This window comes from Bidens hawaiensis, unplaced genomic scaffold, assembly GCF_021521415.1.
Source record: "Bidens hawaiensis isolate Kalapana, Puna unplaced genomic scaffold, B.hawaiensis_p1.1 tig00002935_1, whole genome shotgun sequence".
In the NCBI taxonomy this organism is placed as follows: domain Eukaryota; kingdom Viridiplantae; phylum Streptophyta; class Magnoliopsida; order Asterales; family Asteraceae; genus Bidens; species Bidens hawaiensis.
Genome location: NW_027491158.1, coordinates 627335 through 699423, shown reverse-complemented (window position 1 = coordinate 699423; position 72089 = coordinate 627335). Strand labels below are relative to the sequence as shown.

The following is a 72089-nucleotide window of genomic DNA, read 5'->3' as shown; positions in this document are numbered from 1 at the left end:
AAATGGGCCTGTCACATCGATGGCCCACTTCTGAAATGGCCATGAAGAGGTGACTGGAACAAGTTCATTCTTCGGGCGGTGCGTGTTGGGTGCGTAGAGCTGACAAGACCTGCATTTTCTGATGTATGCCAGCGCATCCGTATGCATCCCCGGCCAAAAGTATCCCGCGTTGTTTAGCTTAGCTACAACAGCGCGTGGACCTGCGTGTACTCCACAGATGCCTTCGTGTACTTCCCTTAGGAGGTAGTCAGCATCTTGGTTGTCCACGCATCTTAAGAGTGGGCCAAGAAAGTTACGTCTGTAAAGGATGTCATCGATGAGTTGATAATTCAGTACTTTACAGCGTAGTTTTCTTGCCTGTGTTTTTGACTCTGGTAGTGTACATGCCGCAAGGTAATTTATTATTGGTGTCATCCACGTTTCTGTGCCGGTTTGGATGACACAAATTTCCTTGTGCGGGACTGAAGGTGCCTCGACTTTAATGCGGATGTCCTTTCCCAAGTGGGTGAAGGCTAATGATGCAAGCTTGCTTAACGCATCCGCAGATTTGTTTTCACTACGCTTGACATGTATGACTTTGCAATCGTTAAAGTCACGCATAAGGGTTTTTGCTTGTGCGAGGTACAGGGCCATTGTGTCGTTCACGGCCGTGTACGTCCCGTTGATTTGGTTGGCTACTAACATGGAATCCACGTGGGCTTCCAAGTGTTTCACTCCCATCTTACGCGCAATTCTCAGCCCGGCCAAGAATGCTTCATACTCGGCTTCGTTATTCGTACTTGGAAAATCCAGTCGAATAGCGTAAGTGTATTCTTGGCTGCTGGGTTGGTTAGTTTCAGCCCTGCGCCTGAACCCTCGTTACTGGCTGCTCCATCAGTGTAGAGTCGCCAGACATCATTGATGTCCTGTGCTGGAGAGGGTTGAGCCTCTTCCTGGCACTCTTTTTCCCGCGATGCAGGCACTTCCGCAATAAAGTCGGCCAAAACCTGGCCTTTTATGGCTGGTCTTGGCTTATACTTTATCGCGTATTCCCCCAACTCAATTGCCCATTTGGCTAGGCGTCCCGATAACTCGGGTTTGCGTAGAACGTTTGCAAGTTTGAAGTTGGAGAGAATGGTGATTGGGTGACCCTGGAAATATCGTCTTAACCTGCGTGAAGCGTGTATAAGTGCTAAGACTAATTTTTCGAGGGTAGAGTACCGGGTTTCTACGTCTGTTAGGATACGGCTGACATAATAGATTGGCATCTGGATGCCTTTTCGCTCTACTAGCAGGACTGCCCCGGTTGCTCTAGCTGTTGCGGAAAGGTATAGGATTAACTCCCCTCCCGCTTCTGGTGCTGTGAGCGTTGGGAGTTCGATCAAGCGTGACCGAATCTCCTGAAAAGCTGCTTCCGCTTCTGGTGTCCAGCGGAAGTGCGTTTTCTTTAAACAGTTTCTCAACGTTGACACGAAAGGAAACGACTTATCCGCGTGGTTTGCCAAAAAGCGATTAAGTGCCACTAGTCGTCCATTCAGTGTCTAAGCCTGTTTGATGGTAGTAGGTGATTCCATTTTGATAATGGCTTCGACCTTTTCAGGGTTCGCTCTGAAGCCATCTTTAGTGACGATGACCCCCAAGAACTTCCCTTCTTCCATTCCAAAGGCACACTTGCTCGGGTTGAGTTTCATGTTTATCTTCCTAAGCGTGTTGAAAGTTTCTTCGATGTCTTTCAACATCGCTTCTGCGTCAGGGCTTTTGATGACCAAGTCATCCATGTAGACTTCCAAGTTCCTCCCAATTTGGGCATGAAACTGGTTGTCCATCAGGCGTTGGTATGTGGACCCGGCATTCTTAAGTCCAAATGGCATCATTTGGTAACAAAATGTGCCATCGGGCGTCCGAAAAGCGGTTTTGTCCTGATCATCGACGGCCATGTGGATTTGATGGTACCTCTTATACGCATCCAGGAAGCATTTAAGGCGAAACGGTGCTAACGAATCCACCTTAAGATCAATTTCGGGTAACGGATAACAATATTTGGGGCATGCTTTGTTTAAGTCCTTGATATCTATGCACATGCGCCATTGTTTGTTATTCTTCTGTACCATAACGGGATTTGCAACCCATATTTGATATCTACTAACTCGTACGATGCCCGCGTCAAGGAGTTCCTTGACTTGGGTTCTACACGCGTTAGTTTGTTCTGGCCCCATTACTCTACGCTTTTGTACGACTGGCGTAACAGCCGAATCGCACTTGAGCTTATGCTCTGCCTTACTTCGGGGTACACCAGTCATGTCAGCTGGTGTCCACGCGAAGATGTCAGCGTTTTTCTGTAATAAGCGTTTGAGTAAGGTGCGTGTGGGATCAACAACTGTTGGGCCAATGGAAACGGCCTGGTCAGGGTATTTGCCGTTGAAGGCCCATCTTTCAGGTTCGGTGATGGTTGGTTTAGCCATCTTTGGTTTGGGTTTAGATGAGACAGATGCGATGCATACCTGGGGAATGCCGGTGATCATCGCTACACCCTCAGCTATTGGCCATCCCATCATGCCGTGGACTGAAGATACCACGGCGTTGAATCTTGCCATCCCGTCTCTTCCGAAGAGAATGTCGTATGTGTGGTGTGGCTTCCTCATCACGACAAAATCCACGTCTTCTGTGCGTGAGTGATTCCCGTCCGTAAGAGTGACGGGGAAAGATAGGATACCCAGGGGGGTGTTTGTGCTGCCGTCGAACCCTTCCATCGAGGCGTAGATCGTTTCCAGGCGTTCCTTGTCTTCGTCATCTAGCTTGTCGAAGAACTGCCTGTACATCACCGTTGACGAGGCGCCGTTGTCAGCAAGAGTGCGAGAAGTGATGTAGTGCCCCAGCTGGCTTTTGATGACGATAGGGCCTTCTTTGCTGGGTCCTCCTGGCACTCGCGGGAAGCGCACCTCAGCTTCCTTCCACGCGCATGGTTCTGTCGCTCGCCTTTTTCTTCCTCTGATCTTACCATGAACCATGTTGATGCTGATGTCAACGGGCTTTCGTCCGTTGCCTCTGTACCGGTTATCATTCCTTCCTCCCTTCTTGATTGATGCCACAAGGTGTGCAAGTCTTCCATCCTTGACGAATGTTTCAACAATATCCTTCAAGGATGTACACTCCTCCGTACTTTGACCTTTTGTCCCGTGGAAGTCACAGGATTTGCTTTGATCCGCATTAGGTCGCTGCCGGATCATTGGAGCTTTTGGCCATGGTAGTTTTTCGGTGGCAAATATCTCCGTGACGCTTTTGGTGAGTGGCGTCCACCGGTGTTTTCGGCTTGAAGGGTGTGTGTTATCTCTTCCGCCAACAAGAGGGTGAGAGCTGGATGAGGTGTCAAAGTTTACCCTTGACTGCCAAATACCTAGCTTCCTCTTTTTGTTCTGCCGGGCGATCCGAACATTGTTTTCTCTAGTCCTTTGCGTGTAGAGGTGTGTACTCTGGGGAAGATCCCTTCCCAGTTGCTTCTCCGTCTCGGCAAAGCGCTTGGCCGCCATCATGATGGCATCCCATGTGGATGGCATGCCGTCCTTACCCGTCAATGTGCGGATAAGCTCTGGGTATTCGGCGCCCTGGATGAAAGCGGCGCGAACAAGATCTTCACTTATGTTGCCCAGACTTAGCTTTTTGGAGTTGAAGCGAGTGATGAAGTCTAGTAAAGATTCATCCTCCTCTCTAACGCAGCTGAGGATCGTCCACTGTTCTTCAGTATATTTCCTTTGTTGGCTGAAGTGTTGGCTGAACTTGTTCTGAAAGTCCGCCCAATCATAGATGTGGTGGACCGGTAAACGATCGAACCATGCCCTGGCCGCTCCAACCAGAGTCATCTGGAACATATAAAACCACGTGGGTTCCGTCCAGTTACTGACGGTTGCCCCCGCAATGAATCTGTTCAAGTGGTCGTCTGGGTCGGATAGGCCATCATAAGTGCCGATGTTGGACATTTGTTTGGCACTTCTCGGGGCGATTGCTTCCGTAATGTCCCTTGCAAACTTAGACTTTCCTGCATTTGCAGCAGTTGGTCTAAAGGTTTTGGAGAAGTCACGGTGGTTTCTCCCCGCGTTCGTTGGTTTAAAAGTTTCTCCAAAATTCCTTGTCGGTTGGAAGTCCGTTTCCTTACGCTACCCTTTTGCCTTATGGCGAGGGTTTGCGTCGGTATCGGATTCTTCCCGCTCATCGTCTGAGTACTCGCACTCACTGTTCATGTTGAGATGTTGGCGAGTACTGCCGAATTCGTCAGCCTGTTGAAGTGAACGCAAGCGTTCATCCAACTCAGCATGTAACTCTTTCTGACGTGCTTCGTCCCACGCCTTAACTTGATCTAGTGTTTGGCGAGGGACCCTCGTCCGTTTCTCCAACTGGGCATCAGTGAACCCCAGTGAAATATTGTTTACTGCACTTGTCCCGGCTTGGGTAACCGGGGTAGTGTTCGTAAAATTTGTATAACCCCGGTGTTCCCAGTTGCTGGGGTTGTGGTCACCGGGGTTTCTTGGTCACTTACTGGCCTTGGGACCGGAGTGACGTTAACCATTTCTTCAGAAATTTTGAAAAAACTAAGAATTAGTTCTAGCTTTTTTCCCACGGATGGCGCCAATGAAGAAACACTAAGTGACCCTGGGCAGATTACGGATAATCTGGGGGTTAAGTAATGTTTCCCACGAGGATGAGGTCCAACAAAGAAAGTTGTTCTTCAAGTGACCTGCAAAACAGACACCGTAAGCTCGTCACTGAGAAGGGGGGGTTCCTCCTAGTGACCACCCTCCGGCGTGAGAATCAGACTAGATTGCTCTGAATATAAGTGTATAATAAGAGATTGCTAGAGAAGATAAGATAATGAGATATCAGATGATGATCTTACCATTCCAAGGTGTTGGAGTATTTATAGCCGAAGGTAGGTTTCCTAGAAGGTACAGCCGGCTGAATAGTATTCCTGTTCTACCAACAGTGGGCTACGCACAAGCCATGCTGGTTGGTGGATAGGCTGCGGCCGAAAGTGACAAGGTCGGCTGTATACTGTTCCTTTACTGCCGGCTATGCACTGTTCCACCAACTGTAGGCTGCGCACGTCCCATAGTAAGGGTTGGTGAGTAGGCAGCGGCTAATAGTGACACACAGTACTAGAGGGTGCTCCTCCTCGTACTGTTGTCGGTGAGCTGTCACCCTGTGATTGGTTCATGGGCTGCTCTGGTCAGATCGTCTGTTTTGCCCATACCTTGGTAGGTATAGTACAAAAGATCTTCCAGAAGCATACGGACTGGCACATTTGGGCGGGAGTATTCCCGCCTTGCTCATTCCTTCAGGTGACTACTGAAGTAGCAAGAGTTAGTGCCTTGTGCGTGTAGCCTTGCTGTCAGTGCGGGTAGCCTTCCCTGATGGCTTGTATCCGCAACTGCGGGAACAAGCGGGGTACTTCACCATTGGGAGGCTTTCCCTGCGGGTACAGCTGGCGTACTGCGCGTAAGGTCTTCTCTGAGCATGGTGGGTCCTGCGGAAGCAGTTGGTCGTTGCGCAGACGTCCCTGTTCAAGGTGAGTCTTGCGGGTCCAACTGGGCTCTGCTGGGACCTACCTCTTCATCATTCAAGCCAAGAAAACATTTCTATTCATCATTAATCGTTCAGAAAGAAATCCAGAAGTTTCTCCGGCCCCCCGACGTAGGTAACTTGCTCCGGCTGTTTGCAGACGCGGAATGGCGTGGAGGTTCTGATGGCATATATTTAACCTGCAGTTCTCCCACAAGAGCTTTCAGTTGACCCGAGGATGTTCCGCTTAAGTTTACTTGATCCGCTGGGCGGGAGTAACCCGCCAGAACTTGCACGGAACCTTTTAGTTGATCCGCGGAGGCTAGAAGATATGACCGCGGAAGCCATAAATGACCCGCCATTGTTTTGATTGGAGCTTCAGGGGTCTGCGGAAGCTATGGCGCGGAAGTTGAAAACGACCCGCCATTGTCTTCCTCGGTTTTTTAGGTGATCCGCGGCATTCATAAGTGACCCTCAATGAACGGAGTTAGCCTGAAGGAACGTTCATGCGGGAGTGCTTACGTCATATGCGGGAGTGCTTTAGAGTGTCAAAGCTTTCACTTGGCTTTTGGAACTATATTTGCATGCCGGAGCGTACAAAAAGTTTGCGGGAGGCGGAAATGACCCGCCGTGACTTTGCCCGGAGCTTTTGCATAATCCGCGGAAGTCGTGGGGTGTACCCGCCATTGATCAGCGGGAGAGTGTAAACAACCGGCGGGGGCGAAGTTCACTTTCTGAAATGCGCATGTTACCCGCGGTGATCGTGTCGGAGCTTTAACTAAAAAGTGAAGCTGAATATCAACGAAGAAGCTGACTTTTCTTAATTTGTATCCCGCCATAATCTTTAATCAGCACGCATGAAGGTTGCGGTGCCGAGAGTTGAACTTCCCTGAACCTGTTTGTCCCAATGGTTTTGAATCGTGCGCGCATATAACCCGCGGAGGATCGGAAGCAATCAGCCTGAACCCGCGTGACATGCGGTGGCCGGATTTGATTCGATATTTGATTACAAGTTGTCTGCTGGGTTCTAGGGAATGTGTCTGACCCGGAATCTGTTCATAGAATGCATGCGAATTGCTCCACCGGGTTTTAATATCTCTTTTTTATGCTAAATACAAATGACTCCCATTATTATTATTGAATGGTAGATCTGAGAAGTTTCCTTATTACCCAGATTATGATGCTGGTAAATCTGTCATTCAATGAATGAATTACCACAACGGTATAAACGTGTTGGTGGGTTTTTGCTTTATATTTATTGGGTCAGAGTAAGCATGAGCCACATGTGAAAGATTATTCCTGACCATGAAAATTAATTTCTTTTTTTTTTCAAAAAGCAAACATCACTATCTGCCATATCTCTGGTTTGAAAACTATTATAAATGCTACTTCTCAAAATCTAGGTGGACCCTAAAAAATTGTGTACCTCTCATTTTCCCACCAATCAAAGAATGGCACTGTGTGACATATCCAAGTATAAGAAGCCTATGAAGGATTCGAATAAAAACTTAGATACGTAGACTTCAATTAAAAATCGAAGTTTATAACTCAAATCCGTAACCGTCAATGTATAAAATTTCAGAAAATAGATCTGAAACATTCAATTGAAATTCAGATTTGTAACTTAGATCTGTAATTATGTATTTGAAATCGTGTGTAAAAATAACACGAAAACAGATCCTCAAAAGATTACACTTGACTCTTGAAACTATACTTGGCATGGCGAAGCGTAACTTTGTCAGGAGCTTTTGCATGACCTGCGGAAGCCCACAAGTTATCTGCCATTATTTCGTTTAGCGCACATGCGGTCCACTATGGCGTGAATCGCCGGAACGCGCATGCGGCTTGTCATGGATATGCGGAAGCACCCAAATGATCCGCCATTTATCGCTTAGCGCGCATGCGATCCGCTATGGCTTGAATCGCCGGAACGCGCATGCGGCTCGTCATGGATTTGCGGGAGCGCTCAAGTGATCCGCCATTTATCGCTTAATGCGCATGCGGCCCGCTATGGCGTGAATCGCCGGAACGCGCATGTGGCTAGTCTTGTTGCTGAGCGAAACGCATGTAATTATGCGGGTTTGTTTATAAGGGTCCTCAACCTTTATGCGGGTTTTTTTTATAAGGGTCCTCAGCCTTTATGCGAGTTTTTTTTATAAGGGTCTCCCACCTTTATGCGAGTTTTTTTGTAATGGTCTTCAACCTTTATGCGAGTTTTTTTATAAGGGTCTCCAACCTTTATGCGAGTTTTTTTTGTATAAGGGTCTCAAACCTTTATGCGAGTTTTTTTTATAAGGGTCTCCAACCTTTATGTGGGTTTTTTTGTAAGGGTCTCCAACCTTTATGCGGGTTTTTTTGTTAGGGTCTCCAACCTTTATGCGAGTTTTTTTGTATAAGGGTCTCCAACCTTTATACGAGTTTTTTTGTATAAGGGTCTCCAACCTTTATGCGAGTTTTTTTATAAGGGTCTCCAACCTTTATGCGAGTTTTTTTGTATAAGGGTCTCCAACCTTTATGCGAGGTTTTTTTGTATAAGGGTCTCCAACCTTTATGCGAGTTTTTTTGTATAAGGGTCTCCAACCTTTATGCGAGTTTTTTTTGTATAAGGGTCTCCAACCTTTATGCGAGTTTTTTTGTATAAGGGTCTCCAACCTTTATGCGAGTTTTTTTGTATAAGGGTCTCCAACCTTTATGCGAGTTTTTTTTTATAAGGGTCTCCAACCTTTATGCGAGTTTTTTTATAAGGGTCTCCAACCTTTATGCGAGTTTTTTTGTATAAGGGTCTCCAACCTTTATGCGAGTTTTTTTGTATAAGGGTCTCCAACCTTTATGCGAGTTTTTTGTATAAGAGTCTCCAACCTTTGTTATGCTTTTAATAACCTTGAGGGAGTAAAATGTCAATTGTTCAAACCCCAACTTGGTTAATGAAGAGGTAGGTTCCAGCAGAGCCCAGTTGGACCCGCAGGACTCACCTTGAAGAGAGACGTCTGCGCAGAAACCAACTGGATCCGCAGGACCCACCATGCTCAGAGACGTGACGTCCTTACGCGCAGTACGCAAGCTGTTCCCGCAGGAAATGCCTCCCAATGGTGAAGTACTCCGCCTGTTCCCGCAGCTGCGGATACAAGCCATCAGGGAAGGCCACCCGCGCAGCAAGGCTACACGCACAAGGCACTTAGCTCTCAATAATTCAGTAGTCACCTGAAGGAATGAGCAAAGCCGGGAACAATCCCGCACAAAGGCGGGAGGGGGAATACTCCCACCCAAATAAGCCAGTCCGTACGATACTGGAGGATCTTTTGTACTGTACCTGACGAGTTATGGGCAAAAGATCTGACCAGAGATACGACAGCTCATTGACAACAGTATGGCGAGCAGCATGCTCTTGTACTGTATGTCACTATTAGCCGCTGCCTACTCACCAACTCCTGTCATACCAAGTGCATAGCCGGTTGTTGGTGGAAAAGGAATAGTACACAGCAGGCCTGGTCGCTGTCAGCCGCTGCCTACCCACCAACTACCAGCATGGCACGTGCGTAGGCCACAGTTGGTAGAACAGGAATACTATTCAGCCGGCTATACCTTCTTGGAAACCTACCTTCGGCTATAAATACCCCAAATGGTATGATCATCTAATCTAATCTCGTATCTTACATATTATACCTGATATCTGCTCTAGCAATCTCTTAATATACACTTATATTCAAGAGCCATCTAGTCTGATTCTCACGCCGGAGGGTGGTCACAAGGAGGTACCCCCCCTTCTCAGTGACGAGCTCACGGTGTCTGTTTTGCAGGTTATCAGAAGAACCATCTTTGCCGGGTCTAACCCCTCGTGGGAAACATCTATTTAACCCCTAGATTACCCGTAATCTGCCCGGGGTCCATTAGTGTTTCTTCATTGGCGCCATCCGTTCATAAAAGCTAGAACTTCATTTCTTTTCAGTTTTTTCAAACTTCTGGAAAGATGGTTAAAGAAACTCCGGTAACCACAACCCCAGCTACTGGGGGGAATACCGGCGACTACACAGTTTTTACGAACACTACCCCGGTTACACAAGCCGGGGCAAGTGCAGTAAATTTTACGAACACTACCCTAGTTACCCAAGCTGGGGCAAGTGCAGTAAATAATCGCTCACTGGGATTCACCGATACCCAGTTAGGGAGACAAAGAACGAGGCTCCCCCGCCAAACACTCGATGAAGTCAAAGCGTGGGCGGAAGCACGTCAAAAAGAATTCCAGGCTGAGTTGGACGAACGCTTACGTTCACTCCAACAGCGTGAGGAATTCGAAGAATACTTAGACGATGATTCGGAGGAATCCGATAGTGACGCAAACCCTCGTCATAGGGCGAAAGGGAAGCGTAAGGAAACGGACTCCCAACCGAAAAGGCATTTTGGAGAAACCTTCAAACCAAAAAACGCGGGTGGAAATCCACGTGACTTCTCGAAAACATTTACACCAACTGCTGCAAAGGCGGGAACGTCCAAATTTGCAAGGGACATTGCGGAAGCAATCGTCCCGAAAAGTGCCAAACAGATGTCCAACATCGGCACTTACGATGGTATATCTGATCCAGACGATCATTTGAACAGGTTCATAGCGGGGGCAACCGTCAGTAGTTGGACGGAACCTACGTGGTGTTACATGTTCCAAATGACGCTTGTTGGGCCAGCTAGAGCGTGGTTCGATCGTCTACCGGTCAACCACATCTACGACTGGGCAGACTTCCAACAGAAGTTTAGCCAACACTTCAGCCAACAAAGAAAGTATATCGAAGAGCAATGGACAATCCTCAAATGCATTCGAGAGGAAGATGAATCTTTACCAGACTTCATCACTCACTTCAACTCAAAGAAGCTAAGTCTGGGTAATATTAGCGAAGATCTTGTTCGCGCTGCTTTTATCCAGGGCGCAAACGACCCAGAGCTCATCCGCACCTTAACGGGTAAAGATGGCATGCCATCCACATGGGATGCCATCATGACAGCAGCTAAACGCTTTGCGGAAACGGAGAAGCAACTGGGTAGAGATCTCCCCCAGAGCACAAACCTCTACACCCAGAAAACAAGAGAAAACAACGTCCTTACCGCCCGACTAAACAAAAAGCGGAAGCTAGGCATTTGGCAGTCAAGGGTAAACTTTGACACCTCATCCGGCTTGCAACACCGGTTAGGCGAAAGGGATAACGTACAGTCGAACCAGAACTCCAGATGGACGCCACTCACTAAAAGCGTCACCGAGATATTCGCCACTGAGGAGCTCCCATGGCCAAAGGCTCCAATAATCCGACATCGTCACAATGCTGATCGGAGCAAATACTGTGACTTTCACAGGACAAAAGGCCACAACACTGAAGAATGCACAGACGTAAAGGACATGGTCGAAGCATTTGTCAGAGATGGGACGCTCGCGCACCTCGTGGCGCAATGAACGCTGAGCAGGCTGATGCGTGTAGAACCCCAGTTGGGGAAAACACGAATAAAATTACAGCTTCAATGTTGGAGACTACATACTGCGTAAACAACGAGATCCCGAACCAGGTGCATATCGGCTCGATGGCACTCCCATCCCAACAACATGGAAGGGAGCTCAATTACACAGTTTGCATGTAGATCAATTCCAAATTTGTAAAGGCCCAGAGCCACTTCTAACGGAAATGATTCTCCTTAGAACATCGACGCTGATGATTTTACATTTATACTTATGAACTCTCCACACGGATATGCCTGTCTTCACCGCATACATAAGTGTGAAAGAAGTCGTTGCGTGGGGAAGGCGGCAAAACCCGCATAAACCCAAAAAACGGGAAACCTTCACGCAGGTCAGTTAAAGGTAAAGTTCAGTCATCCCACTAAATGAAAGTGCCGGTCCTAACTGCACGAATCATGATAGAGGAAACTGAACACTAACCTATTAACAACCGCGCGTCGAACGGTTAATTTACTCAACACTGATATGCCGGTTTTCACCGCATAATTACGTGGAAAGTCGTTGCGTGGGGAAGGCGGCAAAACCCGCATAAACCCAAAAAATGGGAAACCTTCACGCAGGTCAGTTAAAGGTAAAGTTCAGTCATCCCACTAAATGAAAGTGCCGGTCCTAACCGCACGAATCATGATAGAGGAAACTGAACACTAACCTATTAACAACCGCGCGTCGAACGGTTAATTTACTCAACACTGATGCCGGTTTTCACCGCATAATTACGTGGAAAGTCGTTGCGTGGGGAAGGCGGCAAAACCCGCATAAAACCAAAAAACGGCAAACCTTCACGCAGGTCAGTCATAGGTAAACTTTGGTCATCCAACTAAATGAAAGTGCCGGTCCTAACCGCACAAATCATGAGAGGAAACCGAACCTATTGACAACCGCGCGTCGAACGGTTAACTTATTAAAAATACTTTAGAAAATTTCTAACAGAAGGATGAGGAAAACCTCCACGCAGGTTAGATGTAGGTAAAGTTTAGCCATCCTACTAAGTGCAAGTGACGGTCCTACCCGCACAATCACGAAAGAGGAAGCAAAACTTCAACTTATTATCTACCACGTTCGAAGGTTAACTTATTCTAAACACTTAGAAAATTTCTAGAAAGATGAGGAAAACCACCACGCGGGTCAGATATAGGTAAAGTTTAGCCATCCTACTAAGTGCAAGTGACGGTCCTACCAGCACAATCACGAAGGAGGAAGCAAAACTTCAACCTATTATCTACCACGTTCAAAGGTTAACTTATTCTAAACACTTGGAAAATTGCTAATTTAAACTAAAGTATGCATGAGCAAGTCATATAACGTTTATAAAGCAAGTAATCCAGTGAAAGTAGCGGTCTTACCCGCACAAAGATTTATATTTCATAATATTCATTACAAGAATGGCCGGGTAACTACCCGCCTACAAGAATATAAATCTATACAAGCTAAACCTATCCTAACAGTGGGAAGGGATCTTCAGGATCAAGCTTCAGGGCCACTTCCACTTGGACCAGCACCATCAGTAGAGCGTGGCGGTTCAAGGAAAGCTTTAAGGATAGCTAGCCCATCATCAGCAGCAGCAACTTCGTTCACCTTCTCCACCACCGGATGCGGGAAGGCGGCATACTGATTTACTGCTTGGTCATAAACAGCTTCAGTATCCACATCATACAAAGGGAAGTTGGAAGGCGGGATGCCTTTCTCAACGAACCCTAGACCAAGCAGGAAGCCGGCCTTTTCCCCATCCTCATGAGAAGCGTTGAGGGCTGCGCTCATGGCATCGTCGTATGATGTGTCCGTGAAGACTCGATGCACAACCTACAAAAAAAAATATACAAGTATCAAAACCTTTTCTATTTACAAAGAAAAGCGTAAAGATATAATGAAATTAAACATACCTGAGACAACGCTTCTCGAAGAAGCCATTCCTTGGCAACCAGAGCTTCCTGGAGGGCAGCTTGAGCTTGGTTACGGGCGCGTTCGGCTTCACTTTTGTTGAGGTTGGCAAGCAACACTTCTTTAGCCGCAGCCTCTTCAACGCCCTTTAGCTTCCGCTCAGTATGGTCAAGCACCCCCCTCTGGTCCAAGATCTCTTGGAGCTTCTTGGCGTCTTCCATCGCCAAGGCATCATGAGCCTGTTGGAGCGCCTCTAATTTGGCTTTAAGTTCCTCATTCTCGAGGCGTAAAGGCTCAGCAACAGCTTCAGCCTTAGTGACCCTCTCGGTTGCGTTCCTTGCAGTTTCCTTAGCTAGCCGAAGCTGTTCGTTAACAGCTTGGGCAGCCTTGGAACGGTTTTTTTTGTATAAGGGTCTCCAACCTTTATGCGAGTTTTTTTTGTATAAGGGTCTCCAACCTTTATGCGAGTTTTTTTGTATAAGGGTCTCCAACCTTTATGCGAGTTTTTTTGTATAAGAGTCTCCAACCTTTATGCGAGTTTTTTTATAAGGGTCTCCAACCTTTATGCGAGTTTTTTTGTATAAGGGTCTCCAACCTTTATGCGAGTTTTTTTGTATAAGGGTCTCCAACCTTTATGCGAGTTTTTTGTATAAGATTCTCCAACCTTCGTTATGCTTTTATTAACCTTGAGGGAGTAAAATGTCAATTGTTCAAACCCCAACTTGGTTAACAAAATAAATATGTCATAATAGTTGAGGGGGCCTTTATGAAAATTGAAAATTAATTATCCTTTAGACTTGTGGCCATATGCTACAACTGACATTTATGTTTTTAACGGCGTACCAGTCTTGCAGGCCACCATTACAAGACCTTTCTTCTTTGTGATGGAAATATTTTCCGGCATGAATGCATCAGAGAAATCAGAGCATGTATGGCATTCTTTGGCTAAAACTAGTCACACAAGAGCCGTCGGAACATGCATGATGTAGGGGTATGGTACTAAACCCGGCTTACGACCTTAATTTATTATGTCTGGCTTATTTTATTATATGGACTAATACAATATTATTGGGCTGATGGGGTTTTGTGGAGGTAACCCTAACTGGGCTAGGCCCATTAGGGTACCATGATGGTGGCCATGAGGCTCCCTATATAAGGAGGTCTCCACCTCCTTATTAAGGGTGGTTGTTGCTCTCAATAAGAGCCACCACCATAACTATTTTTGTGTCTGTAAACAAGAGATCCTTGAGATTTCTTAGCAGTCACCTCCACACCCCCAAAAAGCCATTGCAGATCTCAAGAACCGGAGAAGAAGATGAAGTCGTGGGTCGTTTATCTCGAACACCGAGGAACATCGTCTTGGATCGGGTCAGATTCATGCCATGTTTCTACAACTTCCTTTAGAAGTATAGCTTCTTTGATTTAGCATATTTTATTTCTTTTGCGAGGAGCAATACTGGAATTCACTATGTTTTCTAAAACAGTTTCATCTCTGCTCTCCAAGTTTTGGTTAAGTTGATCAAGATTTTATTATAAACATGCTTTATAGGCACCATTTCGTTTTATCGGGCAAGAGATCACTCCTAAGTCATTATCTCCATTTGGTGAACTCGTTTCTTTCATTTTCTTGAACAATTGTGTACGTGTTAACATTTAAATTGAATTATAATATGTGTGTGTTTCGACCTAACGCCGTTAATTCAATCAGATTATAAACCAGTTCCAAATCCTGGCTATATTGTTACCTGGCATTTTAATTAATTATATACTAAAACACCCAATTTGAAAACGTATAGCTTCACATAGTACATATATATATTCACCATATAAAAAGCATAATAACCTTTCGACAAGTATATATTACTCTGACCAAGTGATATCCAAATCTCCCCAGTTATCTTCTGAGACCCCTAGCGCTTTCCACACAGCTTTCGAAGCGTCAACAATATTATTAGGGCAAGGTGGTTGATAGTCATGATCATCATCACAACCCATAGTAGAGTCACACTCATCCACAACCATAGCCTTCACGCTCCTCCCATTCCCGTTAATGGTAATAAGTTTATGGCACCTATCCCCTCCCTTGTACCATCCGGTTGATAGTGCCACAACCGGTGTGTCATCAGAGTGGTATTGGTTGTCACACTCTGATGGACCACCACCATCACCTCCCTTTTGGAAGTTGTTTATGGTAAGCGTTGCTTTAGTAGCACTTGTCACTGCAGGGGAGCATGTATACGTGGTGTAGAATTTACCTTGGACACAACAATCTGAATCATTCTCCGTGTTGCATTGTCCTGGAGGTGGTTTTCTTCCTCGGATGCCACCACTTGGTTTGCAAGTCTGAGCATTGATTTGAATTGAATAAGTTGAGGTCAAGAGAATGAGTAAAAGAATAGAGTTGAACTTCATTCTCTCTTTTAGTTTGTGGTCTCTTTTACAATGGTGTTTGATGTCTAGCAAGGCAAAGCAATTGTCCAATTTTATAGGGAATGGTTAAGCAACAAGACCAGTATGGAGTCAAATTTTTTTATCTTACACTAATTTATTAACCTTCTTCAACAGCAACCTTTAAAGCGTAGAGACATTTCCTTCGAACATTTTTTTTTCACTTCTCTAGAATATTAAAGTAATGATGAATGCCGTCTCATGTAATCTAAAGATAGACTACAAATTTGTCCACAATAGAGTTGGTGGAATTTTATCTTGTCTTGTATGAGTACATACAAAGCTTGCAATTTTGTTTGACTACCAAATTATAGAAGCATGGCATAGGATTTTGCCAAGAATTGACGGCAAGCTTATACCGGTTTTAGTTGGAAATGTGATAGAGAGGGAAGGGACGAACAATTTTCTACTAGTAGTATGGTTGGGGAGATGAAATAATGAATTAATGATCTTATTTTAATTTTATAGAATGTTATATAATATTAAATTTATAGTGTTTTGTAGATCGACTAACTCAAGATTGGCAAGCTCAAAGTAAAATGTCAAGATCTTTCCACTGAAAGTCTATAAACTTACAAAAATCATGTAACTAGTGATCTTTAATGATCTCTGTGTAATCAAAATTTTACTTACTTCAATCGAATCAAATCTTGATCTGTCATCACCAGGTTCATCAGCTTATGTATAAACGATAAGGTATTTCTTGATACGTGAGCATCTTCACATGCTTAATACATATATGAACTTCCCCTTTCGTAAATTTCTCATTGAGTTATTTAATATATGACTATATTGACTGTGACAGTCAGCTTGATCAAATTAATTATAAAGTTTTCGACTTATTAACCCATCTAAATCCATTTTCACCGAAAACTCATATTTTAGGCTAGCTAGTTGTTCATTTATACAATCCAAACACAAATCATTATGGATTTCAGATTGTATAACCAAGTAACCACACACAAAATAACCTTTATTATTATCAAAACCACCCGTAGGACAAAATAGATCAATATTTTTCACCAATTGCATCATTGTGAGATTTTCATTGTCCATGTTTGATTTAGTTTATCTTGAACACTTCAGAAATGCTACTACACTTAGTTTGACGATAATTTAGTGTATTGTACATAAGTTTCTCTAAGTTTGCATATGGGGTTGTTCTTAACCATATTAATCCAATTTCTAACACGCGTGTCATATACTTGTAAGGTTTTAAAATCAGTCATCTAGAAAAAATCTAAAAGCCATAAGCATTATTTCTAAGCTACTAAAAGAAATCAAACATGACACAAGGCTCCTCTAACTATTTTAGATTGATCAAGACCCCATTTTTCCTAGCATGGTTTCAATAAATATTGCAAACAAAACAAAAGAATGCTCTGATGGTCCCGAGTCACAAATGAGAGGTGTTAGTATCGCTCCTTGCAAGTTAAATTTCTAAAAAACTATTAATTAACATGGTTTGTGAGTTTAAACTAAGAACATCCTTTCTATCTAACTTTTTATGTTTCTTTCATTTTCATCTTTATTGACTAAGTCAAGTAGTTTCATTCTAAACCCAAACACAAATATTTCTACTTATGACACATGATGATCCCAATTACGTGCGCGCACATATATAGCATGCTGTCAACATATTATGCATCTAAATTGTTCTCTCACTCTGAATCCTTATCTCATGCCGACGTCACAATGCCTCTTGTCATTAGTCGCATACATTCTTATGCCCAAATTCTTCTTGATACTTCCTATAACAAGAAGTAAATCTATCACAAACAATAGAAACAAGATGTGAAACTATCATAAAAAATTGATATCGGTACTTTGTATACGAAGATTTTTCTTACATCTATCATATTCTCTTAAATCATTATTAATTTACGTATAACATGCTTCATCATATTACAGTGACAAGCAGGTGACAAAACTTGAATTATAACTCATTGTAGGTTCTCATTGGCGTGCTAATGTGGCAGATGAAAATTTTAGGTTTACAACAATAGGTACTGAGTAGTGCGTGATGCAATTCAATAATTCAGACATACAAGAACTCATATTACTTATTCATGTTATATATTGCCCATGATTATTTATATGCTTCCTTTAGCTTCTTAGCTAGGTTTAGCATATTAAATTTCTTTTGCAGAGAGTAATATTAGAACTAGCTAGTTTTTCTGTCAGTTTCATCTCTACCTACAAGTCATGGTTAACTTTATCAAGATTTTATTATATACATGCTTTATATATAGGCGCCGTTTGGTTTGATATGGCAGGGACAAGGAGACAAGTTAATTCTAGCTGTATCTCTATTCGGTGAATTTATTTCTTTTATTTTCTTGGATGCCTCGTGGGTAAAACAATGTGTTATTCAAATTTATTTAATATGGTGTTTAATTTCAGCCTTGCTGATAATTCAAGCAGAATATAAACTTTTTCCAAAACCTGGATATTGATTGCCTGGTAGTTTAACTAATCACATTATAAAGCACACAATTTGAACACTTATAGCTTCACGTATTACACATATATATACTTCACGTATTACATATATTCACTGGAAATGAAAGGCATAATAAGTTTTTGACATTTTTATGAGTAAATATTACTCTGACCAGTTGATATCCAAATCTCCCCAGTTATCTGAGACCCCTAACGCTTTCCACACAGCTTTCGAAGCATCGACAATATTATTAGGGCAAGGTGGTTGATAGTCATGATCAGCATCACATCCCATAGTAGAGTCACACTCATCCACAACCATAGCCTTCACGCTCCTCCCGTTACCGTTAATGGTTATAAACTTATGGCACCTATCCCCTCCGTTGTACCATCCGGTTGATAGTGCCACAACCGGTGTATCATCGGAGTGATATTGGTTGTCACACTCTGATGGACCACCACCATCACCTCCCTTTTGGAAGCTGTTTATGGTTAGTTTTGCTTTAGTACATCTGTCACCGCAGGGGAGCATGTACATGTGGTGTAGAACTTACCTTGGACACAACAATCTGAATGATTCTCTTTGTTGCATTGTCCAGGAGGTGGTTTTCTTCCCCGGATACCACCACTCGGTTTGCAAGTCTGTGCATCGATTCGAATAGAATAAGTTGCCGTCAGCAGAATGAGTAAAAAAGTAAAGTTGAGCCTGTTCATTCTCTCTTTTAGTTTGTGGTCTCTTTTACAATGATGTTTGATGTTTAGAAGGCAAAGTGATTGTGCTTTTATAGGGATTGTCTAATCAGCAAGACTAGTTTGTAGTCAAACCTTTTATTTTTTGAACTAATTAATTACAACCTTCTTCAGCAGCAATTCTGCCAATCCGTAAAGCTTAGAGAGAATTTACTTGAACATTTTTTTCACTTTTCTAAAATAATAAATTAATGATGAATGCCCTATGCCGTCTTAAGGAAAAGTTGTCCACTAGCATAATTTTATCTTGTCGAGGATGTTTTTCATAGTACAAAATTTGAAGTTTTGTTTGACTACTAAATTATAGAAGCATGACATCTAGGAATTTGCAAAGTTAGATGGCAAGCTTTTATATCTGTTACACCTGACACCTGATGCGCAAAAAGTTATAATAATTATCATTTTTTCCAAAGGCGTAGCAAGGGGAAACTAAAAAATTTAACTATATGCGTTGGAAGCATCCAACTACATATATTTTCTGGAATGTGTCGATAAATGTGTACGAAAAGCATAGGAAAATATTTCCCCGTAGGAGCATTTTCTGTAGACAGGCTATTGTTGGAAATGTGTCTGTAAACGATTAGGCTAAGGAAGTTAAAAAATTTCGTAGTAGTTGTAGGTATAGGGTACGTCAAACCCGGTGCGACCTTTTATTTATTACATAATATATTATGTTTATTACATTATTATTATTGTCTACTAATTAGGCCAATTGGGCTGGGGGTTTGTGGAGGTAACTCCTAACCGGGTCTGACCCAATAAAGGTTAGGATTCATGATGGTAGCCATGGAGTCCTTATATAAGGAGTCTTTATCATTCATTGAAAGGACCTTCTCTTGGACCCTTGGCTCCCACATATTTTTGTGTCTGTAAACAAGAGTTCATTCTCTTAGTAGTCATCTCCACTCCCCCACTTTTCTATGACAGATCTGAGCAACCAGAGAAGAATATCAAGGCGGTGGTTCGTTCATATTGAAGACCGGGAAACTTGAACATGGATCCTACCCGGATCCATTTCATGTTTCTTCATTGGCGCTATCCGTGCGGACACGACAACGAATCACTCTTTGTTTTTCGTCTCGGTCTTCATATCTACTCATCAATATCTCAGATCTATGATTTTTTCCTTTCGAGAAAATTTCAGATCTGAAAGTATACAAGAAGAAATACCACCAAAATTAGGGAAAACCCTTAGATCTGGTTTTTTCTGAGTGATGTATGCCAGATCTGGTTCTGATTTCATCAGATCTGAAGTGGTTCGAGCAATTGTCACATTCCACATTTGTAGATCTAGAAGTCCTTTCAGATCTGTATGTTTTTCCAAAAAACCAATCTGATTTGGTTTAATACTTTAGATCTATTACAAAAAATCTCAAACAGTGGAGCTTTCTGGTGGGTTTCCCTATTTTAGAGAGTAGTTAGTTGGGTTGCAAGAAAAGCTTCCGCGGGTTGACTACGACTCCCGCGGATTAATTACGTGGCTTGGTCACGACTCGATCCTAGCTTCCGCGGACCATGCGATAGCTCTGGGTAAAGAATGCGGACCATTTTCCGTCGTCACAGGCGGTGAAAAAACTTTGGCGGCTTAACCCTGCTTCCGCGAAACTCAATGCGGATCAAGTATAACCTCATGCGGGTCAATTCTTGCTTTCACTTGCTGCGAACAAAGCTTTTAGGCTTCCGCGGGCTACAAGTGTATCTCCTGCTATCCTGCGGGTCATTTCAGACTTCCGCCGCCTACGAGCAAAGGTCCCGTGGGACAATTTCTTCTACGCCAACTTTGGGCGTCATGTGTAGAAACATGGCATGAATCTGACCTGATCCAAGACGATGTTCCTCGGTGTTCGAGATAAACGAGCCACGACTTCATCTTCTTCTCCGGTTCTTGAGATCTGCAATGGCTTTTTGGAGGTGTGGAGGTGACTGCTAAGAAATCTCAAGGATCTCTTGTTTACAGACACAAAAATAATTATGGTGGTGGCTCTTATTGAGAGCAACAACCACCCTTAATAAGGAGGTGGAGACCTCCTTATATAGGGAGCCTCATGGCCACCATCATGGTACCCTAATGGGCCTAGCCCAGTTAGGGTTACCTCCACAAAACCCCCTCAGCCCAATAATATTGTATTAGTCCATATAATAAAATAAGCCAGACATAATAAATTAAGGTCGTAAGCCGGGTTTAGTACCATACCCCTACAAGCCCCCCAAGTCCAATGTTGCTCCTAGGCGTGCAAGCGTTTAGGTGGAGCGCTGGACTTCATAAGGTGTGTTAGGATGTGAGGCGGTTTTTTCCCCTTTCTTCGGCCTTGTCTTTATTGTCTTTGAGTTTTGAGAGGTTTTCTCCATGATGGTGACATGTTGTGATCCTTATGATAATGATGGTGCACTGGCATGAATAGGATATAGCACGCATCGTAACAATAGTGGCGCGGGGCCTGATAAAAGATAGAGTGCGCATCTCGATAATAACGTAATGCAACTTGCGCGCGAGGCAGCTTACGAGCTATAAAAATAATGAGGCTTGCGCGCGAGGCGACTTACGAGCTATATAAAATAATGAAGCTTGCGCGCGAGGCGACTTACGAGCTATATAAAATAATAAAGCTTGCGCGCGAGGCGACTTATGAGTTATAAAATAATGAAGTATGCGCGAGTTGCGGCTTATGAGCTATAATATGATGATAATGACTGGCCCACAAGGGCCTCTTCTACGCAGGATGACTATCCCAACTTGTCTTCAAAATAATAATGGAGGCACAAACGGCTAGATAATAATAATGTCATAGGTGCTTGTGCGACTCGTAGCCGAACCTGCAAAAACATATCAACTAAAAGTGGATGTATTACAAGGTTCCCATCCTCGGGCCAATTATGAGGTCTGCCCAACCTACGTTGGCGCGTGGCCGTTTGGGATATTATTAGGCTCCCGACCTTTATGTTTGGCGCGTGGCCTCATGGGTTTATGAGGATTCCCAACCTTTAAATTTGGCGCGTGGCCTTATGGGTTTATGAGGATTCCCAACCATTAAGTTTGGCGCGTGGCCTTAGGAGCCGGAAACGATACCCGTAGTTTTGTTTGAAATTTATGTAACACCCCGACCAAAGGCGGATTATACATCGGGGCGCCACATATTGCTTCATTACTCGCGACACTATTGGTGTCAATATTTATTAATACACATTTTATCGCGCACGCGCAGCGGGGAAAATAAAGAACATAAATCAAACATAAATCAATATATTATAAATTATAACATTCAAACAACATTAACTTGTCTTGATACATTTTAATTCTAGGTCCAAAAGTAAAAACGTCCTACGTGTCCACAAGCTCCAAAACAGCTACTGCAAACCTGAACATGTGTTAAAATAAACGTCAAACACTTGCGTGTTGGTGAGAAATCAAGTTTAATAGATAATCATAGATAATCACAGTAAATCTGCGCGCAACACGTGTATGTCTAGAGTTTAACAAGGGTGTAATCAGATTGTGATCAAGCCTAAGATAGTTCATAGATCATAGTTCAATCCATGCTCCCAATTGAGCATAAAAACGAGAAAACATCTGTGCAAGTGTAAACAAAGAAAACCGTAAACGCTAGGTCTCCCGTGTTCAACTAATGGTACCAACGGAACTGCGGAATAGGCCGAACAAAGCGGTTAATGATACACACATACAAATAAACAGCCAAGTAAACGTCCTCAACACATGGGATACTGCGCGACTAAAGTTCATAAACAAGTTTAAGACTCAAGTTTTGTATGAACACATGAACATCCCAAAGCATTTAAAATAAAAAGGGATTAGATACGAGATAACTCACATGATAAACGATGCGGTGATAGATAAAGCAAGAACCAACTTTAAACAAGCACAAGTTAACCTATAAATAAGATTATTGTTTTAATGATTTGTTCTAAGTCTTGATTATAAGTTAGCAAAATTAATAAGTAAACTATTATATATAATATATATTACCGGAAAAGCAGGAAGAACGAGGAAGATGGAGGCAGAGAGGAAGACGGCAGAGAGAGCAAGGAGCAAGAGAACAGGAGAGATTAAGTGTTTTGTGTGTGATGTGTTAGGAAAAATAATACTATTATTTATAGAGAAACCCTAGGGAACACAATCCTAGAAAAGGGGAAAAGATCTCAAAAAGCAAAAGATATCAAAAAGCATAAGAATCCAAAAGCAAAAGATATCAAAAGATATGGCAGCTGCAGGGGGCAAGATAAAGCTGACAGGGAACAGTAACAGGCATGGGCGGTTCAAATAAAGGTACTGGATAAAGCTTGGCAAAAGCAGATCTCAAAAGATAATGTCAGTCACTTTTTCTACCAACCAATGGGGGTTGGTACGCATGCTGCGCCGAAAGTAACTATTCAGACATAAAGCAGATTAGGTCAACAGCTCAAAAGATAAGACAACACAAAAGCAAACGGCTAGATTTAAACAGAAGATACAAGGGTTAAGCGCGGGAAGGCTGAGTGCGCGAGCGCGAAGGCTGGCACAACAATCCTTAGCGCACTGCGGGAAGAATCACAAATCCTTAGCGTGCTGCGTGAAGAACAAGAATTCTAAGCGCATCGCGGGAAGAACATACATTCTTAGCGCATTGCGGGAAGAACATGCATTCTTAGCGCGCTGCGAGAAGAGTTCTCTTCACGCATCGCAGGAACAAGATGTCTTCACGCAGGCTTCCATGTAAGGAGTCTGGCGCGTGGAGCTGCAGACATCCTTAGGCGGAAAGAACCAAAGGACAAGAGGGAAGAGAAGGCGGAAAGAGAGAGGGAGAAAGAGGCGGGCAGGAAATATATATTATTATTAAAAATAAAATACAAGTATAAATATTAAATAATAAAAGAGAGATCGGGTCAGAGAAACGGGTACCTGGGTCGGGTCGGATCGGGGCAGATGTCACAGTCTCCCCTACTTTAAGAAATTTCGTCCCGAAATTTATCTCGAAGTAGGTTGCGCAGAGAACAGGTGCGGGTACTTGATCTTCATTTGATCTTCCCTTTCCCATGTAAACTCGGCTCCGCGCTTGGACTCCCAGCGAACTTTCACGATAGGGATACGACTGCGCTTGGTTTGCTTAACCTCGCGATCCATAATCTCAACAGGCTTCTCAATGAAATGCATGGATTCATCAACTTGAACTTCATCAAGTGGAATGTGAAGGTTCTCGTCAGCTAAACACTTCTTGAGATTGGAAACATGGAACGTTGGATGCACATTACTGAGCGCGAGCGGCAGGTCAAGTCTGTAGGCAACTTTTCCCACACGCGCGAGAATCTTGAATGGACCAACATAACGAGGAGCAAGCTTACCCTTCTTCCCAAAGCGGACAACACCTTTCCAAGGCGACACTTTGAGGAGAACAAGATCACCAACTTGAAATTCGAGAGGCTTTCGCCTACGATCTGCGTAACTCTTCTGTCGGCTTCTGGCAGTCAGCAAATGATCACGGATCTTGGCGATTTTATCGGTTGTCTCTTGAACAAGTTCGGGTCCTGTGATTTGAGTTTCACCCACTTCGCTCCAACAAATTGGGGAGCGGCATTTACGACCGTAAAGTGCTTCAAATGGGGCCATACCGATACTGGAATGATAGCTGTTGTTATAAGAAAACTCGATCAAAGGCAGGTGTGAATCCCAATTACCTCCAAAATCAAGAACACAAGATCGGAGCATATCCTCAAGAGTTTGAATAGTTCGCTCAGACTGACCGTCAGTCTGAGGATGATATGCCGTACTCATGTCCAAGCGAGTTCCTAGCGCAGATTGGAGAGATTTCCAAAAGCGAGATATAAAACGGCCATCGCGATCGGATATGATGCTCAAAGGAGTACCATGGCGGCAGACGATTTCCTTGACATAAAGCTGCGCGAGATGCTCAACACGGTAGTTTTCACGAATGGGCAGAAAGTGAGCAGATTTAGTCAATCGATCCACTACTACCCAAATGCTATCATGTTTGCTTGCTGTCAAAGGTAACTTGGTAATAAAGTCCATCGCTATACCTTCCCATTTCCACGTAGGAATTTCTGGTTGTTCGAGCAAACCAGATGGGCGCTGGTGTTCAGCTTTAACTTTAGAACAAGTCAGGCACTTAGCTACGAACACAGCAATATCCTTTTTCATACCGGGCCACCAATAAGTTATGCGCAAATCCTTGTACATCTTATCAGCGCCGGGATGAATAGAATACCGAGATTTGTGCGCTTCACTCAGGATATCAGCGCGAAGATTCTCATCACAAGGGATCCAGATGCGATTGAGATAGCAGAGAATTCCACTCAGATTAGGGACAAAGAGTGCTTCCGCGCCACACGCTAACTCGGCGCGAAGGTTACCATTACTGATGGATGCGCGCTGCGCGTCACGAATACGCGATTCAAGGTTGCTTTGAATCGGCGCGAAGTGAAGCTGGGTGCGCGGCAAGATACAGTTAAGTTGGCAGGGTTTTCGGCTGAGCGCATCGGCTACCACATTAGCCTTACCAGGATGATACCGGATCTCACAATCGTAATCGCTGATGAGTTCGTTCCATCGGCGTTGCCTCATGTTAAGTTCCTTTTGATCAAAGATATGCTGAAGGCTTTTATGGTCAGTGTAAAGGATACACTTAGTACCATAAAGGTAGTGTCTCCAGATCTTCAAGGCAAAAACAACTGCACCAAGCTCGAGGTCGTGAGTTGTATAATTCTTTTCATGAACCTTAAGTTGTCTTGATGCGTAAGCGATAACCTTGCCTCGTTGCATAAGAACACAACCGAGACCTTGGTTGGATGCATCGCAATACACGACAAAATCATCATTACCCTCAGGTAGCGCAAGAACAGGAGCTTCACACAACAAACGCTTGAGCGTTAGAAAGGCTTCTTCTTGCTTCGAGCCCCAAATATACGATTTACCTTTGTGCGTCAGAGCTGTTAAAGGCAAAGCGATCTTTGAGAAGTTCGAAATGAAACGCCGGTAATAACCAGCTAAGCCCAGAAAGGAACGGATCTCAGAAGGAGAGGATGGCGTAATCCAGTTCTTGATTGCTTCAATCTTGGATGGGTCGACATGAATACCCATCTTGTTTACAACATGACCAAGAAACTGTACTTCATCAGACCAAAATTCACACTTGGAAAGCTTAGCATAGAGTTGCTCGGCTCTAAGCTTTTGCAATACCAATCGGAGATGTTGCTCATGCTCGGTCTTGGTCTTAGAATACACCAGAACATCATCGATAAACACGATCACGAATTTATCCAAGAAAGGCCTACACACCCGATTCATAAGATCCATGAAAACGGCGGGTGCGTTGGTTAGACCGAAGGACATGACCAAGAATTCAAAATGGCCATAACGAGTACGAAAAGCAGTCTTCGGAACATCTTCATCGCGGATACGCAACTGATGATAACCAGAACGGAGATCGATCTTCGAGAAACAGGAGGCACCTTGGAGTTGATCAAAGAGGTCGTCAATACGCGGTAAGGGATACCGGTTTTTAATGGTGAGTTTGTTCAACTCGCGGTAATCAATACACATGCGAAACGATCCATCTTTCTTTTTAACGAACAACACCGGAGCACCCCAGGGCGAAGAGCTAGGGCGAATGAATCCTTTAGCAGTCAACTCTTGGAGTTGGCTGGCCAATTCTTGCATCTCAGCGGGTGCAAGACGGTAAGGAGATTTAGCAACGGGGGAAGCACCAGGGACAAGATCAACACGAAACTCGACTTCACGAGCGGGAGGGATACCAGGAAGATCATCAGGAAAAACTTCAGGAAAATCACGCACAACAGGGATATCGCGAAGCTTCTTTCCTTCATCGGGTTTAACCACATGGGCTAGAAATGCAATACACTTCTTCCGCATGAGTCTTTGGGCTTCGGCGCAAGACATAAGTTTAAGACCACTGGAGGGTTTTTCGCCGTAGATATGAAGATCACCATTTTCTCGAGGTATGCGAATCAATTTCTTGGCGCAAATAACTTCGGCGCGATTCTTCGAGAGCCAGTCCATACCAATGATAACATCAAAGCTTCCAAGAGGCATAGGGATGAGGTCGATCAGAAAATCGTTTTCGTTAAGGTTAAGCGTGCAATCTTTAATTACCGAGTTTATTAAAACAGTTTCGCCATTAGCCAATTCAACTGAAAAAATCTTCTTTTAAGTCATCGCGCGGTCGCGCAAGCTTCTGCTCGAAGGCGCGAGAGATAAAACTTCGATCGGCGCCAGTATCAAAAAGCATAGATGCATAAAATCCGTTAAGCAAAAATGTACCATTAACTACGTCGTTATTCGCTTGCGCTTGGTGCGCGGTTATGTTAAAAGCTCGGCCACGCGTCACTTGGTTCGAAATTTGGTTCACCGGATTCGCTTGAGTAATCTGAACTTGTAGCCTTGGGCACGCGTTCCGGAAATGACTTGGATCACCGCAGTTAAAGCACGATCTGGGTCGTGGGTTTTGGTAAGTTGGCTGTGGGTTCTGCGGGTAAGCTGGTGGTGTTGGCGCAATCGGATTGGAGGGAGGGGTTCTACAGTACTCAACGGAGTGACCTACGCGGCCACATCGGTTACATTGTCGACACGGGACTTGAGGTGGGTGATGAAGTCTACAGGTTGGGCAAAAGGGTTGGTTTCCTGTGTAAGGTTTCTTAGTTGGCGGGGCAGGGAGTGCGGGATTGGTTAAGGCATAGTTGTGGACTACAGGAGGTGCTGGGTAGGTTGACAGTGGGTTAGGCGCGTAAACTGGAGGTTGATAAATGGGTTGTTGGACAATGGGCGGGTTGGTAAGCGCATAGGCTTGTCTGCGCCTACGTTTCTGGTTATGGTTTGAGGGTTCTGGTTTGGTTTCTGTTGGTTCAGGGACAGTCTTGGTGGGTTTGGTCTTCTCAGTTCCCCGCAGGAACAGGGTTCCTGCTCTGACATGGTTGTCGCTGAGCACAGCGGCCAATTCGATGGCGTCAGAGAGGGTAACTGGGTTTCTGGCCCATACAGAATCTTGAATTTCCATGGGGAGACCCCCAAGGAATTTCTCGATGGCTCGGCGGGAAGGGGTAACAAGGTGAGGGACCAGTAAGCTTAGCTCGTGGAAGCGCGTCGCGTACTCGCGCGCTTCACCGCTGTATTGCTTCAAGTTCCAGAATTCTTCCTCCAGGCGCTTAACTTCGTTGGGAGGGCAGAATTCTCGCGTAAGAATTTCCTTGAATTCCTCCCATGTCATGCTAGAAGCAGCCTCTGCGCCACGCGCATGAGCTACTCCATTCCACCATGTAAGCGCTCTGGATTCCAGGACACTGGAAGCATATAGGGTTCGTCTTTCTGAGGGGCATTGGGTATGGAGGAAAGTGTTTTCAATCTTCTCAAGCCATTGGAGCATCACGGTGGCTCCTTCAAGACCTGTGAACTTCGGAGGGTTACCCGCATTAAAGGACTTAATGTTATAACTGGAGGTATTAGCATTGTTTTGGCTCAAAGCTTGGGCTATTGCGGCGGCCATTTCCTGGGAACGTTGCTGTCTACGCATGCGCGAGGCTTCTCTTTTCTGAAATCGGCGAGATAGCGGAGGCATTCTATAAAAATTTTAATTTTAGTTAATATCTTGGTTTTAGCGCAAAGTTTTAATCTTATAAAGCTTGGTTTCACGGAGTTAGATGCTATCAAAAGTTAAAGTAGATTAAATGACCCTAAATGCAGACTTAATAAAGGTAACAAATTCGAATCAGAAATCGACAATTCATGTATCACCATGACTTTCCGAATTCCCAATTTAAAATATACGAGTAAACGAGTATTGGAGATTGACGATTCATGTATCACCATGACTTTCCAATCTTCAATATAAAATATACAAGAAAATGAGTATTGGAGGTTGACAATTCATGTATCACCATGACTTTTCAAGTCTCCAACCTCAGAACATAATCGTAAATGGAAATTGAAAATCAACTATTCATGTATCACCATGACTTTTCGGATTTTCAAACCCAACAAACGAATATGTAAGAAAAATCAATAAAAATCGAAATTCGACAAAAATCGAAATATCGCGAAATAAAACATAAAATCATATACCGCGCAAGTGCGAGCATATTCACAAATAGCGAGTAATTAACAATAAGCGCGCAAACATGAGATTTCTCTCATGCGCGAGAAGGGACTCTTAGGTATTCTAGGCCGTTACGTCTAACCACCTATCCTAAAGTCAACGAGCTCTGATACCAATCTGTAACACCCCGACCAAAGGCGGATTATACATCGGGGCGCCACATATTGCTTCATTACTCGCGACACTATTGGTGTCAATATTTATTAATACACATTTTATCGCGCACGCGCAGCGGGGAAAATAAAGAACATAAATCAAACATAAATCAATATATTATAAATTATAACATTCAAACAACATTAACTTGTCTTGATACATTTTAATTCTAGGTCCAAAAGTAAAAACGTCCTACGTGTCCACAAGCTCCAAAACAGCTACTGCAAACCTGAACATGTGTTAAAATAAACGTCAAACACTTGCGTGTTGGTGAGAAATCAAGTTTAATAGATAATCATAGATAATCACAGTAAATCTGCGCGCAACACGTGTATGTCTAGAGTTTAACAAGGGTGTAATCAGATTGTGATCAAGCCTAAGATAGTTCATAGATCATAGTTCAATCCATGCTCCCAATTGAGCATAAAAACGAGAAAACATCTGTGCAAGTGTAAACAAAGAAAACCGTAAACGATAGGTCTCCCGTGTTCAACTAATGGTACCAACGGAACTGCGGAATAGGCCGAACAAAGCGGTTAATGATACACACATACAAATAAACAGCCAAGTAAACGTCCTCAACACATGGGATACTGCGCGACTAAAGTTCATAAACAAGTTTAAGACTCAAGTTTTGTATGAACACATGAACATCCCAAAGCATTTAAAATAAAAAGGGATTAGATACGAGATAACTCACATGATAAACGATGCGGTGATAGATAAAGCAAGAACCAACTTTAAACAAGCACAAGTTAACCTATAAATAAGATTATTGTTTTAATGATTTGTTCTAAGTCTTGATTATAAGTTAGCAAAATTAATAAGTAAACTATTATATATAATATATATTACCGGAAAAGCAGGAAGAACGAGGAAGATGGAGGCAGAGAGGAAGACGGCAGAGAGAGCAAGGAGCAAGAGAACAGGAGAGATTAAGTGTTTTGTGTGTGATGTGTTAGGAAAAATAATACTATTATTTATAGAGAAACCCTAGGGAACACAATCCTAGAAAAGGGGAAAAGATCTCAAAAAGCAAAAGATATCAAAAAGCATAAGAATCCAAAAGCAAAAGATATCAAAAGATATGGCAGCTGCAGGGGGCAAGATAAAGCTGACAGGGAACAGTAACAGGCATGGGCGGTTCAAATAAAGGTACTGGATAAAGCTTGGCAAAAGCAGATCTCAAAAGATAATGTCAGTCACTTTTTCTACCAACCAATGGGGGTTGGTACGCATGCTGCGCCGAAAGTAACTATTCAGACATAAAGCAGATTAGGTCAACAGCTCAAAAGATAAGACAACACAAAAGCAAACGGCTAGATTTAAACAGAAGATACAAGGGTTAAGCGCGGGAAGGCTGAGTGCGCGAGCGCGAAGGCTGGCACAACAATCCTTAGCGCACTGCGGGAAGAATCACAAATCCTTAGCGTGCTGCGTGAAGAACAAGAATTCTAAGCGCATCGCGGGAAGAACATACATTCTTAGCGCATTGCGGGAAGAACATGCATTCTTAGCGCGCTGCGAGAAGAGTTCTCTTCACGCATCGCAGGAACAAGATGTCTTCACGCAGGCTTCCATGTAAGGAGTCTGGCGCGTGGAGCTGCAGACATCCTTAGGCGGAAAGAACCAAAGGACAAGAGGGAAGAGAAGGCGGAAAGAGAGAGGGAGAAAGAGGCGGGCAGGAAATATATATTATTATTAAAAATAAAATACAAGTATAAATATTAAATAATAAAAGAGAGATCGGGTCAGAGAAACGGGTACCTGGGTCGGGTCGGATCGGGGCAGATGTCACAATTTACCCGTCCGCAGCTTTTCTTGCTACCATCAGAGGCAGGCGGCGCTTTGGTCGCAGCCCGCGGCGCGTGCATGTGGTCAGTGGTGACGGGAGTGAATGTCACTTCGTAGGGTCCATAATTGATACGCCGGATGTTTCACGTGGCCACAGATGCTGGAGCTTTCATGAGGTTGCAGAGGCGAACCGCGTCGTTTTGACCCACTGACTTGCATTAGTGACCTGCGAATGTTCATAGGTGACCCGCGGCGTTCATAATGATCCTCGGTGATCGGTGTTCGTCTAACGGTGTTGATCTGTTAGACGGCGGAGTGGTGGTCCGCGGGCGCGCATGCATAGCGGCTGAAAGTTGAGCATACATGCATGGCGAAGAGTTGAGCGCGCATGCATGGCGGGAGTTGAGCGCGCATGCATGGCGGGAGTTGAGCGCGCATGCATGGCGGAGAGTTGAGCGCGCATGCATGGCGGGAGTTGAGCGCGCATGCATGGCGGGAGTTGAGCGCGCATGCATGGCGGGAGTTAAGCGCGCATGCATGGCGGAGAGTTGCGTGCGCATGCATGGCGTTAGAGTCTTGACCGTCAGCAATGCGCATGCATGGCGTCGGGGTGTTCCTCCGACGCGGCGCGTGCATGGCCGGGAGAGTTCGTCCGCAGCACACTTGTATGGCGTCGGAGTGGTGATCCGTGAGTGCGCATGCATGGCGGCGGAGTGTTGGTCCGCGGGCGCATGGATGGCGGTGTGTTGTGAAGATGAGTAAATGGCCAGAACATATTTTCTTGCCTGGCTCCAACTGTGGAGGTGGTGTGGTATTTATAGTATTAGGGTTTCCAATGATTGGGCTCAGACTCAATTAGGGCCTTTTTGGACTCTTCCTATTGCTTCGCGCCACGTGTACTTAGGACACCTGGTGCTTTTTCATTGATTATTCTCGGACTAAGGTATTTTACCTGACCCATGTGCCATCACGTGGTGGCACATGGGCTTTGCTGAGTTGTCCACCCTTCATTGGCAGCTGTCAACATCAGCACATTCTTTATTCCTTAAAAGATACCTTCTGGAAGGTTGTCTGATGAGTACAATCATGGTTGTCCTTATCCTTATTTGGATTAGACTATTCTCATTTGTTGTGTTGTCCTTTATGCGCCTATCCCGAGGATGCGCAAGGTCTTCTCTTTATTCTCACGCGCAGATGTTTCATGCGCAGATGTGATATGCGTGAGCGTGTGATATGCGTAAGCATATGTAATATGCGTGAGCATGTGATGCGTAAGCATATGTAATATGCGTGAGCATATGTGATATGCGCCACGCGCAGATGTGATATGCGTGGGCATATGTGATGCGTGAGCATATGTGATGCGTGGGCATATGTGATGCGTGCGCATATGTGATATGCGTCACGCGCAGATGTGATGCGTGGGCATATTTGATGCGTGAGCATATGTGATGCGTGAGCATATGTGATATGCGCCACGCGCAGATGTGATGCGTGAGCATATGTGATATGCGCCACGCGCAGATGTTTCATGCGCTTGCGCACAGGTTTTGGCTTTGTGTCTTCATGACATCCTGATTTCAAGCCTCGTCTATATCTTATGGGTTGACCCGCCCCGCTCGATGTTAAGGCGGGTGCATACCCCTTCAAGCCCCCCCAGTCTAATGTGTGTCTTGTCTCGCGCGAGCGAGGTAAGATAGGTATTAGACTTAATGGTTTGCTTTTTTAATAGGGCTTGTTTTTTTTCTTTTTCTTTTCTTGTACACGCGTTGCGCGAAATTCCATCCATTTGGTTAAAACGAATCGTCAATGCATGTGGTTGGTTGGTGTTGACATGCATCAGAGATGGTGACGTTCAGACCTTCGTGTTCTCGGCACCAGCGCGCATGCGTGATGGCACGCTGCTGCTTCATGGCGGTGGAACTCATGCATGGTGGCATGCACCATGGCGGCCAGATGGTTATCCGCGGTGGCGTGTACGCGTGGTGGCGCAATGACATTGCGCGGTGGCGAGGTTCACTTGTCGTGGCGCGTATGAATGTTGACGGAATGTTAACCCGCAACTGTGCGCATGTATGGTGGAAATGTATTGAACCACGGTGGCGCATGCGTGGTGGCGATGTGCTGAACCGTGGTGGCGCATGCGTGGTGACGATGTATTGAATCGCGGTAGCGCATGCGTGATGGCGGTGTATCGAACCGCGGTGGCGCATGCGTGATGGCGGTGTATCGAACCGCGGTGGCGCATGCGTGATGGCGGTGTATCGAACCGCGGTGGCGCATGCGTGATGGCGGTGTATCGAACCGCGGTGGCGCATGCGTGATGGCGGTGTATCGAACCGCGGTGGCGCATGCGTGGTGGCGGTGTACCGAACCGCGGTGGCGCATGCGTGTGCTTGTTGAATATAAGGTATGCTTACACATTGAAACTTGAACAAGGTTGTAAGGAAATTATTTTTACTTAATCCTTAACAGTTGTCATATTTCAAGTTATTTTGCGATATTCTGAATATGCTGACACGTGCCTTGGCATTTCATTATTCCTCTTTTACGCGACGTTATCGTGCATTTATCATAGGGAATTGTGAATGAGTTTTTAGCCTTTACGTGTCAGTATGTGTTACTCTGCCTATATCAATTATAACCCCATGCGCGGCCCCGACCTGAGACCTTAACAACTATGCTTTGGCATGTGTTTTGCCATAGTTGTGCTTAGGTATTTTTATGGTCCAGCTGCGCAATACGTAGGATGGATGCTATGAGTAATTTGAGCTAAGGCTCATATTATTGGGCTAAGGCCCTGACGCTTCAGAGTTAAAACTCGTCAACGCGTCTGAGCTTGGAGCTCGCGCATGTATGTTTTACTTCGCTTTATTTTTAGTTTGATGTCAATACAATGTTGTCATATTGCTCAAAATTAATATAGGGAAGTGTGAAACATGTATGCAAAATGTGAGGGGAGTCCATATTCTTGGTAAAGGTCTGCTAGGCTCTCCGCCGCCTTCCTTCTTGTCACCTTCTCCGCGATTAAGAATTGTCTTTTTGGGGTTGGGCGCGCATGCATGGCAGCGGAGCGGTTACTCGCGGGCGCGCATGATGTATGAAGGCGTAGTGTACTATCAGCAGCGCGCGCAAGCATGTCGGTGGAGTGCGACATGTGCATGGCGCGTATGCATGGCGGCGGATTGTTCATCTGCAGAAGCGCATGCTTGGCGGCGTAGAGTTGATCAGCCGGACACGCATGCATACACGGTAACGCGATGATCCTTAGCTCGCATGCACGGTGACGTATTGTTGAAACCCATCGGCGCACATGAATGGTGGTCGGGTGCTTACCTGCGGAGCTTGCAGGTGACCCGCCTTGGTCAGAGTTTGTTATGTCGGAGCACGGCGCCCATGAATGGTGTCGTCTTCCAAGCTCATATTGTACTATTTTTGACCCGCACGGGGTCGTCTTCCAACCCGCATGGGGTTTTGATCCGCGGTGCGTATGCATGGCGGCGGAGCGTTTACTCGCGGGCGCGCATGCATTGAGGCGGAATCTTGATCTTTCGCAGTGCCCTTGCATGGCGGCAGTGGTGACTTGCGGGCGCGCATGCATGGCGGCGAAGTCTTCTGCGCAAAACCAAAGGCACGGCCCACATGGTGGGTTTTTGCGAACGCGCATGCACGGCGGTGGAGTCTTCTGCGCCAAACCAAAGGCACGAAGTCTTTCAACCCACATGTAAGTTCCCGTGGGAGCGCATGCATGGCGGCGGAGTGATGACTCGCGGGCGCGCATGCACGGCGTCGGGAGTGTTGTTCGCTGGAGCGCACGTGATGACGTACTGATCTGCGATGGCGCACATGCGGCCATCACATTTTTCCGCGATGGCGATGGCGCAGTATATGATGTCTCTTCCATTTTGAGGATGAGAGAGTTAGATCTGTGATTTTAAACCTAAAATCCAGATCTATAACCTAGATCTAGATCTTTTTCAGCTTCATTTTTGCACAGATATGGAAACATCTTTTAGATCTATGGATCTTTTTGAGCTTTAATAGAACAAATCTTGAAGCATCTTTCTGTAAACTTCCAGATCTGGATTTTTCTTGGGAGAAAGAAAATCACAGATCTAGGATAATGGATTAACAGATCTGAGAACCGAGACGAAAATCGAAGGGTAGCTCGTTGCCGTCCCACGGATGGCGCCAATGTAGAAACATGGCATGAATCTGACCTGATCCAAGACGATGTTCCTCGGTGTTCGAGATAAACGAGCCACGACTTCATCTTCTTCTCCGGTTCTTGAGATCTGCAATGGCTTTTTGGGGGTGTGGAGGTGACTGCTAAGAAATCTCAAGGATCTCTTGTTTACAGACACAAAAATAGTTATGGTGGTGGCTCTTATTGAGAGCAACAACCACCCTTAATAAGGAGGTGGAGACCTCATTATATAGGGAGCCTCATGGCCACCATCATGGTACCCTAATGGGCCTAGCCCAGTTAGGGTTACCTCCACAAAACCCCCTCAGCCCAATAATATTGTATTAGTACATATAATAAAATAAGCCAGACATAATAAATTAAGGTCGTAAGCCGGGTTTAGTACCATACCCCTACATCATGCATGTGCCGACGGCTCTTGTGTGACTAGTTTTAGCCAAAGAATGCCATACATGCTCTGATTTCTCTGATGCATTCATGCCGGAAAATATTTCCATCACAAAGAAGAAAGGTCTTGTAATGGTGGCCTGCAAGACTGGTACGCCGTTAAAAACATAAATGTCAGTTGTAGCATATGGCCACAAGTCTAAAGGATAATTAATTTTCAATTTTCATAAAGGCCCCCTCAACTATTATGACATATTTATTTTGTTAACCAAGTTGGGGTTTGAACAATTGACATTTTACTCCCTCAAGGTTATTAAAAGCATAACAAAGGTTGGAGACTCTTATACAAAAAACTCGCATAAAGGTTGGAGACCCTTATACAAAAAAACTCGCATAAAGGTTGGAGACCCTTATACAAAAAAACTCGCCTAAAGGTTGGAGACCCTTATAAAAAAACTCGCATAAAGGTTGGAGACCCTTATACAAAAAACTCGCATAAAGGTTGGAGACCCTTAAACAAAAAAACTCGCATAAAAGTTGGAGACCCTTATACAAAAAAACTCGCATAAAGGTTGGAGACCCTTATAAAAAAACTCGCATAAAGGTTGGAGACCCTTATACAAAAAAACTCGCATAAAGGTTGGAGACCCTTATACAAAAAAACTCGCGAGACCCTTATACAAAAAAACTCGCATAAAGGTTGGAGACCCTTATACAAAAAAAACTCGCATAAAGGTTGGAGACCCTTATACAAAAAAAACTCGCATAAAGGTTGGAGACCCTTATACACAAAAACCTCGCATAAAGGTTTGAGACCCTTATACAAAAAAACTCGCATAAAGGTTGGAGACCCTTATAAAAAAACTCGCATAAAGGTTGGAGACCCTTATACAAAAAAACTCGTATAAAGGTTGGAGACCCTTATACAAAAAAACTCGCATAAAGGTTGGAGACCCTAACAAAAAAACCGCATAAAGGTTGGAGACCCTTACAAAAAAACCCGCATAAAGGTTGGAGACCCTTATAAAAAAAACTCGCATAAAGGTTGGAGACCCTTATACAAAAAAAAACTCGCATAAAGGTTGGAGACCCTTATAAAAAAACTCGCATAAAGGTTGAAGACCCTTACAAAAAAACTCGCATAAAGGTGGGAGACCCTTATAAAAAAAACTCGCATAAAGGCTGAGGACCCTTATAAAAAAACCCGCATAAAGGTTGAGGACCCTTATAAACAAACCCGCATAATTACATGCGTTTCGCTCAGCAACAAGACTAGCCACATGCGCGTTCCGGCGATTCACGCCATAGCGGGCCGCATGCGCATTAAGCGATAAATGGCGGATCACTTGAGCGCTCCCGCAAATCCATGACGAGCCGCATGCGCGTTCCGGCGATTCAAGCCATAGCGGATCGCATGCGCGCTAAGCGATAAATGGCGGATCATTTGGGTGCTTCCGCATATCCATGACAAGCCGCATGCGCGTTCCGGCGATTCACGCCATAGTGGACCGCATGTGCGCTAAACGAAATAATGGCAGATCACTTGAGTCAAGTGTAATCTTTTGAGGATCTGTTTTCGTGTTATTTTTACACACGATTTCAAATACATAATTACAGATCTAAGTTACAAATCTGTATTTCAATTGAATGTTTCAGATCTATTTTCTGAAATTTTATACATTGACGGTTACGGATTTGATTTATAAACTTCGATTTTTAATTGAAGTCTACGTATCTAAGTTTTTATTCGAATCCTTCATAGGCTTCTTATACTTGGATATGTCACACAGTGCCATTCTTTGATTGGTGGGAAAATGAGAGGTACACAATTTTTTAGGGTCCACCTAGATTGAAGCATTTATAATGGTTTTCAAACCAGAGATATGGCAGATAGTGATGTTTGCTTTTTGAAAAAAAAAAGAAATTAATTTTCATGGTCAGGAATAATCTTTCACATGTGGCTCATGCTTACTCTGACCCAATAAATAAAAAGCAAAAACCCACAAACACGTTTATACCGTTGTGGTAATTCATTCATTGAATGACAGATTTACCAGCATCATAATCTGGGTAATAAGGAAACTTCTCAGATCTACCATTCAATAATAATAATGGGAGTCATTTGTATTTAGCATAAAAAAGAGATATTAAAACCCGGTGGAGCAATTCGCATGCATTCTATGAACAGATTCCGGGTCAGACACATTCCCTAGAACCCAGCAGACAACTTGTAATCAAATATCGAATCAAATCCGGCCACCGCATGTCACGCGGGTTCAGGCTGATTGCTTCCGATCCTCCGCGGGTTATACGCGCGCACGATTCAAAACCATTGGGACAAACAGGTTCAGGGAAGTTCAACTCTCGGCACCGCAACCTTCATGCGTGCTGATTAAAGATCATGGCGGGATACAAATTAAGAAAAGTCAGCTTCTTCGTTGATATTCAGCTTCACTTTTTAGTTAAAGCTCCGACACGATCACCGCGGGTAACATGCGCATTTCAGAAAGTGAACTTCGCCCCCGCCGGTTGTTTACACTCTCCCGCTGATCAATGGCGGGTACACCCCACGACTTCCGCGGATTATGCAAAAGCTCCGGGCAAAGTCACGGCGGGTCATTTCCGCCTCCCGCAAACTTTTTGTACGCTCCGGCATGCAAATATAGTTCCAAAAGCCAAGTGCAAGCTTTGACACTCTAAAGCACTCCCGCATATGACGTAAGCACTCCCGCATGAACGTTCCTTCAGGCTAACTCCGTTCATTGAGGGTCACTTATGAATGCCGCGGATCACCTAAAAAACTAAGACAATGGCGGGTCGTTTTCAGCTTCCGCGCCATAGCTTCCGCAGACCCCTGAAGCTCCAATCAAAACAATGGCGGGTCATTTATGGCTTCCGCGGTCATATCTTCTAGCCTCCGCGGATCAACTAAAAGGTTCCGTGCAAGTTCTGGCGGGTTACTCCCGCCCCGCGGATCAAGTAAACTTAAGCGGAACATCCTCGGGTCAACTGAAAGCTCTTGCGGGAGAACCGCGGGTTAAATATATGCCATCGGAACCTCCACGCCATTCCGCGTCTGCAAACAGCCGGAGCAAGTTACCTACGTCGGGGGGCCGGAGAAACTTCTGGATTTCTTTCTGAACGATTAATGATGAATAGAAATGTTTTCTTGGCTTGAATGAGGTAACTTTATATATATATATATATATATATAATATAAATGTATATGTATGTAGGGAGTTATGTGCAACGATTGTACGATCTTGGAAAGAGAATTGAATTAATTTCCAATTTTTCAAAATGACCCCTCTAACTTTTGGACTTTATTTATTTTTCAAAAAAAAAATTATATACCAAAAGTTTTGATTATTCACATTTGAATCATTTGTTTTCCAACAAGATAAAACAATTAGTTCCATCAAAGTAAGTGAATTTCTTCACAAGTTTTTAACATCATACCGTTAAAAAACGTGAAGTTGTTCAAAGTCATGTCTTGACACGATTTCCACTTTTATTAATAAACTAATCTTACATACTTGTTTATGAAATGAAATGGACGATGTCAAAAACTTTACTAATAAACGTGTGTATTACCAAATCTTTGGAACGATTGTTAGTAAATATGACTATGAATGATTATTTAATCTCATATAACACCTCAAAACAACAACTATCATTTTTATACATGATATAAAATGTTGTTTATACTCGTCCGCGCATGTAATTGAACACATTGTTAACAAGTTTATTATTACAAGTTCAATGCTACTAACATTATTCAGCAACAATGAACTGGGGGACCGTCATGGTACATTACATTAGCGCGTGTCATCTTTGGATGGAAGACGCGCCAAATTAGGTTGGGCACACCTCATAATTCGCCCGAGGATGGGAACCTTATAATACACCCACATGGCCACACGCCAATTTAGGTTGGGCACACCTCATAATCCGTCCGAGGATGGGAACCTTATAATACACCCACATGGCCACACGCCAATTTAGGTTGGGCACACCTCATAAACCGCCCCGAGGATGGGAACCTTATAAAAAACCCAACAGCCTCTCGCCGAATATAAAGGTTGGGAATCCTTATAAACTCATATGGCCACGCGCCAATCTCAAAGGTTGGAAATCCTTATAAACCCATATGGCCACGCACCAATCTCAAAGGTTGGGAATCCTTATAAACCCATATGGCCACGCGCCGATCTCAAAGGCTGGGAATCCTTATAAACCCATTTGGCCACGTGCCGAATTAATGACATGCGTGTCAACTTATGATAAAAGGCCCGCGTGTCAAAATCGCCATCATGATTTAAACTCTCTTACAACCCGAAGCAAAGTAGACGCACATGCAAAAAGGTCCAGATATAAAGCATTGGGTCAAAAAAGCACTACTCCTCACTCCCGAACATTCCTCATAAGTCCAGAACTTCACCAAACTGCTTGCACGCCCAGTAGAAGCACTGGACTGGGGGACTTGTAGGTGTAGGGTACGTCAAACCCGGTGCGACCTTTTATTTATTACATAATATATTATGTTTATTACATTATTATTATTGTCTACAAATTAGGCCCATTGGGCTGGGGGTTTGTGGAGGTAACCCCTAACCGGGCCTGGCCCAATAAAGGTTAGGGTTCATGATGGTAGCCATTGAGTCTATAAGGAGCCTTTATCATTCATTGAAAGGACCTTCTCTTGGACCCTTGGCTCCCACATATTTTTGTGTCTATAAACAGGAGTTCATTCTCTTAGCAGTCACCTCCACTCCCCCACTTTTCTATGACAGATTTGAGCAAACGAAGAAGAATATCAAGACGGTGGTTCGTTCATATTTTTCGGGTAAAAAATGAAAGTGGATGAGAAGGTAAAAGATGGTGAAGTTAGTGGTTTATATAATAAATAAAATGTTTTTTTATTTTTATTTTAATATTACCGTTCCCCAACGGTAACTTTTTTGAAATGTGTACCATATACATTTAGGAATCGCTTGAAAAACAATTCACCCAAAACACATCCACTCCCCCCCCCCCCCCCCACCTTTCTCCTTCCCCCGGCCGGTGGGTGGGGGGTGGGGGGGTTGTGTGTTTTTGGCCTCAAACTTCACATAATGTGGCCACTACGGACGGTCTTACTAATATAAGCAACCGGACCAAAGAACAAGAACTAATTTGCATATATAGATCGATTATTAATTAGTATTTCACCATTTTGCTTTTTCAATTTGATAATTGCTTATCCTTACTATTAATAAACTCTTGTGTTTCTACACACAAATACTCAAGTTCATAGTGTACTCGTGTGACCTGCAAACGAACCTATTAACCCAACAAAGCTCAATATCTTAATTCCAAGATCTCTCCATTTAAAGTCTTTAAAATCTTACAAAAACTTTTAATTAATGTGATCTTTGCTCACCTCTCTGTGATCAAGATTTTGCTCCCTTCAATCAAGACAAACCTTCGGCCATCAATAGGTCCATCGGCTTATGTAAAAATGATTAGATGTTTCTCGAATTGTAAGCTTCTTTACATGCTTAAATTGTATAATGAACTTACCCTATAGAAAACCCCCCTTTAAGTTATACAATATATCGATAGTTGATGGCCCACATGACCAGATAATTTATTGAATTTATGCTCTTTTACCCATCAAATAAATTTTCTCATTAAACTCAAAACGATTACAAAAAGTGGGTGGCAAACGAGCACAAGCTGCGCCGCAACCCCCTTTTAAATAGTAAAACCAATCCTACTAAAAACGAAACTTTGAGACTTAGGAGCCGAAAAATTACCAAATCCAACTAAAAAAGTACCACCTAAATTCATGTTTCTCAAAAAACTCAAACATTAGGTGGTGTATCATTTATACAATCCAAACACATATCATTATGTACCTTAGACTAACATAACCACATGTAGACAAAATCACCATAAAAAGATCAAATTTGACAATACTCAGCAATTTCATGATTGTGTTTTAATTTTCCATGATTGATTTAGTTCTTGAACACTTTATCAGTGCTACTATATATGTTAGACAATAATTTAGTGACTTGTACATAAGTTTCTCTAAGTTTCATATTTGATTGTTCTAAATCATATTCATCCAATGTCAAATACGCATGTGTCATATACTTGTAAGATTTGAAATTAGGCACATCTAGCAAAATCTGAACGTCATAAGCAACATTTCTAAAGCATTGAAAAGAATTCAAGCATGTCACAGATCTCTCCTCACTATGTAAGATTCATAACACCATCTCCTAGCTTATTTTCAAAGAAGTGTACCATATTGAAGAAAATGATGCTCGATCTAATGGTCCCGAGTCACAAATGAGGTTTTAGAATCGCTCCTTGTAAGTTAATATCTAGAAAGCTGCTAATTGTTATTGTTCATGAGTTTAGATCAAGGAAAAATCCTTTGTCTAACTTTATGTGTTCTTCTTTAGACTTAACCAAGCCAAGTAGTTTGTCTTTAATTCCCATTAAATATTATGAATCTGAATTCTTCTCACTCTGAATCCTTGCCTCATCTGACCATCACGATGGCACACATCATTACTAGCCTATAAACAATATATCCTATACCCTAACTCTTCTTGAGATTTCCTCTACAACAATTGATATCATTTATATATGAAAACGTTTTGAACATGTATAGCTTCACGTATTACATATATTCACAGGAAATCAAAAGCATAATAAGTTTTTGACATTTTTATGAGTGTATATATTACTCTGACCAATTGATATCCAAATCTCCCCAGTTATCTTCCGAGACCCCTAACGCTTTCCACACAGCTTTCGAAGCATCGACAATATTATTAGGGCAAGGTGGTTGATAGTCATGATCAGCATCACATCCCATAGTAGAGTCACACTCATCCACAACCATGGCCTTCACGCTCCTCCCGTTACCATTAATGGTTATAAACTTATGGCACCTCTCCCCTCCCTTGTACCATCCGTTTGATAGTGCCATAACCGGTGTATCATCGGAGTGATACTGGTTGTCACACTCTGATGGACCACCACCATCACCTCCCTTTTGGAAGCTGTTTATGGTAAGTTTTGCTTTGGTAGCACTTGTTACTGTAGGGGAGCATGTATACGTGGTGTAGAACTTACCTTGGACACAACAATCCGAGTCATAAGTATTAGTCCAGTTTTGCTCATGGTCACCATCATGGTACCCTAATGGGCCTAGCCCAGTTAGGGTTACCTCCACAAAACCCCCTCAGCCCAATAATATTGTATTAGTCCATATAATAAAATAAGCCAGACATAATAAATTAAGGTCGTAAGCCGGGTTTAGTACCATACCCCTACAGAAGTTTTAACTATCACAGACAATAAGATATATGGCTAAGCTATATGAGTTCTTGAATGTCTGATTATTGAATGGATGATGTTGCATCATGCACTACTCAGTACCTAACGTGCTAAATCTAGAATCTTCATCTACCAAAGAAGTGCCTTAGCACACAACACATTAGCACGTACCTACAATGATTATTATTCTTAACTAAAAGTTTTCTCACCTGCTTGTTGCGGTAATATGATGAAGCAAGTTGTATGGAATTGTTTAAGAGATCCAAATAAGAAAAACCATCTCTGATAGATGTAAGAGCTAGCATAGTGCCCGCGCAATGCAGCGGTGCGCACGCGCAACTCAATATAGAACGCATAGTCCGTGTCGGTACATACGTCACCTGATGACAGTGAGCACGTAGCCTAAAATTGGTCGCGTAACTCGTGCAAAGCCAGTTGCGTGTAATCGAAGATTGAACACGCGTAACCGGACGGGAATGCATGTTACCGACATTAAAGCATGCTTAACCAATATACAATAATTTAAAATAAATCATTTTACAAACCAACCCGTTTTGGCCCCAAACCCGTTCCGACTCGACAACGTTCTGACCTGGCCCATTTCTACTCGAACCCGAACCATAACTTTTTTTTATTATCGACTCATTCCGACCCTATTGTATTTTTACAAATGACCCGAACTCGCCCGACTCGACTTGTTTCCAGGTTCTAAATGGTAAGCGCGTAACATGCTAACTTTTTAAAACTAAAAACTATAGCAATATTATAACCAAATTAAAGAGAATAAAATGCTCGTTTTTACGACGTAATGTTTTTGAAAAAATATTAACGTGTGAAAAAGTTATGACCGTTAAAAAGTCGTGGGGTAGTTGGTTTTGAATTAGAGAGGCATATGTGTAACTATTATCAAACTTTACAAAAAAGGTAGTGAAGTTGAGGGACCAAAGTTGTAAGTATATTTTAAAAGAATGAAAGTTACTTAAGATTTGTGAGTAAAGACTTAGTTAACCCTAGTTTTTTGTTTTTTAAATTTTGATGCATTATGTGTTGTATATAAAACAATAAGTTTGGTACCTCTTAAAATTTAAGAGGTCCCTAACTCATGCTTTATATATAGTATAGATAATGTTTTCATATACAAAGTACTGATATCAATCATTTATGATAGTTTACGTCTTGATAAGTAAAACTAAATCAAATATGGAAATTGAAAATCACACAATGATGCAATTGGTGAAAATTGATATGTTTTGTCCTAATGGTTGTTTTGATCAATTTAAAGGTGTTTTTTCTACATGTGGTTATATTTAGTCTGTAATCCGTAATGTAAAAAATCTTACAAGTATATGATCACACACACATATATTAGAAATTGGATGAATATGGTTAAGATTTATGGACAACCCCATATGCAAACTTAGAGAAACTTATGAAAAAGACACTAAAATATTGTCAAACATGTGTGGTAGCACTGCTAAAGTGTTTAAGAAAAACTAATTAAATTAAAAATGGCAAATAAAAACAACAAAATGATGCAATTGATAAAAATTTATCTGGTTTTGATAAATTTAAAGGTAATTTTGTCTCCGTGTGGTTATATTTACTTTGTAATCCAACTAATGAGGTTACCCGAAACATTGTGGCGGGTGTATTTTTTTGTTGGCTAGTGGCTACATTTAAATTTAAGCAAATCCAATCTAAAGTTTTTTAGGTAAATATGTTAAAAAATAAAATAAAAAATTATCAAAATTACATTAAAAGAAAACCAAAACACGATGCAATTACATATAGGGAAACCAAAGGTATGGCAATGCAATGCTCATATGTACATACAAAGAAGATCATATTATAATTCCGATAACATTGGCAACTAAAAATTACCACAAACATTATTTCATATCTACGAAAAGCAACAATTTCTACCCCATTCTAAATGTTATTAACAAACTCTATAACTATATTTCATGTTGAACATTATCAATTGAATAAGACCCCACTCAAGTTTTTTTTACTCAATAACTGCTTCATCCTAAACCAAATCCATAACTCCTACAATATCCCCAAATCTTGGTCTCAATCCTTCAAACTCTAAATCGAAATCCATGTGTTAGTCGAGTTACATATATTGTTTGTTTACTATACATAGACAACCTCTATGAAACCACCGTATCAATCAACCAGCCCTTTCTATAAGAACGATTTATCAATTATCATTCCGCATCAATGTGCAGGTTGGCGTCAACACATATACGACAATACACAATAATAAACAGTATCCTCTGAAGGCGCCTAGGCTCTTGTATGCTTCGGTGGCGGAAGTTCATCATCCGGCGTGGCCGGTGCTCGCGCTTTCCTACACAAGGACACCATTCGGCATGTAGGCGTGCACCTCATGATCAAGTTGTGTTGGCCATCGGTCACCATTGTAATGATTGATTGAACACCGGATTTCCATTCATGAGGTGTTAATTGGTGGTTGTTCGTTGGCAATGGGGGAGGTCGTGTAGGCGGCGCCTAAGATGTTATGATCATATTTATAGGTTTGGGAGCGGTAGCAGTTAATAACAGTTACTAAATTGAAAGTTGGGTGAATTACACGTGTAAGATTCAGATTAACATTGTTGACAACCAATTCTAAATGTAGTAGTGATAATATGATAGGTGTTTAGGTTGAATAAATGATACATTAGTTGGCCCTAATTAATGTATATGAGCTTTGGGTGAAAATGGGTTTAGATGGGTTAATTAGTTGAAACAGAGGCGGATTCAGTGTTGAGCCAGTGGAGCATAGGCATCCCCTCAAATTCATATTTTTTTCTAAAAACATCTAATATAGTAGGTTCAAAGACCCATGTACCCCATCCATGTTTTGTTAAGTGCACCAAACTCAACTTTTTAAGTCCAACTTTTCAAACGCAAGTTAAATTTTGCTTTCACAAAATAACAATTAAGCTTAGAATTTTTAATTGTCTAACCACTTCATCAATTAGCTATTAATATAGTGATATATTCTTGAGTTTAATTAGAGTGCCATAAAAATTAAACCAAAATATGATATTATTCAATGTGTCATTTCTTTTTTTTTTTAATTCTACAATATTTAACTTGTGTTTTTTTTTTAAAAAAAAAAATTGTACATAAGAGCTTTGAGCTATGACAATTACGGAAAAGCTTTTGTCAATTGTAATATGTATTTTGTTTGTTGTGTTTTGATGAAATATATTGATTGCAGAGTTGCAGGTCTATACATGGTTTATTTAATGTAATTTCTATTGACCCAACTTATTTTTGTTTGACCTTGACTTGACCCGTTTTAGGTTGACCATTTTTGGAACTTGCTGACAAAAATTTCTAGATCCGTTACAGAGTTGAAAACTAAATAAAGTTGGTCAAGTGGGTCGTAACTATCATAAATATCTTGATATATTAAATGACTTAAAGATAAGTTTGCTAGGAGGAAGTTCAATACATGAATTATGCATGCAAAGATGATTACAGATCAAGAAATAGATTATCGTTTTTACATAAATCGATGAATCTAGTGATGACTTATCTCGATTTTAAATGCAGAGCTTGTCAATCTTGAGTTTGTTGATCTACAAAGCACTATGAATCAACATTAATGTGTAGAAACACAAGTGTTTATTGGCAATGTAAATACTAAGCACAAACAAATACCATGTTATATTAATTAGCAATTATTGTGTTTATTTGCGCATTTCCGATTAATTTGAGTTTTAAATATTAAACCTTTTATTTTCCCAAGCTATATTAATTAGCAATTATTGTGTTTAACTGATTTGCTAAAGGATGTGATGCAAAAAATGGCAATAATGATAACCACATTGTGCGGCTATGCGCATCAGATGTGAAGTGTAACACAAATGTAAGCGTGACATCTATCTTTGGCAAATTCCTTTGTCATGCTTCTATAATTTAGTAGTCAAACAAAACTGCAGGTTTTGTACAATGAAAAACAGCCTCCATACAAGACAAGATAAAATTATACCAACTGCATAGTGGACAACTTTCAGGTCTATTTTTAGATTACTTGAGACGGCATTCATGTTACTTTATTATTCTAGAAAAGAGACAAACAAAACTGTTTGCAGGAATTGTCTTTACACTTATAAGAATGCTGCTGAAGAAGGTTGTCATAATAAATTAGTTATAAGTAATAAAAAGTTTGACTACAAACTAGTCTTGCTGCTTAGCCAATCACTATAAAAGCACAATCACTTTGCCTTGCTAGACATCAAACACCATTGTAAAAGAGACCACAAACTAAAAGAGAGAATGAACAGGTTCCACTTTATTCTTTTACTCATTCTCCTTGCAGCAACTTATTCTATTCAAATCAATGCCCAAAATTGCAAACCGAGTGGTGGTATCCGGGGAAGAAAACCATCTCCTGGACAATGCAACACAGAGAATGATTCAGATTGTTGTGTGCAAGGTAAGTTCTACACCACTTATACATGCTCCCCTGCGGTGACAGGTGCTACTAAAGCAAAACTTACCATAAACAGCTTCCAAAAAGGAGGTGATGGTGGTGGTTCATCAGAGTGTGACAACCAATACCACTCTGATGACACGCCGGTTGTGGCACTATCAACGGGATGGTACAAGGGAGGGGACAGGTGCCATAAGTTTATTACCATTAACGGAAATGGGAGGAGCGTGAAGGCTATGGTTGTGGATGAGTGTGACTCTACTATGGGATGTGATGATGATCATGACCATCAACCACCTTGCCCAAATAATATTGTTGACGCATCAAAAGCTGTGTGGAAAGCGCTAGGGATCTCAGAAGATAATTGGGGAGATTTGGATATCACTTGGTCAGAGTAATATATACTTGTCGAAAGGTTATTATGCGTTTTATTGTCTGGTGAATATATATGTACTATGTGAAGCTATACATTTTCAAATTGGGTGTTTTATAATATGATTAATTAAAATGCCAGGTAACAATATAGCCAGGATTTGGAAATGGTTTATATTCTGCTTGAATTAAAAGCGTTAGGTCGAAACACACACATATTATAATTCAGTTTAAATGTTATCACGTACACAATTATTCAAGGAAATGAAAGAAACAAGTTCACCAAATGTTAATGCGTACACATAGGAGTTGTCTCCTTGCCCGATCAAACGAAAGGTGCCTATAAAGCATGTTTATAATAAAATCTTGATCAACTTAATCAAAACTTTGAGAGCGGAGATGAAACTGTTTTAGAAAACATAGTGAATTCCAGTATTGTTCCTTGCAAAAGAAATTAAATATGAGAAGTCGAAGAAGCTAAACTGCTATAGGAAGTTTTAAATATCACAAATAACATGGCTAAGCGATATGAGTTCTTGTATGTCTGATTATTAAATTGTTGATGTTGCATCACGCACTACTCAGTACATAATATGTTAAATCTAGTATCTTCATCTACCAAAGAAGTGCATAATTAGCACACATCACATTGGCTCGAACCTACAATGAGTTATTATTTGTAACTAAAAGTTGCTTGTTGCGGTAATATGTTGAAGCAAGTTGTATGGAAATCATTGTTTTAAGAGATCCAAATAAGAAAAACCATCTATGATAGATGTAATAAAAATGTTTTCATATACTCAAGTCCCGTATCGATAATCAACACAAGAATTAAACGAATAACTCTCATTTATATTAATCAGAAAATATCACTCGAAAAACTGATTACAAACCCTCAAACCCTAACTCGGTTTGACTCTTGATGAACCCTAACTCGGTTACACCAAACTCACCTCTTCTAATGTCTAACCATAACTCGGTTTATATAGACTAACCCTAACTTGTTAGCCAAGACATTACCAGATATAATAAAACCTAATTATTGGGTTGGGCCTTACACTTGGGCCAAACAACAATTGACCCAACAATCACCCCCGCAATTGTTGTACCCGACTTACCCACTCACCCCCTAATTTCCTACTCGAAATTGGCGGATCTTCAACTTCACGCTTGTCATTCTTCTCCTGATTCTCCTGAGGCATTTCATGATCTCTTGAAATGTTCTTTCGGCTCCACTTGGCTAGAAGACACACTTGCTTCGCTTAATCATTACACGTCTTCCCTTGGGCTTGAATCACTTTCTTGACCGCGCGTTTAGTTTCTTGAACACTCTTATTTGGACTTTGAACTTTGGAACTTGGATCTTTGTTTGGAATCTGACTCGTAACCGGCTTGTCTTCTTTCAGTCCAATACTTTGAAGATCCCTACCTGCAAAATTCTTCATTCCGCTGATAGATCGTTTACCGAGACTTGTTATTTTGAGACTAATCTTGTACAATCGATTCTTGGTCCTTGTCACCTTCATCAAAAGCTTACTTGTATCATCTTTAATGGTTAGCAAATCATGTTTCATGTGAATCTCGCATCCACCTTCCAATGCTTGACCAAGACTTATGATATTGCACTGTAAGCTCGGGATGTAGTAGACATCGGTCAACAAACGTTGATCTCCCTTTTTCCTTCAATTAAGATCGACCATTTTCATCGAATATCAATACAAGATTCATCTCCGAACTTCACCTTTCCCGTGACTTGTTCATTCAATTCATAAAAATACGATTTATTACCCGTCATGTGATTCGATGCTCCGTTGTCAAGATACCAAACATCTTTCTCCATCGGCTCAGTTTCGAAACGCTTTGTGTAACATCCCGAATTTCAAATAATAATATTTTATATTATTCCTAACGGAAAAGTTTGCTTGGATTAATAAATAAATAATAAGGAAGGAAGATAAGTAAGCTAATTAAAGAGAGTTAATCATGGACTAAAAAGGAAAGATGGGCCTTAGGTCCATGGGCTTAAGGGAGTATAAATACCCCTTAAACTCTAAATCTTTCCATTTCCATCCAACTTATCCATCTTATTCTCTCTACACCTTAAAAACACACACTTAAGCCTAATACCCCTCCCCTAGCCGTCGGCCACCATCCAAATACACAACCAAGCATCGTAACTTAGGATCTTCAATCATACAAGCAAGATAACAAGTCCAAGATCGTATATCAAGCAAACCGTAACCTAGCAAATGATTAAAGGTATGTTCTTGATCTCAAAGCTTACGTTTTTATGAATGGTTAGCCATGAAACTTGAACATAGGCTAGATCGGGTCTAGATAAAACATAAAGTTGGCAACTTGATGATTGAAATGGACGTAATGGACTCATGTTTAGACACAGTTCATGAAGGAAACCATAAGTCTAGCTTAAAGAACGTTTTTATGATAAAGGTTCAAACTTTATGCTAGAAACGGGTTAATCTAGGTAGTGGGATGATATTAGGCGATTAAACCGTTAAGGAGAGTGGTTTTGATGGTTAAAATTTATATTATGGACTGTTGAAAAGTTACCTGAACCTGGATGTTTTGATAAGGTAGAAAATCTGAAGGTGAAGGCATCAGACCAGGGTTCTCGACGACCTGAGCCTCCGTCTGGGGTTCTCGGTCAACGCGAGAACTCGGTCAAAACGAGTTCTCGGTCAAAGAGAATTCTCGGTGACCTGAGTTCTCGGTGGCCAGGGCTTTCGGTAACCAAGGTTCTCGTCCACAAGGTTCTTGGCCATTGAGTTCTCGGTCAAGAACCAGGTTCTCGATCAGACAGGAATTCTCTGCCAAGAGTTCTCGGCTGACCCAGTTTTGTTTGGGCCTGACCTTAGTTGGGCCTAAGTACTTTAATGGACAGTTAGGCCTAGCCAAAGCCCATAACCCACCTCAACAAATAAGCCCAACTTAGAAAATAACTTAAAATGTTAATGGAAAATGAGTTAAGACAGTTAATGAAAATAAAATTTTTCCAAGCTAACCTGGCAACTTAACCGCAGCCAGGGGCTCTGCCCCTTGGACCCCGCTAGGGGCTGCCGCCCCTAGAACCCCTTTGCCAGGGGCGCTGCCCCCGAACCCCCGTTCGTTGTGGGTTATGTAAAGATAGAAATACGTTATGAGTAGCAATAGTTAATTAATACATGTAAATATTATACAGTTAGCCGTGCACAGCTCAAAGAAGGGAATAACTAATACGGTGAACGTAATCGCATTCAGGTGAGTTTCTAGCCCCATTTCTTGTTATTTTTCGGGGATGTGTGCATACTCGATGTGATTAGTTAATACACTTACCTTAAGTGGTAAGTGTATGCCTATTTATGATATATGTGTATGCTATAGAATAATGCTTGACGGTACATGAACGATCTTCGGATATTGCATGTACTTTCAGGAGATAGTTAGATGATGAGAATGTTTATATATATGTTGTATGTATGAAGTATGTATGTTATAGAATATGAGTATAAAAGAAAAAATGTAAAATATATAAATGAGAAGGAAGGTATGATATGAAGGAATCGACGGTAAAGGGTGGCAGACCCTAAATATCTGTGAAGAAGGGTGGCAGACCCTAATAATATCTGTGAGGTTATAGGGCGAAAGGCTCTTTAAGGGTGGCAGACCCTAATAATATCTGTGAGGTTATAGGGCGAAAGGCTCTTTAAGGGTGGCTGACCTAATAATATTTGTGAGGTTATAGGGCGAAAGGCTCTTTAAAATGTAAAGTATGTATGTAAAGAAGGATAAAGTGTGAGTTATGAAAAAAGAAAGAAAGAAAGAAAGTATGAAAGTAAGAATGAAAGTATATATCTACGGTATGAAAGAAAGTAAAGGAGGACAAGTATGTAATATAAGAATGTATTGTAAGTTGAATGTATTAACTAGAACTCACTCAGCGTAGCTGACTTTTAGTATGCACGCAGGTGAGTAGAATGAGGCAATTAGCTTGAGGAGGACACATGGCAGGGTTGGATGAAGCTGGCATCTGAGGATTTTGTTATGATGTTTTATTACTATATTTTGCGTTATGTTTTAAAAAGACAAATATGGATGATTGTAATGAAGGGTTGACTATTTTATTATTCCGCGAAAGTTTTTAATTAACTCTGATTTTAAAACTACGTTTATAAGTAAATCCAACGTCCAAATGTGAGGCACCGGTAACGGGGTCTTACACTTTGGAATCACACCGTCTTCATTTAGAAAAACCGTTTTCTGATCACCTTTTATGATAAATAAACTTGGATCAAAATCATCAATTTTTTTCAAATTAGATTCTTTCTTTTTCTTCATACGTTCCGGAAACGTAGTCGCAAAGTGACCGAACTCATCACAACGGTAACACTGAACCTGTGACATATCTTTTCTTCTCCAATGACGATCATTCGTTCTTCTTTGACCCTTATACCTTGACCCACGATGTTGGCCATCTCGGTTGTCACAACCATCTTGATCCTCATCCTCTCGGTCTTGACCTCCGGTTTCCCGGCCTCTTCCACGTTCTTGTGAACTCGGCCAACCCTTACCTCGGCTACCGGACTGATCATACGACTTGCCTTGGTAATTACTTTCTGTCCGATTGAAAAGTAACTGACCTTGTGAATTTGAAGTGCGTTCTCTCCCTCGTAGACGTTCCTCAAACGCCTTAAGTCATCCAACAGCATCGTCAAACCTCATACTATCGAGATTAACCGTTTGCTCTATTGAGGCTACCAAGTTGAAGTATTTGTCTGGAACCGCGTCAAGTAACTTTTTCACCAATACATCTTGCTCGAATACGTGACCAAGACCCGTTGCCTTTGAAACCATACCGGTTATTTTTTCCGCAAACTGATCAACAGTCTCGTCTTCCGCCATCTTGAGTTTCTCAAATTCACTTTTCAACGTTAGTAATCGAGCCTTTTGGACTCGCTCGGCCCCAATCGAGCATTCTTGTATTGAGAAACCTGAAGAAGAATATTACCTTCCATAACTTGGAACAAAAACGACCTTGCCATTTTATTCTTCTTCGCATCAGTAACCGCACCCTCAGTCGATAATAAAGAGTCAAACTTCCCATAACTCTTGATCATCTAAGATCGCTTCCACCACAATCGCCCAGGTGATGTAATTAGTTCCGTTCAGCTTTGGAACCTGCAACGATATCCCCCCACTCGCTTTGGGTTGGATTATCGACTCTTCTTTGTCACCGGCCATTGACGTTGTTAAACCCCTTTGCTCCACTACGTTGGAACAAATACATACAACTTAGTCTGAACAACTTTTCAGAACCGAACTGATGTGCTAAAAACAGTCAATTAAATATTAACTAAATTAAACAAGTAATAAAAACAAGACCTAAGACTCAACTAAACAAAACACCGGCAAGTGAACTGGTCAATTGTACTAAAGCTAAGTAAGTCCGGAATATCGAACCCACAGGACTCTCTAAATTACGTAAATTAGCTAATTAGACTCGAATTACGACACGACTATTTATTATTAATGCTTTATGGGGGGATTGTAAACTAATATTAAACTAAGAAAACAAATAAGCAAGTAAACGAGAAACAAGCAACTAAACACAAGATCAAAACCAATCAGAGAAGGAATCTACCTAGGTAAGAATCCCATGCATCAACAATCATCAAGCAATGGACAAATAACATGATTATGGAAACTGATTCTAAACGTATTCATCTAACAAACCCTAAAGGACCCTTGACGGAATCAAACGAAATCCCAAAGAACAATTATTAAATTATTAAGCAATCAATATTATTGATTTCCTTACAGTTATCAAAAAGGGTTAATTAATAGTATCTAAAGCAAGCAATCTTACGAAACACAAAACTCTAGATAACTTGATAAACTTAACATGACATCATGAACAAGGATCAACACAATAAGCAAAAATATTGTCACTACTATCTTAGCATGCAATTGACCAAGACACATGAACAACTCCTCACCTTACAGCTATGGGAATTTAGCAAAGCATTCAAAATCCTAACCAACAATTAACAAGCTTCTATGATCTAATAGGCTTATTCAACCATAATAATCAAAACACCAAGTAATGATTAAACATAAACCCTAAATCTAAAGAACACAATCAAAAGATAAAAGATCTATGTGAAGCAATAGTTAATAATCAATCAAGATAATAAATACTTATACGCATCATGAAAACAAAACCAAGTCTTTACTATTAAATAACGAAATCCATAATCAAACAATAGTCCAAAGCAAGAATCAAGTCTCAAACATGTTCATCAAACCTAGGTAGACATGGAGTCTAGCCTAAAATCATTATTAAAAACAATCCTAAACAAGTATTAAAAACAAAGAGGAAAGACATGACAAATAATGAACAAGGAACGAAAGTTAGAGCGATAAAACCCTTTGTGATTGATCCTTGAACACCCGGATGAAAGAACTCTTGATCCTCCTTGGTTCCTAGCTTCAAATCACCTTCAAACCCTTAATAATTCTCTCAAAATCGGCTGCCCAAAGTTGTAGAATCGGATTGGTTATAAATATGTATATATAGAACGCATAAATGGCTTGGACTTGCAAAAACGAGTTACCAGAGAGGCCTAGGCGCCCCGCGAAAGCAAACTGCCTTTTGCCTTAGCGCGGCGCGGCTTGCTTTTTCTTTGCTGACCAGAAAGCCTAGGCGGCCCCCGAAGGCATACTGCCTTTTGCCTTAGTGCGGCGCGGCGCCTTTCTGATGTAGCCCACGAATTATTTTTGTTATTTCTTGTTAATTGTTGCTAAATCATCTTAGATATCTTTCTTGAACTCCAAGTAACGCATAGAAACTTCTAGACCTCCCTTCCCTTGATCACCAAGCCACCATCTACATGAACATAAATCAAAACTCGTAAGTGAAGTAATCATGTAACAAATGATGAGCAAAACAACTTAAACTTCGCATGAAAAGATAGAAAGAATTAAGTTTAACATGCAAGACACCAAACGAGTTAAAACACGATAAATATATAAAACTTGACTCAAAACCTTAATTAATAAAAGATAAACCAAAACACGAACTAAAACGAACTCGAAACATTAAATAAACATAACTTTACAAGGGATCCGAGATATATAAATACATGTATATCACGAACCCACTTGTTCGTAAAATAAAATAACTCAAACCTTGGTTAAAACCTAACTCGTTTAACCCAATAAAATACGAACTCTGAATTTAACCGGCTTATCCAACCCGAATAAAACTTAGCACTAGGTAGTGGTCAAACCTAGTTGTTTAACCAAAAAAGAAAACAAATTCGTATACTTTCCTTTTGAATCTCAAAGTAGCTACAGAAGCTTCACAACAAAAGTCAAGATTCTAACCAAATTGTTTGTTTTCTTTGGATTACTCGTGATCACCAAAATAACTCCTTTGGATTTTTTTTCAACCAAACAAATAATAATTTAGGAATCCCTTAATTCCGATTCAATAGCAGGAACAGAACAAAACAATTAAACCCCACCTAATTTAATTGTTCGATCAACCACTGGATACCTCGAAACCAGGGTCAACCCCAAACTAAATCCTCCGTTTCTCTTTAGCTCCTTCAATCTAACAATATTACTATTCCGATCCAACTTGATCGAACCTCCCTCGTATCGATTTCTTAAACTTGGCTCTGATACCAATTCAAGTCTCGTATCGATAATCAACACACGAATTAAACGAATAACTCTCTTTTATATTAATCAGAAAATATCACTCTAAAAACTGATTACAAACCCTCGAACCCTAACTCGGTTTGACTCTTGATGAACCCTAACTCGGTTACACCAACTCACCTCTTCTAATGTTTAACCATAACTCGGTTTATATAGACTAACCCTAACTTGTTAGCCAAGACATTACTAGATATAATAAAACCTAATTATTGGGTTGGGCCTTGCACTTGGGCCAAACAACATTTGACCCAACAATATACAAAGTACCGATATCAAGCATTTATGATAGTTTACATCTAGATAAGTAAAACTAAATCAAATATGGAAAATGAAAATCACACAATGATGCAATTGGTGAAAACTGATATGTTTTGTCCTAATGGTTGTTTTGATCAATTTAAGGGTGATTTTTCTACGTGTGGTTATATTTAGTCTGTAATCCATAATGGCATAATGAATAAAATCTTACAACTTACAAGTATATGACGCACACATATATTAAAAATTGGATGAATATGGTTAAGATTTAAGAATAATCCCATATGCAAAATTAGAGAAGCTTATGAACAGGACACTAAAATATAGCCAAGCATGTGTGATAACACTGCTAAAGTGTTCAAGAAAAACTAATTAGTTAAAAATGTCAAATGAAAACCACAAAATGATTCAATTGGTGAAAATTGATCTGATTTGTCCCTAGGGTGGTTTTGAGCAATTTAAAGGTGATTTTGTCTACGTGTGGCTAGTGGTTATACAGTAGAAACTCGATAAAAACTCGATAAATTAATACTCGATTATTTAATAAACTCTCTAAGATAATATTTTTTTTGCCGGTCCCGACTCGGGGATAGGGTGCTAAATTAATAGTTTGCTAAAATTATAAGATAATACATTTTTGATAATTTCGTTAGACCCCATATAAAATATAAATTAACAATTCCTTTATAGCATATTACATGAATGATTTATGAAGTTTTTTTAAAAAATGACTCAATTGTCTTTTGTTTTTTGTTGAAATCAATTTCCCCTTGAATCTCGTCTCTAATTTTCCTTAGCATGGTAAGAACTTCTGGTATTGTTTTCTCATAGCTCAACATAAAATTGTTCAATGTGATTTGTTTGTGTTAACCTTCTTTGATCTAGTATTTATATAGAAAATATTTTTAATGTCCATAAAGTGATACATTGAACACAAGAAGCATAATAAGGTGGGAGATTAAAGGTTTCTTTCAAATTGGGCTGTTCATTTGATATACATGCATTGTATACAATAATTAAGTGGAAGCTGAAAGGTATTTGTAAACTAAGTATTCTACTATAAATTAATAAAATATTAATTAATATATAAATTAATAATTATTAATTTATCGATTAATTAATAACTCTTTTAATTAATAAATTTTGGTGGTCCCAAGTGTATTATTTTATAGAGTTTCTACTGTACTTAGTGTGACATCCCACATCGGTTGGGAAGGAGAATTAAGCCTTCTTTATAAAGAGGTGGATACCTTCCTCATCATAACGCGTTTTGGGCGCTTAATGGTAGTGGATGAGAAGAGAATTCCACAGTTAAGTGTGCTCAGGTGGGAGTAATATGAGGATGGGTGACCACCTGGGCAACCAAAAGCAAATCCGTGAGGCGATGATGATACGCCGCGGCCAAAGCGGACAATATTATGATGCGGTGGTAGCTGGGTTGTTACAGATGGTATCAGAGCCAGGGCCGGACCGGTGGTGTCAGCGAGGACGCTGGACAATAAGAGGGGTGGATTGTGACATCCCACATCGGTTGGGAAGGAGAACTAAGCCTTCTTTATAAAGATGTGGATATATTTCCCATCATAACGCGTTTTGGGCGCTTAATGGTAGTGGATGAGAAGAGAATTTCACAGTTAAGGGTGCTCATGTGGAAGTAATATGAGGATGGGTTACCACCTGGGCAACCAAAAGCAAATCCGTGAGGTGATGGTGGTACGTCCCGGCCAAAGCGGACAATATTATGATGCGGTGGTAGCTGGGCTGTTACACTTAGTTTGTAATCAAATATGATAGGTGTTTAGGTTGTATAAATGATACATTAGTTAGCCCTAATTAATGTATGAGTTTTGGGTGAAATGGGTTAATTTGGATGTGTTAATGAGTTGAAACTTGAAAACTAAATAAATTTGGTCAAGTGGGCCGTCAACTATCAATATCTTGATATATTAAAAATATATGAATTACGCATGTAAAGATGCTTACAGATCAAGAAATAGATAATCGTTATTTTCAAGTTAGTTAAATGCTCTATGGTTTGGTTGTTTATATGTAAATAAACACTTACCGAATGGTATTGGGAACATATGAAAATCACATGTGGCTTGCTATACAATAAACCACGGTCAATCTCATTTCATATGTGTTGGGTTTATGGAGGCTTAACTGGGTCTGGTAGAAGACATCTTTGCGACATATTAATTAAATGAAGACCAGTGGCAGGCCTGACCAATATTATTTAATTATGACCCATTATTAGTTTCTTGGAATTAAGTTCTAAACCCTAATCATATATCTATTTATACTTAGCCCTTTACTTGTAATTCCTTATCACGAGTGAGGTAGAAAGCAATAATTAAAAGTATTATGGTTGCAACCCGTGGACGTAGGTCAGTCGACCGAACCACGTACGTAAATCTCGCGTGTTCATCTTCGTTTATATTATTCTCTTACAGATTATTTGTGTTTTGTGTGTGTTTCAATACCTGAATTCCTAACAAGTGGTATCAAGAGCCGTGATTATGATTACGCATGGGAGGAACACAACGCGAGAGAAATTGTTTGGATCGAAGGGTTAAGTTTTATTTGGCAGCCGGCTACTAAAACATAAGTTGTTCGATCAGAGGTATTGATTCATCAAACTCCACCGTTTTTTGAATTATCTCCCATCAAAAAACGAAAAAGAATAGAGATCTTGAAATAGGTTTTTCTAGATTTTTGTCTTATGTGAGCACATCCACCATCCAACGCCAAAGTTAAATCAAAAAGTCAACATAAGTTTCTTTGTGGTGTTAATTTATTCCAAGAAAGAAGATAAAAAAACAGTGGCCTTTTTTTATAATTTGAGCATCGATAAAAAAAAATAGAAACGAAACATTATATTGTTTCCTTTTTTTGTTGCTTAATCTCGATCAGAAAGAAACCGGAGGAACAGGTTTGCGTGTCTAATTTGTTTCAGTTTTGGCTTGGCTCAAGTAATATTGGTTGGTTCACGTTTTTTTCTTTGGATTTTTTTTTGCGGTTGTCGAGCAGTTTAGCCGGGTGGTTTTGTTGTGGTGGTTTTGTTGTGGTGGTTAGCGGCTATTTTGTTCGTCCGAGATTATTTTTCTGATTGTGTTACCGAGATCCAAAGTTGGGAATTCTCAGTTTGAGATAATGGCTGAGAGCGGAAAACTTCAGATTGAGAAGTTTGATGGTAAAGACTTTGGTTGGTGGAATATGCAAATGGAGGATTTGCTGGTTCAGAAAGATTTGGACATGGTATTAGGTGAAAGACCGGAGAAGACAAAACCAGATGAGTGGGACACTTTGGATAAGAAAGCCAAGGCATTTATTAGATTGTCATTATCAAAGGATGTTGCGTTCAACATCTTGAAGGAAACCACGGCACGTGGGATAATGAATGCTTTGTCTAATATGTATTAAAAGCCTTCGGCATCTAATAAAGTTTTCTTGATTCGTGAGCTGGTGAACATGAAGATGAAAGAAGGAAGTTCAGTTACAATACACATCAACAAATTAAACTCGATTTTGTCAAGACTTGGGTCAGTTAGTATCAAATTCGAGGATGAGGTTCAGGCTCTACTACTGTTATCGTCCTCGCCTGATAGCTGATCAGGGACTGTTACAGGATTACTAGTTCTACCAGTGAGTTCACTTTTGATAGGATTCGGGATCTTAATCTAGGCGAAGATGTCAGACGAATAAATTCAGGTGAATCATCAAGTGATTTAATGTATGTTGGCAGAGAAAGAAAATATAACAGAGGTAGTGGGAGCGGGAACAGGAAAAGGAGTCAGTCTAGGACTCGGAAGGATGTGGTATGTTGGAACTGCAATGAAGCGGGGCACTTTAGGAATCAGTGTCCGAATGATAAGAATGAAAAGAAAGAAGTCAACACTGCAGAAGAATGCCCAGAGGATGAGTTTTTAGTTCTTAGTGTTGAGGATAATGTTGATTCCTGGGTCATGGAATGAAAAGAAAGAAGTCAACACTGCAGAAGAATGCCCAGAGGATGAGTTTTTAGTTCTTAGTGTTGAGGATAATGTTGATTCCTGGGTCATGGATTCTGGTGCTTCATTTCATGCTACTCACAGCAGTGAAGCATTGTAGAATTTGAAGGAAGGTGATTTTGGTAAGGTTAGACTGGCGAACAATGATGTTCTTGATGTTACGGGCATGAGTGACATGAATTTAGTTACTTCAGCCGGTTCATGGACCTTGAAGGATGTTAGAGTGATTCCAAGCTTATGTGATGAACATGGACATGAGGTTAAATTTGAGAACGGGCAGTGGAAAGTTGTGAAGGGAAATCTTGTCATCGCTCGAGGAAGAAAGAGGGGTTCGTTGTATATGGTCAGTTTATCGTCTGAGGGAGTGACCGACCCAGTTACCAAAGTCCGGTTCACAGAGTCCGGTGGGCAGAAGAAGGTTTGTTTTGCAGGAGATAAATAAAGAGCCACATGTCAGATTCAGGTTGAACGTGCTAGAAGAGGTTGAGAAAAACCAGTCAGAGGTTTTCGTGGTAGTGGGAGCACTGGCAGTCAGTCAGTCAAAGCTTTAGCCAGAGTTACCAGACAGTGGGTTAAGATAAGCAGTATTTCAGCGGTTAAAGTCTTTCTAGAAGATTACATGCTTAATATGGAGAGTGTTGTTTGTTCTCAAGTTATTCCAGGATTCGGCAGTTCATGTAAGTGGGAGCCGGTAGGTACAGAGAACGAGTCGCTGGCAGTTGTAGCTACGACTGATGTGTTGGAGCTCAGGGGAACTTCAACAGGCGTTCATGTTAACTGATGAAAAGGCAGATCCAACCAGGAAGACGAGGAAGATCACAAGAGGTACAAGAGATCATCGGTAGGCAGTTTGAAGATTATCAAGCCTCCAAGTGGGAGATTGTTGGGTTTATGGAGGCTTAATTGGGTCCGGTAGAAGACATCTTTGTGGCAGATTAATTAAATGAAGACCAGTGGCAGGCTTGACCCATATTATTTAATTATGGCCCAATATTAGCTTCTTGGAGATTAAGTTGTAAACTCTAATCATGTATCTATTTATACTTAGCCTTGTACTTGTAATTCCTCATCACGAGTGAGGCGGAAAGCAATAATAAAAGTATCCGGGTTGCAGCCTGTGGACGTAGGTTAGCCGACCGAACCACGTAAATCTCGCGTGTTCATCTTCGTTTATATTTTTTCTCTTGCAGATTATTTGTGTTTGTGTGTGTGTTTCAGTACCCGAATTCCTAACAATATGTACTTGCACGTAATTGATTAACTGAACTATAAGGAAGTGCACGGACAAGCACAATTCATATGTAATAGGAATAATAGGTTCATCTCCTTGTTTGTGACAACATCCCCTTGTTTGCAACATGTTTCTCGTCGTAAAATATAAAAGTGACTGAAATCATCAAAAGGTTCAATATTATTCATCTCAATTTGAAGATTTTTCAACCAAGCTTAGGCCATTTTCCCAACAGAATCCTGAGCAAACTTTTGTGGAATTATTAAATACAAATATTATATAACGGTTCTATTGTGTTTATCTAATTTGCTATACATGGGAAGGATGTGATGCAAAAAATGGGAATAATGATAACCACATTGTGCGGCTATGCTCATCAGATGTTGAAGAGGTAGGTCCTAGCAGAGCCCAGTTGGACCCGCAAGACTCACCTTAAACAGGGACGTCTGCGCAGAGACCAACTGGATCCGCAGGACCAACCATGCTCAGAGACGTGACGTCCTTACGCGCAGTACGCAAGCTGGTCCCGCAGGAAAAGCCTCCCAATGGTGAAGGACTCCGCCTGTCCCCGCAGCCTCGGATACAAGCCATTAGGGAAGGCCACCCGCGCAGCATGGCTACACGCACAAGGCACTTAGCTCTCGATCATTCAGTGTCACCTGAAGGAATGAGCAAAGCCGGGAGCAATCCCGCACAGAGGCGGGAGGGGGAATACTCCCGCCCAAATAAGCCAGTCTGTATACTGAAGGATCTTTTACTGTACCTGACGAGGTATGGGCGAAAGATCTGATCAGAGATACGACAGCTCACTGATACAGTATGGCGAGCAGCATGCTCCTGTACTGTATCACTATTAGCCGCTGCCTACTCACCAACTACTGTCATACCACGTGCGTAGCCGACAGTTGGTGGAAAGGGAATAGTATACAGCAGGCCTGGTCACTATCAGCCGCTACCTACCCACCAACTACCAGCAGGGCACGTGCGTAGGCTACTGTTGATGAACAGGAACACTGTTGCAGCTGGCCATACCTCCTTGGAAACCTACCTTCGGCTATAAATACCCCGAATGGTATGATCATCTAAACACATTACATTATCTTATATCATCATAATATACCTGATATCTGCTCTAGCAATCTCTTAATATACTTTTATATTTAAAGAGCAATCTAGTCTGATTCTCACGCCGGAGGGTGGTCACAAGGAGGAACCCCCCCCCCCCCCTTTCTCAGTGACGAGCTCACGGTGTCTGTTTTGCAGGTTATCAGAAGAACCATCTTCCAAGGGTCTAACCCCTCGTGGGAAACAGCTATCCAACCCCCAGTTTACCAGTAATCTGTCCGGGGTCCGGTTAGTGTTTCTTCATTGGCGCCATCCGTGCATAAAGCTAGAACTACAATTTTCTCCAGTTTTTTCAAACTTTTACAAAGATGGTTAGAGAAATTCCGGTAACCACAACCCCAGCTACTGGGGGGAATACCGGCAACACAGTTTTTACGAACACTACCCCGGCTACCGAAGCCGGGGCAAGTGAAGTAAATTTTACGAACACTACCCCACTTACCAAAGCTGGGGCAAGTGCAGTAAATGATCGCCTACTGGGATCCACCGATACCCAGTTTGAGAAACGAAGACTCCCCCGCCAGACTCTCGATGAAGTTAAGGCATGGGCGGAGGCACGACAAAAGGAATTCCAGGCTGAGTTGGACGAACGCTTGCGTTCCGTGCAACAGGCCGACGAATTCGAATACTGGGAGGATGACTAGGAGGAATCCGACTCCGACGCGAACCCTCGCCATAGGGCAAAAGGGAAGCGTAAGGAAACGGAATCCCAACCGAAAAGGCATTTTGGACAAGCCTTCAAACCAAAAAGCACAGGTGGAAGTCCACGAGACTTCTCCAAAACGTTCAGACCAAACGTTGCAAATGCAGGAACGTCCAAGTTTGCAAGGGACATTGCGGAAGCAATCGCCCCAAAGAGTGCCAAACAAATGCCTAACATAGGCACATATGACGGTTTATCTGATCCAGACGATCATTTGAACAGGTTCATAGCGGGGGCAACCGTCAGCAATTGGACGGAACCCACGTGGTGCTACATGTTCCAAATGACGCTTGTTGGGGCTGCTAGAGCTTGGTTTGATCGTCTACCGGTCAACCACATCTACGACTGGGCAGACTTCCAACAGAAGTTTAGCCAACACTTCAGCCAGCAACGAAAGTATACCGAGGAGCAATGGACAATCCTCAAATGCATACGAGAGGAAGATGAATCTCTGCCAAACTTCATCACTCGCTTCAACTCAAAGAAGCTAAGTTTGGGCAATATCAGCGAAGATCTTGTTCGCGCTGCCTTCATCCAGGGCGCACATGACCCAGAGCTCATCCGCACCCTAACGGGTAAAGATGGCATGCCATCCACATGGGATGGCATCATGACAGCAGCAAAACGCTATGCGGAAACGGAGAAGCAACTGGGTAAAGATCTCCCACAGAGCACAAACCTCTACACCCAGAGGACGAGAGAGGACAACGTCCTCACAGCCCGACTAAATAAAAAACGAAAGCTAGGCATTTGGCAGTCAAGGGTAAACTTTGACACCTCATCCGGCTTGCAACATCGGTTTGGCGGAAGGGATAATGTACAGCCGCACCGAAACTCCAGATGGACGCCACTCACCAAAAGCGTCACTGAGATATTCGCCACTGAAGAGCTCCCGTGGCCAAAACCTCCGATAATCCGACATCGTCACGATGCTGATCGGAGCAAATACTGTGACTTTCACAAGACAAAGGGCCACAACACTGAAGAATGCATAGATGTAAAAGACATGGTCGAAGCATTTGTCAGAGATGGGACGCTCGCGCACCTCGTGGCGCAATAAAGGCTGAGCAGGCGGATGCGTGTAGAACCCCAGCTGGGGAAAACGAATAAAAATTCCAGCTTCAACATTGAGACTACATGCTGCGTAAAGAACGAGATCCCGAACCAGGTGCGTATCGGCTCGATGGCGCTCCCATCCCAACATGGAAGGGAGCTCATTTACACAGTTTGCATGTAAATCAATTCCAATTTGTAAAGAAAAGGCAAGAGCCACTTCTAATGGAAATGATTCTCTTTAGAACATCGAAGCTGATGATTTTACATTTATACTTTTCTGAACATTGGTAATGGCATTCACATTATGTGAAGTCGTTGCGTGGGAAGGCGGTTCTACCCGCACAAACCCAATAATGTGAAAAAAAAAAAAAAAAAAAAAAAACCTTCACGCAGGTCAGTTGAAGGAGAGGTTCAGCACCCAAAAATGAAAGTGCAGGTCTATCCGCACGAATCATAATGGGGAAACTGAACAATAACCTATTGACAACCGCGCGTCGAACGGTTCAAAACTTATCCTCAAAGGATGAGGAAAACCTACACGCAGGTCAGACATGGGTAAAGTTTTGCCATCCTACTAAGTGCAAGTGACGGTTCTACCCGCACAATCACGAAAGAGGAAGCAAAACTTCAGACCTATTATCAACCACGTTCAAAGGTTAACTTATCCTCAAAGGATGAGGAAAACCTACACACAGGTCAGATATGGGTAAAGTTTTGCCATCCTACTAAGTGCAAGTGACGGTCCTATCCGCACAATCACGAAAGAGGAAGCGAAACTTTAATCCATTATCAACCACGTTCAAAGGTTAACTTATCATAATGCCTTAGAAATTTCGAAGAAAGATAAGGAAAACCTACACGCAGGTCAGATGAAGGTTAAAGTTTAGCCATCCTACCAAGTGCAAGTGACGGTTCTACCCGCACAATCACGAAGGAGGAAGCGAAACTTTAACCCATTATCAACCACGTTCAAAGGTTAACTTATTCTAAACACTTGGAAAATTGCTAATTTAAACTAAGTATGCAAGTCATAAGTTTATAAAGCAAGGAACCCAGAGAAGGAAATAACAATCTTAGCAAAAAGATTAATATTCCAAATAATATATTACAAGAATGGCCGGGCCTAAAAGAATAAAACTATACAAGTCTATCTTAGCAATGGGAAGGGATCTTCAGGATCAAGCTTCAGGGCCGCTTCCACTTGGACCCGCTCCGTCAGAAGAACGGAGTGGTTCGAGGAACGCTTTGAGGACAGCTAACCCATCATCAGCAACAGCTACTTCGTCCACCTTTTCCACCACTGGATGCGGGAAGGCGGCGTATTGGTTCAATGCTTGGTCATAAATGGCTTCGGTATCCACATCGAACAAAGGGAAGTTGGAAGGCGGGACGCCTTTCTCAACAAACCCTAGACCAAGCAGGAAGCCGGCCTTTTCCCCATCCTCATGAGAAGCGTTGAGGGCTGCGCTCATAGCATCATCGTAAGAGGTCTCTGAAAAGACCCGACGCACAACCTACAAAGAGAAAATACAAGTATTAGAACCTTTTCTTACAAAAGAAAAGCGTGAAGATAAAGCTAAACATACCTGAGGCAACGCTTCTCGAAGAAGCCATTGGAGGGCAGCTTGAGCTTCGTTATGGGCGCGTTCGGCTTCGCTCTTGTTAAGGTTGGCAAGTAAAACTTCCTTTGCGGCAGCCTCTTCGACGCCCTTAAGCTTCCGCTCGGTGTGGTCAAGCACCCCCCTTTGGTCCAAGATTTCCTGGAGTTTCTTGGCATCTTCCATTGCCAAGGCATCATGAGCGCGTTGGAGAGCCTCTAATTTGGCCTTGAGCTCCTCATTCTCCACACGCAAAGGCTCAGCAACGGCTTCAGCCTTGGCAGCCCTCTCGGTTGCGTTTCGCGCAGTCTCCCTGGCCAGCCGAAGCTGTTCATTCACAGCTTGGGCAGCCTTGGAACGGGCCTCGAGTCGCGCCTGAACTTCAACCTCGAGGGCCTTGAAGGCCTTCTCCTTGTCGGCGGCAGCTGCCGCCAGCTGTTGGTTCTCCTCCCGAAGAGCACGCGCCTCAGATACGTCCTTGGCGCGAGCTGCTTTCAACTTGTCGTTTTCACGACAAAGCAGCTCGACGCGTGGCTGCATCCGGGCCTGGAGAACCCGAAGCTCATTGGTTAGCCTACCCTCATGGTAGCTAACCATGGCTTCCCCCAACGCACCCGGGGGAGCAGCGTGGCGAGCCCAGTCCACGCACTCCACAGGTGTGCGAAGGGTTGTTCCTCGGCGGATGTTCCATCGTGGAACATACACTTCATTGGAATCCGACACTGCAAAAGAAACAAAAGCAGTAAGGAAAAGATAATAAAAAAAACATAAGGGAAAAAGAAAGGAACCCTACGCACCTGTAGGGTCAATGACAGGCCGATAGCCGCCAAACCCATCACCTGAACCTAAAGGAAATCCATCCAACAGGTCAGGCAGACGGGAAGGTGGCAAAGATCGGCGGGAAGCCCTGCGCGTACCTGATGGTCCGGCCGTCGGTGCCGGTGGCGCGGGCATGGTGGCAGCCGCCGTGGTCGCCGTTGTGGTCGCCGCCGTGGTCGCCGCCTCGTCAGCAGCAGCAGTAACCGCCGGCTCCGTGAAGGATGCTGTAAATATCGCACTCACGGCCGGCGGTGACGTCATCTCGGCTGGAACAGTCTGCTCAGAGGGAGCAACTGAACCAGCGGAAGCAGGCGCAGGCACCTGGGTTGACGCCTCAGGTAGGCTGACCAAGCCTATCGTCATTGGCGGAAGGGTACCCCTCTGCGCTTCACCCCGGAATGCGTCAACATCCACGCCTGCACAAAGAAGAAAGTGTTAAATTTATGAAGTGATAAATTTACAAAGACAAATTATGATTGTACTTACGGGTTTTCTTGACCCTGAACGTACGGACGGGCGGGGAGGAACCCGATGGAGCCGGCCTCTTGGTACCGATCACCGTCGTCGTCGCTGGTTTTCCGGAGGTAACAGTCGTAGCCTCCGGAGCAGTGGTCTTCTCACCACCGGGGTTCCCCGCCACCTCTTCATTATCTGACTCGGAGTCAGATAGAACCACCGGATCAGCTGTGGAGGCCTTCTCATTCCCTTTCCCGCCGGCAACCCTCTTCTTCCGCACCAACGGAGGAGCATCTGAGGATTCCTCAGAAGAAGACAGATCAGGAATTCCAGCAGCGGGTACAGCATTGAGGGATTGAGGAAAGAATATCGCCTTACCTGGCCGCCGGTGGCTCAGGATCTCGTGGCCCAGCGGATAGACCTCCACAAACCGATCCGCCGTTTGCTCCAGGATGGGCAACTCGCCCTCGTCCAGAGCACGAGTACCCATCCGCGCGGGACCGTCGGTTTCCCGCGGGTACAGAAGCGACTCTAAATCATTTCCCCCTGAAAGAAAAGAAACAGTTAGAAGACAAACTCGTATCAAAAAGAAAGACAAGACATACCATAGGGAATAGAGTTCAAACCGTATTCGAGAAGGATGGGAACCTGAGACGCATCCTTCCACACCCGGCTCATCCCTAACATGACCATCCCGGACTCCGCAAACCGGTAAACCGGAGATTGGACCCGGGATATCTTCGAAAACCATTCCGCCTCCTGGTAATTGGGGGCGTGAAGGCTCGGTATCGCTTGGCCATTTTTAAACTTCATGGCAAGGGGGATGGCGCGGGCAGAAATGTAGAAGAATTCCTGCTTCCACGCGCGAAGACTGCGCTCGGTGTCGCAAATCTTCAGACCCTTAATACGGGTCGTCAGGGTGTACCACCCCTGGATGCACCTCCAGGTATAGAAGGTCATCAGGCGGTCCACATGGGGCTCGATGCCCAAAATCCGGCACACCCACTCAAAATGGCGAATCTTGGCGATCGCCATGGGGTGCAGCTCGGTCAAATGAACACCGTGCCTCTCAAGGACACGGTAAACAAATTTTGTCAATGGGAATCTAAGATTCCCATAGACAAAAAATGCAGCATAAACCCCGATCTTGCCTCTGGGGGCATCGTACACGGTCTGGTGGGATTCAGGAAACTCAGGCTCGAGATGATCGAGCATGAACTTCCTGACAACATACCGGTACTGATCGCCGGGCAGAGCACACTGGCACTCGCCAGCAGTACCCCTGTCGTCAGCTATAGCTTCAGCATCACGAGAAGACATCTTGCAGAGGAAGAAGAGAACGATTTCGAGAGAATGCTCGATTGAATAAAGGAGTATTCGCCGGAAATCGCCTTAAAGATGAAGAGAAGAGTGAAAAGTGTGAATTGCAAATAACCCTTTCCCCCTTTATATAGTAATCGCAATTAATGCGGTGAATTTAATGCGGAGGAGAGAGAAATCGAAGGTGCAATGAAACTATGACACGTGGCAAAAAGCAAGCTGGCAACAGCTGTAGAAAGGACGTGTGCCAGTAATTTCGCGGCCACGCGCCCGAAAAATCACGCCCACGCGCCTGAAAAAGCGTCTGGAATGACCATGTTCTGTCACGTCACCATAACTTCCTGCACGTCCTGACACAGTCAGAAGAAACCGTCGCACGACGTTTCAGAGGTTTGGACTGTTCTTATCTTTTCACCAACTCTTCGAATTTCAAAATTCAAAATTCGAAAATATTAAAAAGTAAGCGGGAAAATACCCCTTACCCCTTGGCAAACAAGTAACCGTAAGACGGATGCGGGTACAGTGTAAAGGCAAAACCCTTCACATACCTAGCACCCGCAGGGAATTGAAGCCAAATAAACCTTGGCAAACAAGTAACCGTAAGACGGATGCGGGTACAGTGTAAAGGCAAAACCCTTCACATACCTAGCACCCGCAGGGAATTGAAGCCAAATAAACCTTGGCAAACAAGTAACCGTAAGACGGATGCGGGTACAGTGTAAAGGCAAAACCCTTCACATACCTAGCACCCGCAGGGAATTGAAGCCAAATAAACCTTGGCAAACAAGTAACCGTAAGACGGATGCGGGTACAGTGTAAAGGCAAAACCCTTCACATACCTAGCACCCGCAGGGAATTGAAGCCAAGTACCTCGGCAACCAAGTGTGACACCCGGTAAATTCCCAATCCCTTAAAACAACCTAAATATTAGGTAATTTTGTTATGTGCGCCCTGCGCGAGCGCGCTATGTTAATCAGCGCGTGCATTTGTTATGTGCGCCCTGCGCGAGCGCGCTATGTTAATCAGCGCGTGCATTTTGTTATAGGCGCCATGTTAAGAACCTGCGTGGGCATATGTTATATGCGCTATGCGCGAGTGTATTGGTTTTATGTTTCTATAACTTAATGTTGTCTAATGGGTTGACCGTCTCGCATGATGCTAAGGCGGGTGCATCCCAAATCGTTTATGCGCGTGCGGAAGGGGAACTAACCTCCCCGCATGGCGGGAACATTGAGAACTAGTTTGTCTGAAGCTCCAAGATGGAATTGACTTCAACATGACTGATCACTATGTTGAAATACCAAGACCACCTGGAGAATCTACAAATGAAACTCAATGTCCCTGACTGCGAGAAGGTCACGCACCTACCCGCAGCAAAGAAATGTCCTTCACGCAGAAAGCTATGCGCACAAAGTAATACGCGCAGAACACTTAGTCTATTCTCCAGTTGTAAGGAGATTACTCCCGCCCAAAGGGAAACAGTAGCGTGTTTCAGAGATTTTCCACTTTTTACTGTACACTGACAAAGTACCTGAAAAAGCACACTGTAACATGAAAAGTCAACTGTCAGCCACCCTACTCCCACCAACCACAGACCTGCATGTCCTGTCCAAATCAAATCAAAATCTTTTATCCACTACTCCACTCTTAAATAAATAATAATAATTTCCATACTTTATCATCATTACACCTAGATATGAAGAGATTACAATCCCCTAAAGCAAGGGATTGTGTTTCCTTGAGTTTGCCTATAAATATGTAACCTAAATTATCACCCAAAACACACTTCAAACTTCTCTCTTAAGAACTGCAACTTGCACTAATCATCTCCCAAGCATCCGTTGTTTTCGTTTCCGATCCTGTTACCAGGTAAGCCAAGAATATAACCTTGAGATCTGCTTTCCAACCCTTATATTCTCCTAATTCTTGATCTTAATATATATACTTCTTGTTATTTAATCGTGTTCTAGACCTTCAATTCCGAGGCCAACACCAAGAAAACCCGAATCTCGATTAATCCCTTAACAAGAACCACAGGTGAGTCTCACAGCCCCTATTCTCGCTGTTTTCACTGTTTTTAAACTGTTTTCGGGGCGAGGGACACGTACTTAAATAATGTTTTATCATGGTATACTTACAAGCTATGCAAGCGATTATGTGTTTAAATTATATTTCATGATGAGCAATGCGAACGGTTATCTAAGGTTTTCGATGTATGTGCGCTAGAACTCGAGTAAGTGATCACTTTACCATTGGAACTCTAAGGGTAGGGACTGCTGGTTTGATCCACCCACTCGTAGGGGTCGCACCTCTTTGCATGGACGAGTGCCTAGTATGGTCATGGGGCAGTACTATGGGTTTGAGCCCGCTCGTAGGGGTCGCGCCTCTTTGCATGGACGAGCGCCTTGTTTTCCGGCACAACGTCCGCGCGTAACCCGCGGGACGGAATTATTGATTAGCTCGTAGGGGCAGCGCCTCTTTGCATAGACGAGCACGGTTTTTCAGAAATGTCCACGCGTAAACCGCGGGACGGCATTATATTATTTAGCTCGTAGTGGCAGCGCCACTTTGCATGGACGAGCACATTTCCAGAAATGTTCGCGCGTAAACCGCGGGACGGCATTATATTATTTAGCTCGTAGTGGCAGCGCCACTTTGCATGGACGAGCACACTTCCAGTAATGATCGCCCGTAGCCCGCTGAACGACTTTTATCAGAAATATGTGTCAGATCTATGTTTTCATACGGATTATCAAGTATATGTTTAGACATGAAATCAGAAATGCGTTTCAATATGATTTTTATTAAGACTATGATGTAATGCGATTTATCAAGTTACTAAAACTTGTGAACTCACTCAGTTTATACTGATTCAAATGTTTTTACGTGTCTTTCAGGAGATAACTAGGTAGCGCATGGAGTCACACTTAGAGCACCTCACGCTGAACATCTAAAACTAGCTTTTTGGAAGATTTTAGTTCTATCCCTTCGATGCGCGTGGTTGTTCCCGCCGCGCAAGGGGATATGGCGTGGAAATCTTCAACAGTTTTATACTTGGATGTTTTTATGTAATTTTTAAACAATGTAATGTATTTGTATTAAACATTTCATGCGCAATGAAAATCTTACTATGAATGTTTGCAATGGCCCGTGCTTAATTATCAATCCCCACTCGCGCGCGCCCGGCTGTTTCCGCCGCTCAGGGCCGGGTGTGACACCAAGTAACTATAAGACGGCTGCGGGTACAGTGTTAAGGCAAAACCCTTCACATACCTAGCACCCGCAGGGAATTGACGCCAGGAATACCTTGGAAGTAAAGTAACCGTAAGACGAGCGCAGGTACAGTGTTAAGGCAAAACCCTTCACATACCTAGCGCTCCGCTGGGAATTGAAACCAAGAAGGATCTTCTGGGCAATGCTTGCGGAAACGGAAATAACATCCCCGCATAGCGGGAACGTCGAGAACTACGTTGTTTGAAGCTCCAGGATGGAATTGGTGGTCTTAACATAATTGATCACTATGTTCAAAACTACCATAACCTCATGGAAAATCCATACAACTGGGACTCAATGCTCCTGACTTGCGAGGAGGTTACAGACCTACCCGCATCATACCCAAAGACCAAGCAGGAAACTCGGGCATTTCTGCAAGTGACAAGGACTTCCGCGGAAAGAATCCCCATGGAAAACCTTACAAAACCCTTTGCTTAAGTCCAAAAGTTCACCTCACTTTATTAAACACGCATGAGAAGAACATTGGACTGGGGGGACCTGAAGAGGTAGGTCCCAGCAGAGCCCAGTTGGACCCGCAAGACTCACCTTAAACAGGGACGTCTGCGCAGAGACCAACTGGATCCGCAGGACCAACCATGCTCAGAGACGTGACGTCCTTACGCGCAGTACGCAAGCTGGTCCCGCAGGAAAAGCCTCCCAATGGTGAAGGACTCCGCCTGTCCCCGCAGCCTCGGATACAAGCCATTAGGGAAGGCCACCCGCGCAGCATGGCTACACGCACAAGGCACTTAGCTCTCGATCATTCAGTGTCACCTGAAGGAATGAGCAAAGCCGGGAGCAATCCCGCACAGAGGCGGGAGGGGGAATACTCCCGCCCAAATAAGCCAGTCTGTATACTGAAGGATCTTTTACTGTACCTGACGAGGTATGGGCGAAAGATCTGATCAGAGATACGACAGCTCACTGATACAGTATGGCGAGCAGCATGCTCCTGTACTGTATCACTATTAGCCGCCGCCTACTCACCAACTACTGTCATACCACGTGCGTAGCCGGCAGTTGGTGGAAAGGGAATAGTATACAGCAGGCCTGGTCACTATCAGCCGCTACCTACCCACCAACTACCAGCAGGGCACGTGCGTAGCCGGCTGTTGATGAACAGGAACACTGTTGCAGCTGGCCATACCTCCTTGG

General features: G+C 42.7%; 2 protein-coding genes and 2 pseudogenes across 2 annotated transcripts; 1 reads left to right on the top strand and 3 right to left on the bottom strand.

Annotated features, from left to right (window-relative positions):
• Window positions 1–14759: 14759 nt before the first annotated feature.
• On the bottom strand, window positions 14760–15426 carry LOC143621718 (kiwellin-1-like). The gene has a single exon (XM_077093053.1). The coding sequence runs from the start codon at window positions 15311–15313 to the stop codon at window positions 14762–14764; it is 552 nt and encodes a 183-aa protein (XP_076949168.1). The 5' UTR covers window positions 15314–15426; the 3' UTR covers window positions 14760–14761.
• A 2528-nt stretch (window positions 15427–17954) lies between these two features.
• On the bottom strand, window positions 17955–18596 carry LOC143621719 (kiwellin-1 pseudogene; annotated as a pseudogene).
• A 23343-nt stretch (window positions 18597–41939) lies between these two features.
• On the bottom strand, window positions 41940–42391 carry LOC143621686 (putative ripening-related protein 1). Its single transcript, XM_077093032.1, has 2 exons — window positions 42335–42391; window positions 41940–42251 (listed from the first exon to the last, which is right to left on the bottom strand). Exons 1-2 carry the CDS (start codon window positions 42389–42391, stop codon window positions 41940–41942), a joined length of 369 nt encoding a protein of 122 aa, XP_076949147.1.
• Window positions 42392–46696: 4305 nt separating this feature from the next.
• Window positions 46697–47389, top strand: LOC143621758 (kiwellin-1 pseudogene; annotated as a pseudogene).
• The last annotated feature ends 24700 nt before the right edge of the window (window positions 47390–72089 follow it).

Bases quoted from the DNA above. Each gene is read 5' to 3' on its own strand.
- LOC143621686 (XM_077093032.1), bottom strand. From the start codon at position 42,391: ATGGTGACCATGAGCAAAACTGGACTAATACTTATGACTCGGATTGTT. The intron at 42,252-42,334 runs GTAAGTTCTACA...AGCTTCCAAAAG, and splicing joins CTCGGATTGTTGTGTCCAAG to GGAGGTGATGGTGGTGGTCC.
- LOC143621718 (XM_077093053.1), bottom strand. From the start codon at position 15,313: ATGAAGTTCAACTCTATTCTTTTACTCATTCTCTTGACCTCAACTTAT.